The 72089-nt window shown below is 39.9% G+C and overlaps 1 protein-coding gene across 2 annotated transcripts; it reads left to right on the forward strand.

Moving 5' to 3' along the window:
• Positions 1-9635: 9635 nt before the first annotated feature.
• LOC124711969 (ATP-dependent RNA helicase DDX55) lies at positions 9636-45783 on the forward strand. 2 transcript variants are annotated; one of them, XM_047242252.1, is made up of 11 exons: positions 9636-9856; positions 13498-13605; positions 20350-20622; positions 25046-25245; positions 25561-25728; positions 31815-31906; positions 32017-32222; positions 42589-42757; positions 42836-42962; positions 45288-45582; positions 45666-45783. In XM_047242252.1, exons 1-11 carry the CDS (start codon positions 9761-9763, stop codon positions 45714-45716), a joined length of 1785 nt encoding a protein of 594 aa, XP_047098208.1. In that variant the 5' UTR covers positions 9636-9760; the 3' UTR covers positions 45717-45783. The 2 variants fall into 2 exon arrangements, with proteins under 2 accessions (XP_047098208.1, XP_047098207.1); XM_047242251.1 differs by having other exon boundaries at positions 9639-9856; positions 20347-20622.
• Positions 45784-72089: the final 26306 nt, after the last annotated feature.

A 72089-nucleotide genomic window follows, 5' to 3' on the forward strand; every position in this document is an offset into this window, starting at 1 on the left:
GCAATGGGAATTACTGCGTTAAGGACATATATTTCAATTCTCATGTTTTCCAGTTTTACCACGGTCCATGTTTCACCACCAGACAATTCTGTGCTCCAGATGTACATTCTCAGAAATTTATTGCTCAAATTAAGGCATATGTTTGATACTAATAAGACTTCTCTTGGCTGGGAATACCCTTTTCTGCCTGTGCTAGTCTGCTTTTAATGTCCTCTTGGCCCTCCACCATGAATTATTTCGCTACCTACGTGGCAGAATTCCTTAACTTCATCTGCTTCATGGTCACCAATCCTAATGTTAAAATTCTTGTTGTTCACATATCTGCTAATTCTCATTCCTTTCATCTCTTTTTCGATTTGCTCTCAATCCACAGACTACTTATTAAACCATTCATCCATTCAGTAGATCCTGTAATTCATCTTCACTCTCACTGAGGATAGCAGTGTCATCAGCAAACTTTAACGCTGATATCTTCTCTCCTTAAATTTTAATTCCACTCTTGAACCTTCCTTTTATTTCTGTCATTGCTTCTCCGATGTATAGATTGAATAGTATGGGCAAAAGACTACATTTCTGTCTTGCTTGTTATAGGAGCACTTTGTTCTTGGTCTTCCACTCTTTTTGTTCCATCTTGTCTCTTCCACATATTGTATGTTATCCATTTTCCCTATAGCATAGTCCTATTTTTTTCTCAGGATTTCGAACACCTTTCACAATTTGATACTGTCGAACGCTTTTTCCAGGTCGATCAGTCCTATGAACGTGTCTAGATTTTTCTTTAGTCTTGTTTCCGTTATCATCCAAAACCTCAGAATTACCCTTCTGTTGCCTTCATCTTTCCTGGAGTGAAACTGGTGGTCATCTAACACATCCTGAATTTTCTTTTCCACTTTTCTGTATATTATTCTTGCAGGTAGCGTGGATGCATGAGATGTGGTGCAATTGAAGAATGTTGAAAAATAGGTCGACTGATAAGGTAAGGATTGAGTAGGTTCATGGGAGAATCAGCAAGGAAAGACATATATGGAAAACACTGACAAGAAGAAGGGACAGGATGACAGGGCATCTGTTGAGATATCATGGAATGATTTCAGTGTTATTAGAAATAGCTGTAGAGGGTAAAAACTCTAGAGGGAGAAAGAGATTGGAATAAATCCAGCAAATAATTGACAAAGTAGGTCATAAGTGCTACTCTGAGATGAAAAGGTTAGCACAAGGGAGGAATTTGTGGAAGGTCACAACAAACCAGTCAAAAGACTGATGACTCAGAAAAAAATGCGAAAACATTGTAAGAAAGAAGGAGTTCTAGCATTTGAACAAGCTTAACGCTTTTGTTACACTAATTACTCCTTATATCTTTTCAAATTAATTATTTTTTGTGACACATTTAAACAAAGCAGACAAATACTCTGAGATGCATGTCTGCAGTAAAAGAAAGACAGAATGGTGCTCTGGACAAAGAACTAAACTAAATGCAAAAGACCATAGACCACACATTGCTGACTATGGTATAACAAACTGCCAAGCTTTGTTAGGTGTTACAAAGAAAACTCACTCAAAGTGAAACTGAAATCATTCTTTATTGATGTGCTTATAATGTTTGAATGAATATTAATTTCAAATTAAATTAGATTTAAATCTTTCTGATTTTGTTCTGAAATATTTGAATATATGTAATAATAATTGTGATGTAACATGCACTTTTGCTGCCTTATTGAGTATATTACACTGATAACTATATCAGGTGTAAGTATAAGCAATCACTTACACATATATAAAATGTAGCTACTCTCTGTTGGAAAAAAATTATAAAAAATTGCTATGACATTTGTAAAAGCAGTTAGCTGGTGGCTCTATGCAAAAAACATAATAAATACAAAAGTGAACAAAAATTAAATGTCTTAGTATAAAAACTAGTTTTTCACAGTAAATGAAAACAGCCAAACAGTTCCAGAATAAAGATTTATTGAACGCCTTCACCACAGTTTCGATATATCTAAATATACTTTCATCAGAAGCAAAATTACACCTGAACAAGGAGACTTCTTCATTATCAAAAACCTTACCAACATAACTGAGATAAAAGAAAAATCAAACACTTGAAGTTTTAAGTACCATAAAAATTACCAAACTATAACAAGCACAACTTTTAGTCACTTACTAAAATCACATCCTATAGTGGAGGTGCATAAAACAATCGTGCCAAAGGCATCGTCAGTAGTTAAAATCAAAATATCACCTCCATCGGTACAGCATATTTATGAAGAGATGGTCGATGTGAACATGGCATACTATCAAAAATGGTTCAAATGGCTCTGAGCACTATGGGACTTAACATCTGAGGTCATCAGTCCCCTAGAAGTTAGAACTACTTAAACCTAACTAACCTAAGGACTTCACGCACATCCATGCCCGAGGCAGTGTAACATCCAAGTGATAAATTTTTTGCTACAGTGCGATGAGAGGAAATTATGCCTCTAATAGTTATAAACATTATCTATCCGACATATGAAAAAACAGTGAAAACGATGATAAATATTAATTATTTATGTAATATTTTATGATCTAATTGGACATATCGATGTGTATCATACAAAGACAATGATAATTGTAAATTCCTTTTATGTTCTGCGATTGTCTCCCTTTGTTTTTACCTTTTGTTGGTTGGCTTTTGGAAGTTGCGGATGCATATCAAACTGAGGTCTGTGAAGAAATTGTAATTATTTGTTCATTATTACTTGAAAATAGAGTTCATTATTATTATAAATATGAGTGAATAGTTATTTGTAACTTCAATTCCTCTCTCAGTAAGCATTATCTGTGTTAATTATTTATTTCCGCTGCAAGGAGCGCAGCCATTGATGATAGCGATTTGTATCGCGTTTTTGTCTGTGTTTTCCTTAGAAAAAAACCAAATGTTTGCTTGATGAAGTCTAAATAGTACACAATACAAAAGTAAAGTTTAATAATCATTTCAAATACTTATCTTATTTGCTGTGACAATAGAAAGTCTCTATCAATTGTCTGCCGCCATCTTAACAATTATCTCAGTGGCAAATTCAAATTATGCAACTCTGCAGACATAAATGCTGAACGTAATATAAATGTGTAAAAATAAATGTGCACCGGTGGTTCCGATCTCATTTTAATGAGAATAATTCGAATCAGATTGGTTCTTTAAAAATAGTGCTCATAGCACAATCGTTATAGCAAACTTTTCTAGCTGGTGTATGGAGCCGAAATTAATTATGCACGAGTTGCGAAGAATGTTGTTTCAGGTAACATATGTCAGTGTTGTGTGCGGCTGATATTTGGTGGTTTCAATAATAATTTTGCTGAAGATAACTGTTTCCATCATAATCCATAGCTGTATAGAATCTGTTGTATGAACTGTGATTTAGTAGCACTTACACAACTTACAGACAACACTTTAATACAACGTTAACTTGGAGTTCTTTAGCAACTTGATCAAATCTTTAGAAGGGAGAAAAATTATTTAGTAACTACTCAGTGTAATAAAATAAGATTATCATTTCCATTTACAAACTAGTTAAATACCAAACCACTGAATAACCCAGCAAACGCCACAACAGAATTCGAACCTGCGACCGTAGCGGTCGCGTGGTTCCCGACTGAAACACCTAGAACCGCTTGGCCACTCCGGCCGGCGGCATACTATCGGTACTTATCCTGTGAATTAGTGTGAAAAGGGTGTGGAAGCACTAGGGCAGACAGATTCACTGGTAGAGGGCACTTGTAGTATGTACAAGACACTTGTGCACATTAAAACCCAGGATACATACTCATGCGCGTCAAAATTGTAAAGGTTATGCTGCTTCATATTCTGTGTCTTAAAAAATAAAACATATCTGAACCATTTAAAACACCTGCATACAATAGAAATCTGAATACCCATTTGCCTCTGTCCTAGTGTCAAGCAGGTGAAGCTTACGCTAAAGAACATATCCAATGAGAGAGGGCACCAGTGTTATGCGCGAGAATCTCGCGCAAAATAAAGGCTAGGATACATACCAGCGAATACAAACAAAATGTTGTAGTAAATCGAAACCATCTGTCGTCATGAATAAAAAACATAACAGAATCATTTAAACCACAAACACACATCAAAAACTGTGAACAACAACCATCAAAAATACGTAACATCCCAACAAGCCAGGAAAGGAGCATTCCACCAGCGTCAACAGACAAGAAAACTAGCTTCTAGTCAGCCACACTATGTTATGTCAGAGAAAGAAGGGGTTTGAAACTATCCATAAAATTTTTGTTTCTAAGCTGCACCTGTTCATTAAGAATAAACCCATTTTTTGAGATAGGTGTTTGAAAATTTGTAATTCCTCAAACAGGTCCAGTTTGTAACCTTCACTCACTTCGTGTAGTAATTCTACATCATACAGTTTACGTGGCGTATGTTGTAAGAGCAATAGATGTTCAGCAAACGTGGAACTGCACACGTTTTCCCCATTTTTACCTAGCGTGTGTTCTTTATATCTTACTTTAATGAGTCTACCTGTCTGTCCAACATAATAGTTGGGGCAGTCATTACAAGTAGTTCTGTAAACTCCAGATTTAGTGCCATGTTCTGCCACTAATAGACATTATAGTTTTCCCTGTCTTGTGTGATAAAATTCTGCCAGTAATAAATTCAGGTAGAAAGACTGACTTGACATGTAACAGGACACCACAGTTGAAAAACGGATGAGCAAGTATGACTGATCTGCATGTCTGTCTGGTAAATTGCATTGATTGTGGACACAACTTTTAAAGCTGACTGTACATGTTTAGTGTGATTGCAACAGAAATAGTGTTAAATTTTTCCATTTAATCTGCTGCTGCTTGTGCAGATTTGTATTGCAGTAAACATTATGTACTTTGACCTGCAATAAGTAACACAGAAAAGTCAGATCGTTTCAGCAGTACAACATTGTAACTACACTGTTCGTCCATGAAAATAAAAAAATATAGTGCTATTTTTCAAAAATAAAATAAGTAATTGTGTAATAACTGTTATAAAAATATGCAAAATGATGTTTTACCTGTCTGCATCAAAATAGCCTAAATACATAACTATAAAATAGGTGAGCAAATAGATAAGCATAAAACATACAGAACACAGAATACTTCAATTATATCAATAACAAAATTCCATTTCTCATTCATGGCTCACTGGAACACACACCATTTATTCAACTATATGTGAACGAAAATAGTTATTGAATGTTTTGTGTATGAAAATGTTAGCATAGACAAGAAAAATTTACATACACAGTACATAGCTAACTCTGCCACTGGATCTGGCATTACCTACACCTGTTTTAATGTGAAAGTAATTCTTAGTGTAACATTAACTTAAAAATATGATTGTAACTTACTTTATAAATCGTATATGAATGAGAAGCATGAGCCGCAATTCTGCATAGAGCTGAGCATCACAGCTCATCATGGCCAAACGTCAACATACAGGGTGCAGAAGATAGATGCACTTGGCGACATGCAATTCCTCATACAAAATCAAGACAAAAGTGTATCTAGCAAAACTTAGTACCACCAGTGGGTTTAAAAACGAGGCCCTGGTAATACTGTAACTGTATTCTGCATGGTCAAGAACAGACAGCATTAGCTCTGTGCTGTGCTTGAGCTGTCCCATTAGCCCAATGAGAAGAAGCAAAGCTGTGAGGAAAGAATATGCAGACTTGCCAGTGTTCAAGCTGAATTCGCTCAACATGTTTTTTTTTTTCCTTCGTCTTCTTCTTTTCAGTTAAACATCAAATTGTATCCAATTCGCACCTCCACAATGCGGTATCTTGTGTATTTCTTTCTGTTATTGCTACCTTTATTTAAAGATTAAGACATAACATGAACTTCTTACAGACGTAATAACCACTTTGTTTCGTCTGTGACATAAATAAAACTAACAGAAAATAATGGCGGATACAGTAACGTAGCCTGTATCCAATGAGATACAAAAAACACAAATGATACCCTTCACTGGACTGCACTTCATGCTATGCACTAAAATTCCATTGTGTATGTTTATCATAGCAGCTTATCTTCACAGAGCCAGTATGTATACCTACAAATAATTTACACTTTAGAGAAGACGCTGAAAAGGATCACCTTGCATTTGCAAATCTTCGCCACTCACTGGCTCATGCTTTGCTGAACTCTATGCAACACAACCTCATCCACAACCGCTGAAGTGGCATGCCCACAAGCTATTAGGTTGTATATAATCATGGATGGAGTACAATGAACTTATTCCTGTAAGTGTCACCAAAAATACAAATCTAGTGGATTAAGGTCCAGGGAACGTGGAGATCATAACATTAGATCTCCACAACCAAATCATTTCAATGGAAACGCTTCATTTAAATAGTTATCCACATTCATTCCAAAATGTGGTGGTGCACTATCATGCTGAAACCGTAGCTGTAACTGAACACCAAGTAGTATGTTTTCTAATGCGTCAGGCAAAGTATTGCAAAGAAATGTGCGATATAGGGGTACATTCAACTTGTCTGGCAGCAGGTAAGGGTCCAAGAGCACATCTTCCACGATTGTAGCCCACAGGTTTATGACAAAGCATGACTGAAAGCCATATTCATGGAGGACATAGGTGTTCTGATCAATAATGGAAGTTGTGGAATGTGAAAATACCTTCATGAGGAATGACGATTTGTCAATACATGTCACATTATTTATAAAATGTTCATTATCTTCTACTTGGTGCAAAAGCCATTCCCAAAACTTTACTCACTGAACGCAGTCTTCTGGCCGCAGGTGTTGAGTTAGTTTGTAATAACATGGATGCCGTTCTTTATCGTGTAACACATCAACAACCAGTCTTTCAGATATCTGGAACTGCCTTATAATGTCATGGTTAATTTACCGGAGTGACTGGTGGACAGTTTCCATAATCGCGTCCTCTGTTTGTGGAGCACATCTAGTGCTTGGACGACATCTGCCCATTACTTGTGAATGAAGACTACTATAGTCCGATCCAGAAACGATGGCGGTTCGTGCAGGTCGACACAAGGACGCAGACTGCATTTTGCCGCTCCCAAGAGGCACTTATGGTATGCACGTACACATGCTTCGCCCTTAATGAAAGTGCTTATACTGCAAATAATGTCTCTCGCTTGCTTGTGTAGAATTTGTCGTTCACTGCCGCCATCAGCCATGACAACTTGCAACAAATGAAATAAAAATTCACTAAATAACTCGCTACAGTAGCATAAAATGCTCACATTGCATACAAAATTCACAGCAGGACGCCCAGGATACTACTGAACACTGCTTGGCTATCATAGAAAGTGTGACGTCAGTGCACAAAACAAGCCTAAAATCGACTGCCATCGTTCGACTCCAACTATAGTTATAATCAGGATGGCCCCTTTGAGGGGACCACAAAGCATACACACGAGTAGCAGCAGCAGATTGGACACGAGCAGCAGCAGCAGATTGGTTACCGGGTGCACCCAACACTAAAAGCATATTGATGTATTCAAAATTTTATACTCCACCGAGGAGCTGCCCTACAGGAACGTGATAGGACCAGTTATGGTTGTGCACTGCATGGTTACTAAACACATGAATCCAGTTAATGGATCCCACTATCATGTCATGGGCTATGTCTTGTAGCAAAATTTTCTTCGTTATAAACGACAAGAACTAGGACAGGGACATCTAAAAAATAAAAAGGAACCTGATAAGGCTTCGAAATGGTTTTGATACGCCAGCAGTCTACTCACTGACCTACCTTAGCTGGTATGGTAGTGCTGCTATACAGTCCAGTGTGTTGCATGATATGACAGATTTGTTTTCAAGCACGTATTTTCAAATGCAGCCAATCTATTTTGTTAGATAAGCTTTTCTGTTGAATCTGGATGAGGTATTGCATGCCGACCTCCAAGTGCAGCGTTTTTACTTCACCTGTATATCACTTATTTACTTAGGAGTAAAAGAGGTATCTTTCTCCTTTCCATGATCAAAAACAATTTCCATATGTTAACTATATTTCGTACATGGCAACCTATCTCCTAAAACTCACCAAATGTAAACTAGTCAGCGACTACATTCTTCATTGAAAACTTTTTGAAACTTGACCAGTGTCTTACATATTTTTGAAGTATCACTATGCTAGTCAACCACAATACGATTGCACCTCAGAGTGAAGGTGCTTTGGTCATATTATCATTAGTCAGCATGTAATCAGGTTGAAAATATGTGTACAGCTGACATGGAAGCATTGACACTGTAACGCGTTTTCCTTAATTTCCTGTAATGTCACATATGTTTCCAATAACAGCCAATAATCTCGTAGCTGATTTATAACTATGGGCAATAACGAAAACGAAATCAGTCCACTATCAAGCTGTGATATCAGCCAAATAGTTACCTTCACAATCGAATGAGAAAGCCTGCATAGTGCAGAATGTGCACGAATCCCAAAACAATGGTTTTTAATTTACACGAAGAGTAAGATTTACCTACAAATTATCTATAGAAACAGATATAGCTTTTCTTTATCTACATAAAACAACTCTTTTATTGAACATCAGATGACATCAAATTAATGAAAACAGCAGCATGCACCTGAGCATCTTGCCACACGTCACTTCGGCGCACCAATTGTGACGACAATCGGACGTGGTGCGGAGCCTGAAGCGATGCCACCCCATCTGTATGTGAATTGCTCTATTTGTTAACATGAAGGCGATGGAAAACAGCGCCAAGTCCCCGCCGGACGTTCGCGCCACGCCACTACTGCATGAACTGTATCTTTATGGGCATAATGTGTCAAGCAAATCATAGGCCAGGTTCACACACGCAGCTAATGTGAAGCCACAGCTTGTGGCTTTCTGTAGTGACTCCATGATCTAGTGTTCAAGGAAGGACGCTACAAATTCTACATAGTAGCACAGTTTTCAGTATGGCGTCAATTGAAATCATTTGGGTGGGTATGAATGTTATAGAGCAGGTTATGGCATTAGAGCTGTAGCAAGAGTCAAATGCAAGGAAACCGAAACCGGTATGTTTCATCCGAAAATAAATTTCGTGAAAGAACAAATATTTTGGTTATATATATATATTAAGTTTATTTATTTTTTCATCCAAAAATCTTATAAGATTATGAGATTGTGGATTACGTCATTTGTTTGCAAATATACCCCCCCCCCCTCCCCACACACACACACAATCGCACATACTGCTGCAGAAAAGCAAACATAGGCTGCAGTCCTTGTTGTAGTTCCACAAGTTGCCGAAGTGTGCCTGCCGACCACTGTTTTCGCTTTTTTCAGTGAAGTGAAACCACACTGAAATCGAATGGAATAGAGCAGCAATTGCTCCACGATAACTGCGACACAAAGATCGTGTTTCGAAATATTACCACCAGGAAGCAGTGGTGGAAGAAAAGTGGCGCAACAAAGTATAACCAAGTTGAACTTTATGTGGCACAACAAAAGTTGCGCCTCTTAAGTTGCGCCACTAAAAACTGGGAGTTCACATATACAACTACATTGTAAGTGCACTGTTCCACTAGCTTTGGTGACGCTTATGTTGGGTGTATTAACCGACTGTAGTTGATCGTGCCATGTTAAAGGTTGGCAGTATTGAAACTGTAACATCTTTGGACCAAAAAGCACGTGTGTGAACTGTGATGTAAACATAAACATGTGTAGCAAAGTCCACCAATCGTCAAGTTATTGAATTGAGTGAGACTTAAACAAAATTACGGACAATGGAAACAGCATGGGAAAAGTTAGAAGTCAGACTTTCAGCTCCTGTTCTGAAAGCAATCAAGGATCTTGGGTTTAAATACATGACACCAGTGCAGGTACAAATTATAAAGTGAATCATAAATGTTTTGCGAACCTTTTTTTTATTAATGTGGTGTAATGTGTTTGAAATTAGCCGTGTAAATTACGTATTTATTTAAGACGGAATTCGATTTTTTTGTTATTTTCATTTTCTAGCGCGTAAGTTAAACGCTATTCTCTTGCTAGTAGCAAAGCTTTTACAATGTAAAGTAATTAAGCTTCAATGCGATAATTAATTTTGTGGCCCACAACTATCTAATCACACCGCGTGATATAGCGTATCCTGACGAATTGGGGAAAATAATCTCTCTCGACGCTCATTGAAATCCAAATGAAGATGTCAACAAGGGAACAGCGAAGTTCTTTAAAGAGTATACCATTTGGAAAATATGTGTAGATATGTCGCACGTCTGTTTACCTTACCTCCACTATGTACAGAATATTTTAGAAGATTTATTGCACTGTTTTTGCTGAGAAAAGAGGGGAACAGATGAGTATGTGTTTATCTTTAAAGTTTTGTAATACCGGTTTCCTAACAGGCGTATGAGCCAAGTATATCAGGATTATTTGATGACACAAATGAATTTTCATTGTGCCATGTATTACATGTTCTTATTATTCCACTTATGTAAGAAGTGAGAGCATGAAGAGGAATACTTACATTTTCCTGCGTTCCTGAAATTATTATTATTATTATTTGTGAGTTTGCTATTCAGGTTATTCTGTCTTTGTGAGAATCTCTGTGCACATAGCAAATTTGGAGCAATCACTAGTACAAACTTTGTTTGCTGAATGTACTCCATATTCCCACTTCTGCCAATGACCTTAACTGGCAAATGACGTCTTGGTAACCTATCTTTTTTTTCTACCAATATTTCTGTTTCTTTTTAATGCATTGTGTTTTTACCAATTCACGTAATTGAGTGATGTAAGGATCCCAATAATGACTTATTAAATCTGTTTTCTTTGGATACTAGTAGGAGGATGCTTGTGTGTATACGGGACAATAAATCACTATAGATAATGAATGACAATTTATCATTTATGAGGATTGTCACAGAGACACTTTGGGCCGCCTCCCTGTCTTTCACTTCTGTATCTAGTTGCATAGTATCACACGGGACTCTGCTTCCCTAGGCAATCTGAGCATATGCTCTGTCTCTAATGACCTCATCATCGATAGAATATTAAACCCTTATCACCTTTACTGCCCCCCTCCCATTGAAGAATTGCCTAAGAACTGGATGTTGCATGGGGTGGTCCTTAACTACAAGTAGTTTTCCAAGAGATAAAGTTTTTAGGTTCCGTAGTCCTATTCCAGTCAACAAAAAACAGACTGTAAAAAACTTCTGCTGAGATTGGACAACTAGTAGGTGATCTCAAAGTGCCTTGAAGTTAAATATTGTTTATCAATGGTTAATTCCATAAAACCTAATATACTTCTCCCCATTTCCACCCTTTTTTTTATATTCTAAGCGAGAACTTTGGTGACACATCCAAACCATACTAGCATTCAAAACAAAATGTTCCAAACGATCCCGAAAATCATGACAAACTTAAGAAAACCCAAGTTTTCCTTAATGAGGAACACAATTTGCACAAAATAAACTTGTTTCTGTAAACAATGTCTACAGAATCAAAACTCGATATGAGTGAAAAACCTTTGAACCTTAATTTTTTTTAAACATTATTTAGTATTTTAGTCATTTTTTGAATGGGTTTCGAGGATGTTAGTGCTGATAGAAAATCTGTAAATGAAGAGAAATAACTCTGGTGCGTGCTGTACTGCAGTTGATGTTTTTTTTTCACCTTTGTTTACTTGCAGTATTGCTTGTTCTATATTTGAGTTAACTACTGTTGCATCATCATCAATTAAGAATAGAGTCAATGATTCAAAAATTAAATTCCAGAAATGGTTGCAAATTTTTGTTGCAACCCGCCTTGATGATATCTGAGTTAATGCTCTGGTAATTTAACACATGAGTAAGGAAATCATAAAGTGCTTTGATTGCTCCTGGTAAAAGAAACGGTGGATTACAGAAGTGTCTGATTCCACCCGTCATTGAACCGTGACGTCACCAGTATGGCGGAAACGACAATTCTCAACGTCTCCAATATGGCGCGTATGACGTCATTACATAAACACGACAACAAACACGAAAATACATATAAACCCAACAAACACATCTCCCTCAAAAAAACAGCGCGGGAAATTGGGGTTTTTTGGGTGGGAACAAACTAAATATAATAACATACAGACACACACACACACACACACACACACACACACACACCACGATCCCAAACCATACAAAACGACGACATAAAAACACCACAAAATTCCCAAATTCCGCTACACTTGCAATATCGACAGGAATCGGTCACTTCCCTTCACCTACATAGCCCAACGGCAATTGTCGATACTACAAAATAAAAAACAACTACTCCAAAAATTATAATCACACTGCAACTATCGATACAACAAAACCAACAACTGAAAAAAAAAATTTGGAATTGGACACTTCCCTTGACCTATATAGGTCAACAGCAGCTCAGGATACCAAAACACAAATAGCTACGACACATTGGAATCGGACACATCCCTTGACCTATGTAGGTCAACAGCAGCTCATGACACCAAAACACACAAATTTAATTGGTCACTTCCCATGACCTATATATTTAAAATACATCTGACGATACCCAAAAAAATTCAAATCGAGTACTTCCCCTAAGATGCATAAATCAACCACAAGTACCGATACCAAAACATCTACCACCAACACATGCAGCAAATACCAAATACCACCGACCCAACAACACATAAAAAACCCACCGAACATTATAACACATGAACAATAAACCCACAAAAAAGTTCCAGCATTACACACTAGGTCAGCCATCCCAGTGACACACACACACACACACACACACACACACACACAAACCAAAACAAACCCCCAACTCACATATTCTGCTTGCATACGCCGCATTTCACTATCTCTGCCACAAGCCCAAAAAGTTGCAGAAACTTAACCCTCATTTCTATTCTTCTATAACAGTCACGACCAATAAATGCACACTTCAAGCACCAACACCCAAATACACCACATAACATGCGGACCACACACACACCACCAGAGGACACCATCAACCACAGCACACTCATAAACTAAACTCCACACTGTCATGACGTCACACACCACAATACCCTTACGTCAGGGGTCAAAGCCGACGGGTGGGAATCAGAGGCCTCCGTTGACCCCAGAACCAGACTCATTTGTGCATTCAGGCAAGAAGAAAAGAAGAGCATTTATTCTTTTTAGACAGGTTTTATGATGTAATGCTTTTGGCATTCGCTTCGAATGATATGTAAGACCTGGTACACAAAATATCCTGCCATTTGGATTGCCACATTGTTAACTCCACAAAACAGCTCACTGTGTTTTTGCATGAAAAGATGGTGTTCAAGAACAGTAGAGCCATCATTGGTCATTTCATTGCTACCTGTTATGTGATTCTTCTTGTCAAGTTCCTTTCTAGTTTGTATAAATCTTTTGAAGGCAGCCAATGGTAAAAGTTATGGCTCTGAATATTAGTAAGCCTCAGTTTGTTATCGAATATTATGTTTGCTACTGTCATGTACTTTTTTTTGTAGGCTGCCTGCATTCCATTACTGTTGAAAAATAAGGATGTCGCAGCTGAAGCAGTCACTGGAAGTGGTAAAACATTGGCATTCCTAGTTCCCCTTTTGGAAATGCTTCAGGTATGTTAAAATTTGCTCTACACTTGACTCCTCAGTTGTGAGCAGTGAGTAGTTTTATTTATCATCAATACTTCAAGATATTTCAGCAAGTATCTTTTCAGTTATGTTAATTGAATTACATTAGACAAGAATTTCACTCCGTGTGATTTAAGGAATCGCATTATGACCTCTAAACTGTAATGAGGACTCACATCTAGGAGGAGTGGAGCTCAAGTCCACATCAGGTTATCTTGATTTCAATCAACCGAAGTCTGTGGTGCCACCTACAGATCGCATTTGCAGAGGGCATGTTGGCGTATGTGGTGACACACTGTAGTGTGGTTGTTTCTTTCTGAATTGTTTATGAGTGCTCTTAATGATTCATTGGATTTTCTTGAGTGCTGTTTCTGAAAATAATGTTGAAAGAATTTGTTGCGGTTTGTTAGTGAGTTATTTTGATATTGGCAGTTATGGGCAATACCTTTGTTTTCAGGTTTGAAATTATTAGAGTGGTGTGTTGTTTATGATTGGAAATTTAATTTTATGGTTTGGTTTTCTATCTTTCTATCTATCTATCTATGTGATTACTCTGCTATTCACCCTGATTTCTCTTATTTTATCATGATGATCATTTCTCTCTAAGTAGGTGGGTGCCAACAGAACAGATGACAGCATGATCTGCAAACAGTCTAATATGGCTACTCAGATTGTCTCCTATGCCGTTAATATAGCCAGGAGCAATAGAGGGCCTATAACACTTCCTTGGGGAACACCGGATATGACTTCTGTTTTACTCGATGACTTTCCATCTATTAGTACGAATTGTGACCTTTCTGACAGGAAATCACGAATCCAGTCACACAACTGAGGCGATACTCCGTAGGCACGCAGTTTGGTTAGAAAACGCTTGGAAGGAACAGTGTTGAAAGCCTTCTGGAAATCTATAAATATGGAATCAATTTGACATCCCGTGTCGAAAGCATTTATTACTTCATGAGTAAAAAGAGCTAGTTGTGTTTTACAAGAACGACATTTTCTGAAACCATGCTGACTATGTGTCAATAAAACACTTTCTTCGAGGTACTTCATAATGTTTAGATACAGTATATGTTCCAAAACCCTACTGCAAATCGACGTTAGTGATATAGGCCTGTAATTCAGCGGATTACTCCTACTTCCCTTTGTGGGTATTGGTGTGACTTGAGCAATTTTCCAGTCTTTAGGTACGGAACGTTCTGTGAGAGAGTGGTTGTATAAAATTGCTAAATATGGAGCTATTTTATCAGCATACTCTAAGAGGAGCCTGACTGGTATACAATCTGGACCGGAGGCCTTGCCTTTATTAAGATTTTGTTAGTCATAGAGAAGACAACACAGTTCATGAGTAGATTGCTGTGTGTCTCAACAGGGGACGACATGTTGACCACGACTGAATTCGTACAGTTATTCAGTTTAACCGTCGAGGATGTGAAGTGTTATGTACATGGGGAGGATATGAGATGAACCAAAGTTGCTGAATCATGCTTCAGGGACCAATATTATCCTTAGGGGTTCATGGTTTGAGAAGTCCAGGCTGGCCATTCTAGAGATAGTGTTGGTACATAGACTTCGTTTTAGTGATGTAGGTAAGCTGAAGTTTGTTTATGTGTGTGGCTTTGTGGTATACTGCATTTTGAAGCTATGTGTGGGTTTGTGGCATCATAGACTTCATTTGAGCTGGGTTAACAGAAGCGTCCGATTCCACTTGTCTGCTTTGACCTGTGTCGAAATGGTGTTGCGACACGTGATGTCACTATGACGCAGAGTTTTTAAGTTGGTTATGTTAGTAGATGTCATGTCATTGTAGTTAGTGGTGCCCTCTGGTGGTATTGGATTCATTTGAGTTTTTGTTGTCATGGCGCTAATGCGGTTCTGAGTGTAGGTAGTGAGGTAACGTGGGTTGTGGAAGTTTCTTCAGTGAATTATTAAAGTATTTTTTAGGTCTGATCAATTTGGTGTTTGTTGTGCAGAAAGAAGTCTAATTTTTTTGTTACTTATTTGTTAGGTATGGATATGATGGTGAAGTAACCCGCCAGGTTAGCCGAAAGCACTAATGCGCTGCTTCCTGGACTCATGTAGGTGTGCCTATCTTGAATCAAATCCGCCTGACGGATCGACGACGAGGGCCAGTGTGCTGACCAGCCTGGATGTGGTTTTTAGGCGGTTTCCTATACCCTACTAGGTGAATACTGGGTTGGTCCCCACGGCCCGCCTCAGTTACACAACTCGCAGACATTTGAAACGCGTTCCCACTGTTTCATGATTTCTACTAGACACAGACAGCTGGGGTATACTGATTCTGTCACGGGGGTATGAGGTGGCGGCAGGAAGGGCATGTGGCCACTCCTTCGCACTAATCATGCCAAATCCGATTGAAACAATGCCGACCCTGCGCAGATTGTGAGACAAAGGCTCAAGCGATAGGTTAGGATATGCTGGTCAAGTCCACTAGTGTATCATTACGTTCTGAGATAGGTGGTGATATGATATCTGGCATACAGTTTCTGCAGATGTTCAGTCTGATTTCTGAATATGTTAGATGTCATGTTTGTGGTAACAACATGAGGTTGGTAAAGAGTTCAGGCAGCTTGGGCCAGGGACATGTATATGTGGCATTGCTTGTCTCTGTAGTAATTGTGATGTTTTGTGTGTTTAATTGATGTAGTGAATATGGGTATTTGGGTTTTTGAGTTGTTGAGGTTTTGGTTCCACTTTTCAGAATTGTAGGTGTCGGTTCTTTGGTATCGATAGCTGTGGTTGAGCTGTAAAGATAAAGAGAAATGTCCAATTCCACTTTTTGGGGTTGTAGATTTGCATTTGAACTATATAGGTCAAGGGAAATGTCCACTCCCCCTTTTCTGGGTTGTAGGTGTTGGTTTTTTTTGTATTGGTGGCTGTGGTTGAGCTACATAGGTCAAGGGAAATGTCCAATTCATTTTGTTTTGTTGGTGTAGTGGAATGCTGTAATTTAAATTTTTTTGTATATTGTTTGTTTTGGAATGGTGCAGTGTTTTTTATTGCTGTATATTTAGCTTGTCCCTGTCGTAATCCCCCAATTGTCCGCGGTTGTCGTGTTAGTTTCATTTTATTTTTAGAGTGAGACAATATTGTGTCAGTTGTATTTTTGTTCGTGTTCGTTAGCCTGTGTATATAGTGACATCATTGCCATTTGTATGTGCTGAAAGTAGCCATTTCCGCCATATTGACATCACGGGTCAAAGCAGATGCATGGAATCAGACACTTCTGTAATGGCGTTCAAGTAAAATTTCTGATAATTCTTTTAATGTGGTTTTATTGTTCACTGACAATTTTTTTTTTTTTTTTGCTTGATTTTTACATTTCTACTTGTTTTGGTATGTTGTCAATATTAGGATTGTTGTATTTATTTTTTTTCTCCAACCTAAAAAAGACCCAAATTTCTGTAGTTGACCCATTAAAATCATGATATTTGTGCAATTAAATATATTCTGTGTTATTTGAGTCTGTTCATATGTGTTGTAATGAATGATATCATAGTCAGTATATTGTGTAAGCTTGAAAAATGGGTGGCCATTGCCTTTGTGAAGTTGGGGTCAAGCCAACGGGTGGTGCCACAATCTCCTGTTCTGTCGCAGATTTATGTTTGGCAAGATTTCCCTGGTGAATGATTTTAGTCATTTTTGTGATCACTTATCTCAAGATACATCATTCAGCATTCATATAACGTTTGAAAGTAGGAAACATAACAATTTTCCATAGTAAAAATTTATGAAAATTGACTTTTAGTCTTCTTTCGATAATTTTCCATTATGGTGCCAAAATGACCACTGAATAACACTGTATTATTTTGATCCATTGACTAACTTTATGTAAGATAAATGCTCAAATTTTTCATCAAATCGGTTGCCCAAGTTTTGCTTAAAAATGCTTATTTCTTATCTCTCCTTGTTCAAGTTTCCCTGTTTCTTCACAAACTAATCTCTCATTGCTACTCTGATTGAGCCTGCAATCGTAATCTGTGTGTGTGTGTGTGTGTGTGTGTGTGTGTGTGTGTGTGCGTGTGTGTGTGTGTGTTCATTAACATGATAATTGCCCCCTTTGAAGGAATTAATTGATTCCTTTCTACACATTCTCTAATGCTGATATTTTTTTCAAGTACTGTTATTGTACCAGATGAATTCCCATTCATTTGTCATCCGTATCCTAAGCCCCTAATGTTTTAGTAAGAAATTTACTTTTTTGAGCTTGCATTTGCAGAACCAATAATCATTCCAAGTATCTCTAATTTGCCTGCTGATAGTGTCACCCAGTAGGTACTGGAGATGCAAGTCAGCCGAAGCATTCCGTACTTCTACTAGCACTCACAGTGATGTACGATGGGAAAGAAAGAGAGTGTGTTAGCTGCTGGTTCTATGCAGACAATACGAAAGCAAGAGGTGAAGGAAAATAGTGACAGTCTCTAGTCAGTATACCACAACCTACAAAATTATTACACATTCAGCAGAAACTGGCAAACATTTGGACAACTAGGATTATTAATTTAATTCAGGTTGAGCTATTAGGTCTCAACCGGAACACAATCTCACGATTCTTGACATATTCAGAAAATACAGTCAAATATTTGTGGCAACAGTGAGGAAGAGAATAGTTTCAGTCTCAGCACTAGAAGTGCATTGCCTCGTTTCTCACCTCCCATTGATCACATGGAAGTAGAATCCCATTGGCTCTGCAAAACTGTCGCATTACCAGCCTATGAACAGTAGAGAACGACCGCTGTGGTTGCCACTGTCTCTGATATAGACTTTTGCCAAATTTTTGGTGCTATTGTAGTTCATTTGTGCATCAGTTTGAAGGATTTCTCACAGACCTTAGAAATATTAGTGTTTTACACCCTTTCCCTCTTCAGTGTACATCCCCAAAGCTGCCAGTTTCCCTCTTTCTTACTAATTGGAAATAGAAAGATTTGTAAATAGAAACAGAAAGATTTGTAGTTCTTGACAACTTACCTTTCAGTAAAATATAAACACTTTTGTTTGCAGCAGTCCTCAGCTTGTTGCGTTCATACAATTATTGAGTCACAGAAAGAGCTCTAGAATTCCTGTTAACTGCTTTAAGAATATTGTCTGCATGTGGAGAGTTGCCTGTGACCGCAGCATGCCCTTTCGATACCAATAATAATTCAAACAAACTTCAGATGACTCTGAAAGTCATCCCAGAAGATGCCACATAAAGACCTCAGAGGGCATCCAACATTAGATGTAGACACATTTGGCATGGCTGGCAGGGGCAGATATTCATGCAGTATTGGGTTAAATGCCTATCAGAGAGCAAGCCGTGAAGGACAACAGGAAGAAATGCAGATAGGAAATTAAATTTCAGGACTGAGAAATAAAAACTTTTAAGATTTGCTGATGGCACTGTAATTCTTTCAGAGCTGGCAGAGGACTTGGAAGAGTAGCTGAATGCAGTGGGTATTTCTTGAATAAATATTAAGAGATGTACATCAAAAAAAGTAATAAAAGGGTAATCAAATGTAAATGAATTAGCTGAGTTGATGCCAAGAAACTAGATTAGAAAATGAGACACTAAATATAGTATACAAGTTTTACTACTTGGGTAGCAAAATAACTAATGATGTCCCTCATCGTGCCAAGAAATGAGGACATCCTACCAGTGATCCTTTCTACCCCTCGTAATATGGTATTCTACCACCCACCCAACCTTCAGAACACCCTGCTCCATCCCAGTGTCAATCCCATCCCCAACCCCTTGCCACAGGGGTCATATCCCTGTGAAAGACCCAGGTGTAAGATCCACTCGATTCACCCATGCAGCACATTCTATTCTGGTGCTGTCACAGGCTTATCCTATCCCACTAGAGACTGGGCTGCTTGTGAAAGCAATCATGCCTCATACCACATTTGTGCACAGCATGTTGTGTGGACATGACTACCAACCAGGCGTTCACCAGAATGAACGGTCTCTGCCAAACTGTTTCCTCTTGACCATCTACAGACAGAACACGATGCTGAGCACAACATGCTTGAGTTCCATGGCTACTTCATAACCCATGCCATCTGGACCCTCTCCTCTGTCACCAGCTATTCTGCTCTATGCATGTCGGAGTAATCCTTGCAGCACAGCCTTTACTCCCACAATTCTCCTGACTTCAGGCACCGTTAGCTTAATGTACCCACATCCTGTATCCAATAATCTCCCCTTTACCTGTCCTGTCACCCCCTTCCTCTCCACACCTCGACATTACGATGCTGGTACACTGCATGAACTCACCAGCTGTATGCCCATGTGTAACATTTCTAGCCCATTCACCAGCCACCTCACCCTCTTGCATTCCTACCCCAGGCAATTGCAGCCTTTCTCCAAGCTGTCAGCTACTCCTCTTCAACCTCTCCTCTCACTCCCCACCTCTTTCTTCCCCTGATCACCCAGTCCCACACAATTCTTCAACCTAGTCCACATGCCGAACTGCAATCCCAGTACTGTTAAGTGTAACTGCACAGGTGTATGTAAGTGTATGTACTTTAGCTCATTATCAGAAAGCTAACAGTTTTCGTTTTCTTTTATATGCCTTTCGATGACTCAACAGTTCTCAAGTTCTTTTTATTTGTGAAATATTACTTATAACAACAAAAGTACTCCACACATCTGTCTTTACCTTTTTCTTTCTTTTGTTTTATGCTTGCAACACGAAACAGTCTCTTCCAGTGATTTCTTTGTTGCAGAAGCGTCCAGATAAACTGAAACGGCATGAAGTTGGTGCAATAGTAATTTCTCCAACACGCGAATTAGCCACACAAACTAATGAAGTCCTCTCACATTTTCTGAAGTATGTCAGTAACCTTACACAGATTCTTGTTGTTGGTGGCACCACCATTGTGTCAGATGTGGAGAAATTTCGTAGTAATGGTGCCAATATCATCATTGCTACTCCTGGTCGCCTGGAGGATCTCCTTACTAGACAACAGGACATTAACCTTCCAGCTGCTGTGAAATCTTTGGTAAGTTTGCAATCAGATGTAATGCTTTGAAGAGTGGTGTAGTACTAATACACCCAAATTTGATCAAATCAGTGTCATTTCTTTTTTGCTGTTGTGCATGAAACAACTGTTTTAACACAGTTCACATCTTTTATGCATCTTCACTGAACCTAATACCAGTTCATAGATTTCATGTTACATGTAACCTTCGAATCATGGTAAGTACTGTGACACACACAAAGGATAGTAAGTACTTACCAACTAACTAATGAAATGGTGAATTCATGGCTAGCAGCAAAAACTTGTCAGGCCTGAGCTTTCAAAACAGCAAATTATTCAGATTCCGTTGAATAACTTGCAGCTGAAAGAAATGAAAGGTAAAGATCTAGTATCCTGGCCTGACACGTTTGGAGACCCATTAGAAGATATGCTTTCGATGACAGCTACTAGACAGTCCTGCTACATCAGCAGATGCTGATGTCACCGCTACCACGGGGATGCACTTGCCTTGTCAGCCTATCAGCATCTGTGACCATGCTTTGAAGCCAGCACCACAGCAGCTCGGTAGTCAGTCCTGATTCACTGTGCCCATTACATGACATTTTTGGTTCAGAATTCACATCATCTGATATTTTCAATCAAGGTTTACCCGCTGGACTTGTTATTCCGCCATGCTCTCTCCATTGTCTATCCGTCTCTTATCGTGCCATCCTGTTTACTCTCTGCTGCTCACTGTTGATGCCTCAGCCAGTTGGCCAGTTTCTGCTGCTTCTTAACTTGTTTCCTGTCTTCTCAGATCACCGGTCACTGTAAAAGGAAACTGGAAAATGGAGAGAAAAGATTGTAATGGATGGAAATAGGCACAAAATAACAAAATTAGAAAATGAAAAGTGATGTGAATAGAAAGAGGAGAATTAAAATACATAAATTTAGGGGAACAGGTGCTGAAGAAGAGGACTAAATAGGAGAGCAGTATCACTTAGAGGTTGTGGTTGTATTCTTCACTTCCCTTGTAACTAAGCAAACCCATGGCCAATACGCAGGGTGATTATAATTAAAGTTAAACTTTAAGAAACACTGTAGAAATACGGTAACACCACTGGTCAGAATGGCATCAAATTGCAATGGAATATTATCGGAGAAGGGTGAAAACGAATGACAGAAGAAAAAAATTAGTGTAAAAATTGATCAATAGATGGTGCTGTATGTGTCAGAATATGTAAATGAAAACACCTGCCATGCACACGACATATTCAATTTGGTATAAACACTCCAGGTACATGGCTTTCCCTCCTTTCGCATCTGTGACGTTCGCCGTGACTGTCTCAAAGCAGGATTGCGCTCTGCTTGTAAAGCTGTATTACAAGAATGATGACTGTGCCCTTGTCACTCTGCAGAAGTTCCACACGGAAGGGTGTGAAGAAAGGAGGCATTGGGCCAATGAGTGCCGTAGGTCTGGAGAAAATGCTTCAGAAATTCTGGAATACGGGTTCTTTTGGTGTGCAACCTGGTACAAGGAGGAAACGAATTGATTTGACATCAGTGTAAGCAGTGGCTACAGCAATGCTGTAGGAGACAAGTGGTGGTGAGCAAACGTGTTGTGCACGGAGAATTGACCGAACAGTGGACATACGCGTGAGCACGGTGAGTAAAATCCTATGAAACATCCTTCTTTGCTATCCATTTAAAATTACCCATGTGCACGAGTTGCTTCCTGTTAACCTGTGAACAAGAAAGACCTTTGCCTTGGAATTTCTTGTTTGCATGGAAGTGGACAATGATTGGCTGGGGAAGATTTTGTGGACACACGAAGCCCACTTCCATCTGGCAGGATATGTCAATACACAGAATTGTCAAATCTGGGCAACGGAATCCACATGCAACTCAACCAGTACCACTTCATCCTGAGAAGGTTTCTGTGGTGCGGGTTTACGGCATCATTTATAATAGCGCCACATTTTTTCGAAGAGACATGTGCTTCTGGTCCTGTTACCTGCACTGTCACTGGTAAGCACTATGAGTGTCTTTCGTGCAACCATGTCATTCCAGCTCTCCAAAGCGTGGATGTGCCTTTGAGATCATTTTTATGCAAGATGGTGCACCTCCGCACATTGCAAATCCAGTTAACCAGCTGTTGAAGTGCCATTTTGCAAATGCTAGAATTATCAGCCACCATTTTCCTACAGCTTGGCCATCCCAATCACCTACCTTAATACATGTGACTTCTGCTGTGGGGCTATCTGAAAGATCTTGTGTCAGTGTTCCGATTGCAAACTTAGCTGCATTGAAGGCACGCATTGCGCAGCGCATTTTGATTGTGACTCCAGAAACACTTCGATCAGTTGTGGGACATGATGTTTCTCAATTTCAACCTGGAGAAAACAGTGGACAGCATATTGAACATGTTTTGCGCCAGTCACATGGAAATTAATAATCCAATTTGATTTTGATTGATGCTTTTTATGCAGTTTTTGGCCGCAGGGCAACTAAAAGCCGATGTGATTGATGCTTTTTATGTGGTTTTTGGCCTCAGGACAATGGGAAACTGATGTTATTGATACTTTTTATGCAGTTTTTGGCCTCAGGACAATTAAAACCCGATCTTTCCCATCCAATGGATATGACCTTGCCATGGTGAATGGACTTCGTTACTAACAGCATCACACCTGCGCACCCATGCACACTGAGTAGCACAGTTTGTTAATGTCAAATGTACACCTTGGGCATTGTGTGATTCATTTGTATTCAACCACTATTAAATTGTTGCTTACAGTGCCATCTTTTGTTACATTTTGTAACTATTTATTTTTCTTCTGCCGTATGTTTTCGCCATTCTCAGTTAATATCCATAGCTATTTGATGTCATTCTGACCATTGGTGTTATTTCTACAGTGGTTTGAAAGTTTAATTATAATCACCCTGTATTTGTGATCCCAAAACTAATGATCATTTGCAACCTACTTCACTATAGGCATTCACAGTATATAGAATGTTAAAGAGATGTCAAGTGGAAGTCGTGTGCTGCTATTGTGATGGTTATTTTGTTTAGGGAAACCATAGAAAAGATAAATTTAGATTTGAACTGCTACTCTGCCAAATGTGAGTCCATTGTCTTAACCACTGTGTCACCTCTCTGTCCAGACAGGCTGACATGGAAAACTTGGTTGTTAGTATGGAAAAGATCTGAAAATGTGAGAACTTAGCAGTGACATAAATTAGTAGGCAGATCAGGGGTGAGTGGAGATGAGTATGGCAAAAAGTGAGGGAAATTAAGAGTGAGACAAATGTACAGACAGAGAAAAATATAATTGAAATGAAAACGAGAGCAACAGTCCAAATAGCATTGAGCCAGAAAACCACAGAAATACAGAGGATTTGCAGAAATATAGTCCATATTACTTAATGTTCTTTTGTCAGCACCCCTGCTCTAGGTTTTTCAACATCCTCATCAGATCCTGTGCTCCATCTGAATCCTTTCCTTTTCATTATTGTTAAGACCCCAGTGACTACCACTAATGTAAGACTGGTCCTGTGCATCCTACCACTACCTGCACCTGTCCTGTTACAATTTTACATGAAGAGGAGAGCCACCTGCAAAATAAGTCGCATCGTATACAAACTAATGTGCATTCTCCAGCCTTTTATTGTGGCATGACAAGCACCAAATTATGAAAAGTGTGAATGGACACAAGCAGAGAATATGTATGGCAACAGATAGTACTGTGTTGTAGACCTTGCTCTTTGCTGCAGTAGTTAATATATTGGTGCCTCTCTTCCCACACAAGGTATCTGGATTTACATTCTGATACCAGTTCTCCAGAAATTTGCAGGTAGGAACTTTGTCCACAGCGTGTGCCTGGTTGTCATCACCAACATGTCTTCAGTTTACAACCAGTTTTCTCCTAATCTTCTTGTATCATTCCTTTCTTTGTCTTTCTGTTTCTTGTAATTTATGATTTTCCCCCTCTGTACCATTTTTCCAGCATTTAGTGTTCCATAATTTTTGGCCCGTTTATTGCATACTTCCACTCGTCTCTGACTTCTGATTTTTCAATTGTTTTACTTTTTGCCAGATGCCAACAGTGCAGTTTCATCTCTCATCCATCCATGTTTATGCCTGATTTTTCCTGATTTGTTAGCTTCCTCCTCCAACCCTTTCCACTCTTCAGCCAGGAGCTGTACCTCATCCTGAAAACTATGAATTTTATGTCTTTCAGCCTTTGTCCGAGTGATCCCATTCGGTGAGTAGATTTCTTTTACCCATATTGTAAATAACTGAAATATATGTCATAATTAGATAGAGTTTCAGAGTAAACTGCAGTGTATGGGCTGATATTTCTGCTCTCAGCACTGAAAATTGCTTAAAGCTCATCTCAAAGTTACTTGTGACCTACATTTTCTATGTATTGTTTGTCTATTAATTCTTTGCATTGTTTATGCACAGGAGTTACTAGTTTTGGATGAAGCTGACAGGCTGTTAGACATGGGCTTTGAGAAGACTATATCTGTAATACTGCAGTACTTACCACGGCAGCGACGTACTGCATTGTTCTCTGCCACTCAAACTCGTGAACTAGAGCAGTTAGTACGTGCTGGAATGAGAAACCCAGTACTTGTCTCTGTCAAAGAGAAGGGGAAACAAAGGTTAGTGGCTCCTTTAAAATCTTCTTAATAACTTAAATATCCTTAAGAAGCATAGCTCTTCAGTCAAATATCTCTTTAATGAATTAGGACATATTTATGCAACTTTTGAATCCTTAAGTTTCAAGCAATAATTAAATGTAAGAAGAGTGTTGTGGTCCTTGTTCTGATGTAGAATGTGTGCTACATTTACAAATAGTTATGTTATTTATACTTTTGTTTTATTGTCATGTTTTCACATTGTGTACAATTGATGATACTCTACAAATTTTATTGGAAACTTACTTCTCATAACCCTTATTTCTTTTATGCATATAGTGATGTTTCTACACCAGCTTCCCTCAAGAATCATTACATGATATGTGAACCAGAAAATAAAATGGCTTCACTTCTTGGATTTTTCAAGGAAAAAGGAAGTGACAAGAAATACATGTTATTCTTGTCCACATGTGCCTGTGTCCAGTACTTTACTGTGGTCCTCAATGAGTAAGTATGGACTTTTTAATGGAAATTTAATATTAAAATTCTCTCTCTTTGATTCTACAAGTATGAAGATAAACAATAACACACTTAAAATATGGATCTGAGCAATGAGCTCATTTCGGTGAATAGATTCAGTGAGTGCTATATTGTAAATAATAACTTGTTTCTTCTATTAAAAAAAGTAACAGTGACACTGGTGCATGTAATCCTGCAGCTGTATGGGGTTTTAATATTTACATGTTCTGTTCTTAAGGACAACCATTCAGACATTCTCTTCAGATCTGCTCTAGCTATGATACTACATTATTATCTTCTTCGTAGAAATGAACAAAATTTACTTTTACTCCTCCGAGGAAACTTAAAAACCTACACAGTTCATTATTCAGGGGAAAATTGATAGATTTATAGACAATGATAGCAATGCATCACTGATGCTCATTGCTTGTTAGCTCTGATGTAAAGAAGGCTTAACTGAGAATGCAGTTCACAGTGTAATGTGTACAGTGGCACATAGTTGGCTGTCAGTCTGCAAATTGTCGACATCACATTGAATTGACTCTCCTTCTCTCTGTGCAGAATGCACTTCTCCCACCGATCTTCATTACTGCCCCAGACTTGAACTATGGATGACGCTTATGTTTTTATGGAAAGCTGCTCACATCAAGGGTGAGATAGTGCTTGAGCTCTAGCCACTCTTCCACACTCTGCTGAACAAGTCTTTGTTGGAGTGACTCTTTGGTCACCAAAATCAAGAGGTTAATATTAGTTGAGATTAAACCCAAGCCTTTAAATTAGTAATTACAGATGTCACCTTATCGTTATAAGGTCCTGCTTTCTCCATATCACCAAATGGTTCAAAAAGTATTAACTGATATTGTGAATAAGTATTATGTCAAAAAAAGTGCTATACAGTGCCTTTAAGTATTCAAAATAATCCTATGGTTTGATCTTCAAGTGTTGACATTGCCCAATCTGTAGGTGGTGCCACTTTCCCCTCCTCTACAGTTGCCAGTTGGTTGCAGAGTCTTCTCATGAGACTCATAATGGCTGACACCTCAGCAGAGCATTTTCTGCATTCATAAACACATGGAAACCAGGGCATTTTTCAAAGCACATTCAACAGAGATTTGTAATTATAAAGTACTATGTGTGTCAAAACTATCCAGTTTTGTGTTCCTAATCATTATGGGGGAAGAATGTGAGAGGTGTTACGTGGAGTCCACAGAAGTCCATATCTCTCATGTGGTCAATGAGTTCTTTGCTTGTCTGTCCAATGTCCTCTCGAAAACAGTCCTGAAGGCACCTGCCCATAATATAATCATGAAGTGGGTGCAATTTTGTGAAGCATTGCCAAGAACAATGGAATTGAGATGAAACATGTAATTTTTAATGCTGAAACAACCTTTCTCCCTATTAGCCATGTCGACCATCATACCACTAACAAATAAATGTATTTTATCTTTGTATAACAACATGGTTTATGGTACTTTATCTTCATTGTCCATTAAGATCAACTGCTTAAGCTGGGATAGCTAAGTGCCTTCTTGAATGGGCTGTTAAAATTATAGTTGCTCTCCAGCGTGTCCAATTACTCCACTACCTTCCTGTGGTTTAACACAGGCCCCATTGCTTGATTTTTTGCCCTCTCACAATCTGCCTCCTTTTAATGATTTTACATTCCTCTCTCTTTTCCCCTTTCGTCATATTTATTAACTGCACTGTTCTTTCCATTTTTCACTTATCTTCCTCTTTTGGTCCATCTGTACTTCTCATTTTGTATGTTTTATGTACTCTTTACATTGCCTTCTTCTTTGTCTTTGCTTGCTCCTTCCAACTTTCACCAAACAGGCTTCCTTCCCAGAAGAAGGAGCATATCAGTTACAAAAGCTAGGATTAGTATTCTGCCTTAAATGTTTCTATTTGCAGTACTAGAAATTTTGTCTTACATCTATCCTCATTCGGGTTTTCTGTCTGATAAAATTAGTAATTGATTGGTGAAATGGGGATTAAAAACTTTCCTCTGCATGAGTGACTTGAAATGAATTAATCCTGGACCTTACTCCTAGTTACTTGAAATTATGAAAATATATAAAAGATAACGCTACTGTTCCGTCTCTACATACAAATTTGCAAGACTTTGAATACAAGTGATCAACACAAAAGATTGTAATGTGCTGCAGTGCAGTTACGAGGATACTCACCTTGATGTGATTTGCGGTTGGTCCAATGACCATTGTGAAAGTTTCTGAGACAAAAAGTAAATTGTGTGTATCTCTCTCTCTCTCTCTCTCTCTCTCTCTCTCTCCAATGCTGTGCAGGCTTTTCACTTCATTTTGACCAAAAGAGCAGTGTTTTACATGTGTCAAGCTTTTCAGTATAACTTTTTTCTCCACAATGCCTTGCCAGTTGTATTTAACGATTGAGAGGCTGGGCTGTTGGTCACTTAAACAAAATTGTACTATTTTTTGTTGAAAAACTGTATGTGTGTGTCCATTTGAACTTTTTACATAAAAAATTCTCAGTTTACTTGCTGTGTCAGATTTGGATAAAATCCCTTTTGATGAGTGTGTCATTTCAACTTTTTATTCAAGGACTCCATCACATTAGGCATTTCAACTGTTTGTTTAGTTGCTTTCTTTAATTTTTTCTGGTTTTATGTGGGCTAAAGAAGAGGGAAACAATTTTTTAAAATTCATTGATGTTGTTTGGAGCTCAAATTTACCAAAACACATTTGACAAATTTATATCTCTGAAAAAACCATATTTAAAAATTTGTTCTTCACTGGGTTTAGAAAGCAAGCAGCGCACCTTGGTTTCATATCACTAGTATAATAATTATAACTCCTTCCACTCCCCCCCACCCCCCTCCCCTCCTCTCACAGTTGTGGATGTCTATCTTACAGGAATTGTTAAATTACTGCTGTCAAAACTGCCAGTCCACTTCATTTTTAAATTAAATTATCAACTCATGGTAAATGACAAAATAAACATATAGGGATATACTTAGAAGGTTCTGAGAGTATTTTAGTGATTATGGCTACATATTGTTACTCTCTTTTGTTACCCTGTTTCTTTGAATCCATCTTTGTGGTGTGTGTGTGTGTGTGTGTGTGTGTGTGTGTGTGGTGTGTGTGTGTGTGTGTGTGTGTGTGTGTGTGTGTGTGTGTGTTTGTGGTTGTTTTGCATACATGTGTACGTGCTTGAGAAAGACAATGTGTTTTCAAGATAAATGGAAGCAGTAAATTTACTTAATCTCCATTTTTGGTCAGCTGTAACCTCCTTCATACTCCACAAGCCAAATAACAGTGTGTGACGGAGGATACTTCTGATACCACTAACTGATCTCCTTTTTTCTGTTCCACTGGTGAATGCCATGTGGGAAGAATGACTGTTGGTAAGCCTGTGTATTAGCTCTAATTTCTTGAATTTTTTCATTGTAGTCATTTCATGAAAGATACGTGGGAAGAAGTAATATGTTGTCCGACCCTTCCCAGAAAGTACTCTCGAAATTTCAATAGCAAAGCTCTCCGTAATCCACAACACCACTTTTTTAGTGTCTTCCACTGGGGTTTGTTTGGCATCTCTGTAACACTCTCTTGCCAACTAAACAGTCCCATGATGAATTGTGCCACTCTTCATTGGATCTTCTTTATCTCTTCTATGAGTCCTACCTGTTAAAGGTCCCAGATTGATAAACAATACTTAATAGTTCCAGAATGAGATTTTCACTGAGTGTGCCCTGATATGAAACTTCCTGGCAGATTAAAACTGTGTACCGGACCGAGACTCGAACTCGGGACCTTCACCTTGCGCGGAAAGTGCTCTGCCAACTGAGCTACCCAAGCACAACTCATGACCCGTCTTCACAGCTTCGTTTCTGCCAGTACTCAATAGTTGGTCAAACAAACTCTGTGTAAGCCCCTAGTTTTGTGGCTGTGGTACATCTCCTTTAGATTCTTCCTATGAGTCTGTCTGGCGTCGTCTTTTCCAACTATTTGTCTAATGTGGTCATTCCACTTAAGGTCACTCTTGATAGTTGAACAGATCCTACGAGGTCATTTATATACATTGTAAGCAGTAACAGTCTTGGGATACTCTGAAAATTATCTTTACATCTGTCAATTTTGTTACATTATGAGTGGCACATTGAGTTCTATCTGCAAGGAAGTCCAGTATCCAGTTACATATCTGCTCTGATTCTCAGTAAACTTGTACTTTTTTCACTAGATGGCAGTGCGGAACGATGTCAGGTGCCTTTTTGAAGTCAAGGAAAGCAGTATCAGCCTGAGCTCTCTTGTTTACTTACAGTGGACCTCATGGAGGAACAGAGTGAGCTGAGTTTCTCAGTATGCAGTATTGAGACGTGCAGAGGACAAGTAGTTCAAGCTTACCGTAACTGTTATCATGATGATTAATAACAGCGGAGGGGGGGAAGATGTTAAGAAGACTTACGGAGTGATCTCAGTGCAGTATGTTTCACACAATGCAAATACAGCAGTAGTCTTCGCAAAATGGTATACGTAGTGTCCAAGTATTGCACTAGAAACAAACAAAAGTTTATGTACTACATCCTTATAATGGTGGTCTGAGATGTTCACAGCCTGATAGTGAAAATGACTATTTATGCTTTCAAAGAAGTTTTTTTCCAGCATAATCTCCTCTAATATTAATACATTTATCCAGTGGTTTTCCAGTGCCATTATAGTCACTCTGTAGTTCTCTGAAAGTGCTGCAAAGTAGCCATCTACAGCGACAATGGCTTCTTGATTGGATGAAAAGTGCTGACCAGCAAGGAATTTCTTCAGTTTTGAAAATAGATGGAAGTCTGAGGGACTCAAATCCAAGGAATAGTGTGGATGCTAGTCCGTCAGTTTCCCTGTTGCCAAGATACTTCTGCAGGTAGGTGCATTGTCCTGGTGGAAGGTGATTTTTATTCGTCTTTAAGCTGGGTCTGTTTTCACAGATACTTGAATCCAGTTTTGTTAGAAATTGAGGGTAGTATTCTCCAGTTATGGTTTTACCTTTCTCGAGATAGTCATTCAATACAGTTCCTTTCACATCCCAAAATGTGTATGCCATGATATTCCCCACCGATTGCACTTTCCTAGGCATTTTCTGAACTGAAGAACCAGCTTCTATCCACTGTATAGACTGCTGTTTGGGTTATGATGTGTAGTGATGAATCCATGTTTCATCCACTGCCATATATTGATGCAAAAAGTCACTTCTGTTTTTCTTAAAATGCACCAAGTATTTTTCGGAAAGTGTCTTGTGAATACGTTTTGTGATCCACAGTGAGCACACACAGCACACATCTTGCGTAAAGCTTTCTCATGTTTAATACCTGGTGCATAATGTGACCAACACATTCCTTTGATATTCCTAGCATGTAGCAGTTTTACACACCTTTGTACACTGATCTTCCTAAATCATATGATGCACTTTCTTGATGATTTTTAGTGTGCTTACACTTTTTGGACGTCCTTCATGTGGATCATCTTGGATGCTTTCATGGCCACATTTAAACCACCCATTTCTTTAAGTGGAAATTGAAAGTGAAGAGCCACCATGCACATGTACAAACTGCAAATGACTTTTGGTCAGTGTTCAACCTGGAATGACTTGCAATTTTATGCAACATTCACTAACACCTGTACCGACATAAGGAGGAAAAATCACACGAGTAGTGTTGTGATCTCTGGGTGAGACCGAGGACTTTTCAGTCAACCTTCTCATTGTCAACAGAAAGAGCAGTGAGAGTACAAATAACATCTGAAGATTGTTGCTAAGCACAGTGGTAGGTCAGACAGTCTATATGACACTAATATGGAATGGCAGCTTATACTCAAGCCATCAGCTGCATCCTTGCATTTGGTCAGTGTGGCTTTAACCTGAGCATTAAATGGGTGTCCATTGCAAATGATGTACTGCAGAATTTTGATTGTTGTTAATCAAATAACATCAAATACATGTATAAATGCTGGTTTTGGCATATGATAGTTCAGTTGTCTTTTAACATTATTGTCCTGTTTGCTGAACACCGATGACAACTAATAAATTTCATGAATTCCTTTGTGACATGATTTCAGGTTACTAAAAGATTTCAAAGTGTTCAGTATACATGGGAAAATGAAGCACGCAAGAGGCAAAGTGTTTACCAATTTTCGGAACTCTGACTCAGGTGAGCCAAGATTTTACTTCATCTTTGCTTCTCATTTGTTTTACATTTAATGTATTTTCAGATACAAGTAATCAAGATTAATTATGGCAATTTGTTCTCTCATACTGAAGGAATTTTAGCGTGCACAGATGTAATGGCCAGAGGTGTTGACATACCAGATGTCCACTGGGTGATTCAGTATGACCCACCATCTTCTGCTGCAGCTTTTGTTCATCGTTGTGGAAGAACTGCAAGAATTGGAAATGAGGGCTCTGCGATAGTGATGCTGATGCCTACAGAAGATGCCTATGTGGATTTTATATTAAGAAACCAGAAGGTATTTTTAAATTTTCCTCAGATTTTACATCAGTTCACTAACTACAGTGCTGGCATTCAGTTGAGTTCATTCCCTGTAGAGACTAATCTACTGTTTCTCATAAGAAAAATTTGATATTTATGTAATAATAATAAAGAACTGACAATTTTGCATTTTTGAAGTAGTTCAGTGTATCCTTATATCTAGTATACACTCATTTGATATTAACTCTTTTATACTGATAAGCTTAAAAATGTATTGTTGGTCTTGTATGTATTGCTTGTTTTGCAATTTTATTCTGTCTGTTTAACCAGGCCACATGAGGCTTGGAGACAGTACATCAGAACTCTTCCTTCTCATTAACATATCGTGAATTAGCGAGGCTTGCTAATGAACTCTGTTTAAACATTTGAGATGCTAACAAGAGTATGCTTACACCCAAAAAAATTGGTGCCATAGGAAGGAAATTAATTACTCAGTTCTTGTTCATAATTTGTGCAGAATAATTGAAAATCATATAATGAGTAGAGTCATCCATAAAAGTGAACACACATGGAATACACACTATAATTTTATGCAAGGGGATACACAGAAACAAAGGTATTATTTTTTAAAAGCTATACATTTTCAAATTGTTTACAAAATAACCTTATCCCCTTCAAAATATTCTCCATTACAACTAATACATTTGCACCACCAGTGCTTCCACTGTTCGAAACATTTTTTGCAGTCATTTTTGGGAATGGCTGACAGCTCCTCCCTCATTTTTTTCTTGACCTCTTTAGTGTTGTCAAATCGGTGTCCTTTCATGCCCCTTTTCATGTGTGAAAATAAGAAAAAGTTACATGGAGCCAAGTTAGGCAGTTAAGGTGTGTGTTGCCATGAAACTATGCCATTTTTAGCCAAAAACTATGTAACAGAGATAGCTGTGTGTGCAGGTGTGTTATGGTGGAAGAGCCAGTCTCCTGTCTTTGATGAACACTATTGTGCAATCTTCTTAAAACTTTCAAATAATTGTCAATGGTCTTTGAGCACATGCTCTCAATTTTTTTCAGTTCGGGCAGTTGATGGACATCCAGAACAAGGTTGTCATTAACCAACAAATCACCATTTTCAAATTCAGCAAACCACTCATACATTTTTGTGAATGCCATTAAAAGACATTATAATCTTGTCTGTTTAAATTCCATCCCAATCTCCCTGGAAATGTACCCAACAACAAAGCATCATAATGTGTGAGTGCTACCCCATGGGAACTGAGGACAATGTATTGCTTGGATGAACCAGAACCTCAAATGCTGACTCATTTGTATATGTCTTGATGGACCATTAAGTTTCAATTTCTCTGTTCCCACTTGAGACAGCAGTAATTTCCAGCTTTGTTTTCTTTGGCACTGAGTGTGCATATCGTTTTGCCTTGTCAAGAAACATCTCTTGAGTCAGGTGGCACAGTGCTTAGCACATTGGCCTCCCATTTGGGAGGACAACAGTTGAAATTCCCATTCAGGCATCCTGATTAAGGTTTTCTGTCATTTCCCCAAATCTGTTAATGCAAATGCCAGGATGGTTCTTTCAACAGGGCATAAATGAAGGCAGTAAATACTTATTATGGTTACATCATCAGTATTGGTAGCATTGAGAAATGGCCAAATGTACTGACAGCACAAACAAAGTTCACAGTCTGCACAGTGGCTGATAAAAACAGCTGTACATAACAAATGCCTTTGCTCTTGCTCCCATCTGCAGTTGCACCAAGTGTCACGTTATGAGTAGTTTGTGCAGACTCACATCGACATGTATTTACAGCTTATGAACAGAGCTGGAACTATTGAAATGTATAACCGTACTTACTACGCTTACCAACTTCTACAAGTTTCTTAAAAACATCCATTTTGATGGTATGTATGTAGAGAGATTTATTTTTGCTATGAATATTTGGAAAACTGTTAAATTTGAAGATGAACAATATTAAATTTGAATTTTCCTCATGATAAACATGTTTAACATTCAGCACTCGGAACACTAACACAACAGAATCTGTGACGAAATAACTGCTATGGTGGCTTCTAGCAGCACTTTTTGGAACTCCCTTAGGCCTTGCCCCTGAGTACAAGCTGCAGGTGCATTTCTGGACCACAAAAATCAGAAAAAGGTTAGTCATGTTTGGATAAAAACTGTATATGCATTGAGTCCCATAATGCTTCTGGCTGTTTTTGTTATTTAGTATGGTCTTAGTCCTTCTCATATGGTCATATCTGATTTTATGCTTAACTGGTTGTCACTCTTTTGGAACATGAAAGCATGGTCCCTAAAGATAGTGGATACTGTAAAAAGCATTTTGTAGTTCATGGAGAGCCAGTAGATCCTTCATGCTATAATTTTAGAGTGTCTTCATGTGATTCTAGCTTGCTTTGTGGGTGCATGGTGTTTGGATCTGTAAGACTGACCTATTCAGAAATGTTGAACGTGGTGCCCCATGAGGGGATTAGGTGGGCTACAGGGGCATTAAGGACCAGTCCTATCCAGGCCTCTGTGCTAATTTCACTGAGCTGCCACTTAACATCAGGCAGTGACTCATCATGGTGCAACAAACCTATAAGACAATATCTGTGCTACAAACATCTGTACTCCATACTGTTGCTCATTCCTCAATTTGATTAAGTCGCTGCAAGTAGTTAAGTGACTGAAAGTAGTGAAGCCTTTTAGTATCCATGCATACATCAGTCTTTTAGAGAACTGCAGAGTTTCATGCCAGAGTTTGAGTAGATCTCCACCATGGCTTCTACTGAACTGTTTTAAACTTGATGAGTTTTAGAAGACATGTTCTCCAGATTTATCTCCAAATAATCACCTTGCTCTTACACTTATGGGTGTTATATTACATCACTGCTATTCCAGAAACACTTGATGTCATTGGCATAAATATGTTGACTTATTCCATTTCGTATTCCATTGCAACATTATGCCTAGATATTTAAACGAAGTGACTGTGTCACCTACATCTACATATATGCTCCGCTAGTCACCAAGCAGTGTGTGGTGGAGGGCACAATTTGCAATTTGCACCAAAGTCATATCCCCCCCCCCGTCCCCTCTGTTCCACTCGGGGATCGCGCAAGGGAAAAATGACTGTCTGAATGCCTCAGTACGAGCTCTAATTTCCCTTATCTTTAAATGGTGATCATTGCGTGATTTGAAAGTTGGTGGTAATAATATATGCTCTACATCCTCGGTGAAGATCGGATTTCAGAATTTAGTGAGCAGTCCCTTCTGTTTAGCGCTTTGTCTATCTGCAAGTGTGTCCCACTTCAAACTCTCTATGAGATTTGTAATGGCGAAATGTACCACTCATGAATCTTGCTGCTCTTCTTTGGACCTTCTCAATCTCTAGAAGCAGACCCAACTAGTAAGGGTCCCATATAGTCGAACAGTACTCTAAGACTGGACGAACTAACATGTTGTAAGCCATTTCCTTTGTTGAAGGACTGCATCGCTTCAGGATTCTGCCAATAAACCGCAATCTAGAGTTTGCCTTGCCTGTCACTTGCGTAATCTGATCATTCCATTTCAGATCATTTCAAACAGTCACACCCAGATACTTGACAGATGTTACCACTTCCAAGACTGGGCATTTATTTTGTACTCATACATTAATGGGGATTTTCGCCTTGTTATATGCAGAAGGTTGCACTTATTAAAATTGAGAGATAGCCGCCAGTCATTACACCAAGCATTTATTTTCTGCAAATCCTCATTGATTTGTTCACAACTTTTGTGTGATACTACTTTCCTGTAGACTGCAACATCATCGGCAAACAGTCTGATACAGCTGTCAATACCATCAACCAGATTGTTTATTTAAATTGTAAAAAGCAGCAGTCCTATTACGCTTCCCTGTGGCACACCTGAAGTTACGCTTGTTTCTGTTGAAGTCACCCCATTCAGGATGACATACTTCTCTCTGTCTATTAGGAAACTTTCTATCCAATCGCATATGTCATCGGATAGACCGTAAGTGCACACTTTTTGGAGCAACTGACAGTGCAGAACTGAGTCGAACGCCTTTCAGAAGTCGAGAAATATGGCATCAACCTGGGAGCCGGTATCTAGAGCCCGTTGTCTGTCATGCACAAAAAGGGCAGCTGTGTCTCACATGACTGCTGTTTCCTAAAACCATACTGGTTTCTGCATATGAGCTTCTTAGAGTCTAGAAAGGTCATTATGTCTGAACACAAAATATGTTCCATGACTATACAACAAGTCGATTTCAGTGAAATTGGCCAGTAATTATGTGCATCTAGTCAACATATAATCTTACAGGGATACTGTCTGGGCTAGATGCCTTCCTGTCATCTGGGGATCTTTAGTGTTTTACAATCCCAGATACACTAAACACTATGTCAGCCATCCTTGCGTTTGTTTGATAATTGAAAGGGAGAATGGTGCTGCAGTCTTCTACTGTAAATGAGTTTTTGAAAGCTAGGTTTAGAATTTCAGCCTTCTGTTTATCATTATCCATTACATTACCCTTACTGTCAGCAAGAGAAGGTATTGAATTATTTGTAGCTTTCATAGATTTTACGAACGATCAAAATTTTTTGGAGCTATTTTTAGAATCTGCAGATAAAATATTGCTTCCAAATTCGTTAAAAGAATCTCTCATTGATCTTTTGACAGCTACTTTCATTTCGCATAATTTCTGTTTGTCAGCAGGGCAGTGACTACATTTAAAATGACTGTGCAAAATTCTCTGCTTTCTCAGCAACTTCCTAATATATTTTTTGCACCATGGTGGCTCCTTTCCCTCCCCCATATTTCTGCTAGGCACATACTTCTATAGCACATGGTGGACAATACCTTTAAATTCTGACCAAAGATGCTCAATATCTTTGTGTCTCCCAGTGAATGCTCGGAGCTGGCTATGAAGATATTCATTAATGACACTTTTATTTGCTTTCCCAAACAAGAAAACACTTTTTTTTCTTTTTTTTCTTTTTTTTTCTGCTTCCACTGACATAGAAGCCACAATGATGTTATGGATGCTAGTACCTTCTGCTAGATTAAGTTCCTCAAAAAGATCAGGTCGATTTGTAACTAAGATATCTAATATGTTCCCTTCTCGAGTTGGTTTTCTAACCAATTGCTCAAGGTGCTAATGCTGTATCCGAATGTTACAGGACTGTTCTCCTTATTCACCAGCATGAACTTACAGTTTCCTACACTTAGTAAGCTGACATTCATCACACCAACTAGAAATTTTGCCCATGTCATTTTGTGTATTCCTACAGTCACTCAATAATAACACCATCCCATACACCACAGCATCATAAGCAGGCAGGGGTAAATTGCTGTTCACACTGTCCATTAGGTCAGTTATGTATATAGAGAATAAAAGCAGCCCTATCCACTTCCTTGGGGCACTCCCAGCAACACCCCTGTCTCTGATGAATAGTCGCCATCGAGTACCACGTATTGAGTTCTATTATTTAAAAAGTCTTTGAGCCACTCTTATATCTGGGAATCTAAACTGTGTGCTCAGATATTTGTCAGCAGTCTGAAGTAGGACATCATCTCGAATGCTTACAGGGAATCGAGGAATATTGTATTTGCCTGTTGCCCCCCACCACCACCACCACCACCACCACCACCACCACCGAAAGTTTGTAGGATATCATGTCAGAAAAAGGCAAGCTGAGTTTCACGTGAGCAGTGGTTTCTAAATGCATTCTGATTTGTTACAGAAGGAATTTTTGTATTCAAACTCAGAATGTGTTCAAGGAATCTGCAGCAAACTGATGTTAAGGATATTGGTGTGTAATTATACGGGTCAGCTCTTTTACCTTTCTTATAAACAGGAGTCGCCAACATTTTTTCCAATTTCTCAGAACTTTTTGCTCGGCAAGAGATTCGTGATAAATGCAGGCTAATTAAGGGTCTGATACTGCAGATTGTTTCAATTTATTTGGGGGAGGGGACCAAACTGCGAGGTCATCGGTCCCAGATACTGCAGAGTACTGTCTGTAAAACCAAATTAGGATTCCATCAGGACCTAGCATCTTTTTTGTTTTCAACTCTTTCTTTCGGTTGCTTCTGTATGGCATGGCTGCCAGTTTCTGTGTACTCATTGTGGAAGTCTGTATGACAGTCAAACGATGGTATGTTTGTATGACCCACCTGCTTGAACGATTTCTTAAACATGAAATTTAAAGCTTCAGCTTTCCTTTTGCTTTCTTCTATTGTAACCCAGACTAGTCAACAAGTGACTGGTTGGAAGCCTTCGACCCGCTTAGGATTTTGCATGTGACCAAGTTTTCTCAGGTTCTCAGCAAGATCTTTCACTAAGGTGTGATGGTGGAAGTTGTATGCTTCCCACATTGATCTTATGGACACATGCGTTTCTACTAACTTTTGCCTGTCAACATTTTCGGGCTTTTTTTTTTACCAAGAATGGAACAATCTGTTTCCTCAGCATTTTCCGAATTTGGTTATTAAACCACGGAGGGTCTTTCCAGTCTTAATCTTTGCACGTCTCCAGGGCGTGATTTATAATCTGTTTAAATTGCCCATAATTCCTCAGTGTCCATCATACTGGAGCTAAATAATGCTCATTCATTGTCCAAGTGGGATGTTAATAACTGCTTATCTGATTTTTCTAGCATAAACACTCTCCTGGCCTTCTTGTTGAATTTATTAATTTTAGTAAACATCATCACTGTAATGACATCATGATCACTAATCATTTTCTCTGCTGACACTGTTAATAAGGTCAGTCCTTTTTGTAGGCACAAGGTGTGAAACATTACCATTTTGTTTGGATTGTTTAACTAGTTGTTCAAGGCAGTTTTTAGAGAATGTGTTCAAAGTGCTACAGAAGATTGTCTGCCTGTGCCACCTGCAGTGAATCTATAGATTTGGTAAGGTGAAGTCACCTCCAACTAATGTTGCATGATATGGATACTTCTGTGGCACTGACCATCGGCTTTCCTTGAATGACTCTAAAACTGTCACAGTGGAAATTGGTGGCTGATAAAAACATTCACCAATTAACTTGATTTCACCTAGACCTGTTGTACGCATACAGGTAACTTCACTGTCACACTCAAAGTTGATCTCAATAGAGACAATAATTCTGTCAACTACAATGAACACTCTCACTCGTATGGCGCCTAATCTGTCTTTCCAATATACGTTCCATGAATCACTAAATATCTCGGAGCTTCCTACTTTGCGTATCTGGCAACAAGTACAATATGTTTTTCTCAAAGGGAACTTTAGACAATTGAAAGAGTTTCTTTTAAAGCCAATTATCATGCCAAATCCTGGACATGGCTGCAGACATAAGAGAAACAGCTCACGAAGAAATGAAGAGGTTTGTAGTCTTTTCATTCCTGCTGGGCAAAAGTACAGATGCACCTTACTGTGCAAAGCTTTTCGTAGTTGTGTGTGGTATACATGCGTTTAACTTACTTTGCACCCAGAGAACTCTATATTTTTCAAGCTGTTTGTGAATAAGTGGGAAATATGAGTGTGTCATGGAACACTCTTCATTCTCAACTACAGACATAGCACCAGAAAAGATCAGGTGTCAGCAGGAATTTTTCTCTCATTTAAAAAGTTCAAAAGTGAAGTCTCATTGAATGTTTTGAGTATGTATTGTTTCAAAAATCAAGAAGCATTGTGTGCTGAAAACAGTATAACTTGCAGTATCACTGTGGAAACCACTGAGAGTTGAAATGAGTCTGGAAGATTTAGAAGTGAAGTATAGGGACATGTTACACAACAGCAGAATGAAAGGGAAAGCACTGCGGGGTTTGTAACGGTTATAAGACTTGGATTCTTATCAGATATAAATATACCTCTGAATTTCTACACATACCTCTACCTACATACATTCATACATACATGCTCCACAAGCCACTTATAGGGAATGGCAGAGGATACTGTATACCATACTCTCTCCTTTTCCACTTGCAAATGGAGCTAGAGAAAAATTATTTCCTGTACACTGATGAGCCAAAATTATATGATCACACGCTTAGTAGCTTCTTTGTCCATCTTTGGAACTAAATACATCACAGATTCTGCATATCAGGTATCTGACAGTTTGTGGGTAGGTTTGTGAAGATATGTGGCATTAGATTTCTATGTAAAGATTATGTAATTTGCATAAATAATGGGCCACTGAGTTGCGTATGTGGTGATGGCGCCTGATGGCAATCCAGACAGGTTCCATAGTACTTACATCAGGTAAATTTGGTCACCAAGACATCTACGTGAGTTCACTATAATGCTCCTCAAACCACTGTAGCATGGTTATGGCTCTGAGACATGGACAGCTATACTGCTGAAAGATATCGCTGTCGGGGAAGACATCAAGCATGAAGGGATGCTTGTGATTCACAGCTGTCAGCATGTCTTTGATTACTATCACAGATCCCAAGAATGTGCAGTAGAATGTCTCCTGTAGTATAATACTGCTCTGTCTAGCCTGTGTCCATGGTGAGCTGCATGTTTCGACAGCAAAAAGTTCACATCAATGACGGCATTTGTGGAGATGACCATCAAACTAGTGTAGCAAAAATGTGATTCATCTGAAGAGCTGATACATCTCCATTGATCAACGTTTGAATCCTGATGGCCCTGTGCCCACGCAATCTTAAATGACAATGCCATAGGGATGGCCTGCTGTGGAGCTCCATGTCCAACAATGTACAATGAACGGTGTACTCTGAAACACTTGTACGTACATTAGTATTGTGCCCTTTCAACAGAGATGCCACAGGTCAACATCTATCTTACTTTACAGAGCAGATAAACCTCCAACCCCACGTTCTGCGAAGAGTCATGGACATCCAACCATTTAGTGCTTTCTGGTAGTTTCACTGTCCATTTACCTTTTTCCATAGATGCTCATGTCAGTATCATGTGAATATTCGACCAGATTCACTATTTTTGAGATACTAGCTCACAGGCTCTGTGTAATAATAATCTTCCCTTTCTCAAAGCACTTATCTCAATGGGTTTTCCCATTCACAGCCCATGTCTTCACTAGGGCGATCCCCCACCTTGGGTCTGTTCCACTTACATACTTTTGCTACCACATCACGAGCCCACAATGCCACCAGGTGTAATTCAACATCGTAGTGGGCAGTGGCCATAATGTTTTGACTCATCAGTGTATGAACCTGAAGCTCCCTTATTTTGCCCCTACAGACCTAATAATAGGAGATGAATGTTAGATGCTGTGATCTGTCTAAATGTTCATTCTCTAAACTTTCTCAATAATACAACAAAATTATGTTTTTCCCTCCAAGGATTCTCGTCTAAGATCACAGAGTATTTCCTGATCACACTCACACTGACTAAACTGATTGGCAACAAATCTGTTAGCATACCTTCGAATTGTTGTGATGTCTTCCTGTAATCCCATCTGGTGAGGATCCCAAACACTTGAACATTACTCAAGAATATGTCACACAAGTGTGCTGTTTGTGGACTCTTTTTATAGATGCATTATGCTTTCCCAGAATGATCCCTATAAACTATAGTCAGCCATTTGCCTTCTCTGCAGCTACATTGCTTACTCATTTCATGTCATTTTGCAATGTATGCCTACATATTTAACTGACATAAATTAGTTAAGCTGCATACCATACATAGTATATTTGAACTTTTTAAGATTATGTCTCCTACCTATCCATTTTAAAATATGTATATCCACATTGAACACAATTTGCCATTTGTCACACTAAATAGAAATTTCTCTACAAGCCATTCAGAATTCATCAGCAATCACTCAGTAAGTATACTTTCCTTTACACAACAGGCCCACCCAGCCAATAGATTGTTTATCCACATAAAGAAGAATATTTTTCCTGTTGTAAACTTTGTCTGTGACAAGCAGTTATTATGCAGGTCAACAGATTGGGTGCTGTTACCCAGAATGTCACTGCTGAACAAAGAACCACTAATAGTTCATATGTGATACAAAATCAGAGTATTCACAGAAAATCTGTAATTGCTTGAGAGGCAAACAAGCAATGAAAAGCTAATATTCTTTCATTGTTTGACATGTTAAAACTTGTTTGAAGGTAGCAAGCTAATCTAAAGTAGCTTAATGTCATTCACATTGTAAGCCCATAAGCGATGGCAAAGGACTTGGAAGATTAGTCGATTTGAAAGGCTAACATCATGAAAAGAGATTATAATATGAACATCAACAAAAGTGAAACTAGGATAATGTAATGTGATTTAATTAAATCAGCTGATGCTGAGGTAATTGTGATAGAAAACAAGACATTTTTGTATGGAACAAAAAAACTGAAATTATTGTAGAAACTGCTAGAAAATGTTCTGAATGCTTATGCAATTGTGTCCTCTGTATTAGGTTGTTCTGGAAGATATAGAACCATCGCCCATTCTGCCTGACACTTTGAGCAAAGTGAGGAAACTGCAGAAACTGGACCGTGACATTCTTGACAAAGCTCTTAGGGCATTTGTATCATACATTCAAGCATATGCCAAACATGAGTGCAATGTTATCCTAAGGCTTCAAGGTATGTAGTAAGGCAATGACTACTTTTTTAAAAAAAAATTGTTATTAACAATTAAAACATAAATGTCTTTTGTTGTAGATCTGGATTTCGGCTTGGTAGCAATGGGATTTTGTCTTCTTAAAATGCCAAAGATGCCTGAACTTAAAAACAGAAATATTTCAGGCTTTGAAGAAGAGAAAATAGACTTCAATTCAATTCCATACAGGTAAATTATAAACTTTTGGCCTCTAAGAAACTCATAACATGTGATTCATTGTGGCAATGTGTACCTATTTCCAAACAGTAAATGGAAATTCCTGATTAAGGAGAGAGAATATGGATCTTGTGCTGTAAATATCGGGAGAAGTACATGACATAAATAACTCCTTGCCATGATATTTCAGTACAGGGTCTGTATCCTCCTTCAGATGGATGTTTATTGTATTCAGAGTTCTGTAGGTTGGCCTGCTTTTGAATGTATCTTCCATGCTGTGGCTACATAGTTAGGTTGTTAAACGTCTAAGTAAATTATACGGTTACATAGGGGCATTGGAACAGTAATGTTTGAACCAATAAATAGATAACAGTGTTTATCTAATGAGGTAGTGGAACAACTAATTTTCTTTAAAATGACCTGTTGTTTTATGGGCATTTAATAACCGTTTAAAATATTTTTATAGTGTTACAACTTTTAATGCTTGTGTCCCATTTTCAAAAATAGATAAAGTTTTATAAGTGCATTATGTGCCAGGTTTGCCACACCATGCATTTACATCCTCATTTTGTGATATGTTATGTAGACAGCAGAGGTAAAATTGTGTTCTCCTTGCAGTGTTGGCCTTGTTTAACTGATTTCTTAGCTGTTACTTGAAAGCTTAGCTTCTAATATTTGCAAGTGATATATCAATATATAGGGTGATTATAATTAAAATTAAAACTTTCAAAACACTGTAGAAATAACACCTCTCTATCTGTGATTTCTGGTTGTGGGGCTACCTGAAGGACAGAGTTTACCAGGGGGACATTCACACATGTGCTGATCTGAAGCACAGCATATCAAGAGAGGTAGCCATCCTACTTACAGACATGCTTCGTTCTGCCATGCAGAATGCAATCCTGCACTTTCAGACCCTTCCGAACACTGAGGGGCGCCATATTGAGCCCCTTTGTGGCAGTAATGGTACCGGTATGTAATGGTAAGATGTACCGTAGCAGCATATTAAAAGTGTTTCAGTTAAATTGATTCTGCATTATTTCTCTTTCCCTTGTCTTGACATTAATGCTACCAAGTTTGGTCCTCATACAGTAATTACTTTCCATGTCATAATGCGTTAAATAGGGAAAGTTTAATTATAACCATCTGGTATACAGCAAAACATCCTTTTAAGTGCTTCAGATTTGATGTTTCTTCTGCGTGTGTGTGAATTTTGAACAATTCCAACAGATGGCAGAGCCAAAGTGAACCATTAAAATAAGAGTCTTCACAAGACCCTCATTACAAGCAATGTACTGTACTTAAATTCTTGGTTGTGGGGAAAGAAATCTTGGTGAACATCCATAAACGTCTTTGTATTTTGTATGAGAATGATATAGTTAATAAGAGTAAGTTGGGTGATGGTTAGCTCATGCTCCACATGTCAGTGGCGGCCTCAACCAACCTCCTGATCTGGAAAGTCAGGTTGTACTCGGCAGCATGCCATATATCCAACTACTAAACATCATGATGGTACAATGAAAAAAAATCTCATTACCCCAGGCCCCAGTCAATAGACTGGGATCATTGTGAGCATTGATTTCCGGGGACTCAGGGAGATTCTCAAACTCCCTTCTCAAACTCCCTCAAGACCAAACTCAAACACTACATCAGCACACTCAACGTGAACACACTGATGAAGACAGGAAAGATGAAACAACTCACAGACACTCTCGAAAAATTTCAAATCAAAATATGTGCATTGCAAGAAACACAATTCACAGACAAAGGCCATTTCAACATGGTGAACTTCAGAATATACAAAGGAAAACCATTGAGACAACTGAAAAATCTATGGCTTTTTGGCACAAGATTTGCAGTACACAGGTCCATCACAGACAGCACAATCGACTTTTCGTCACCAAATGAAAGTATTTCAAAGTATTTGAGTTCATTTCCTGGTACTGCCAGGATTTTTGTCTGGTGGGAGGAACGGAATAGTGTGTGCTCAGTCTTGTGAAACCATTTTAGAAGCTACCTGAATGCGGAGTAGTGGCTTCAAATCTGAAAAGCTGACAGTTGCAAGCAGTCATGTGCTGATTCCTTGCTGCCCCCCATACTACGTACAAATGACTTCATGTGACAGAGGATGACTTGGTGGACAGTCAGCTTTGCATGTTCCACAGATATACTTTTAGAATTAGCATGTCTAATGTTTCGAATATACTATAAGTGTTTTTAGATTTGTTTGAGGTAACAGCATATCGCCCGCAGTCAACGATAATTTGATGGGACAATTTTGACAAGAAAACTGATGTAACTTTCATTTTATGATTTATCTTTCATTCTATATTTCAGAGATCCAGTGAGAGAGGAAGCTCGCCAGAAAAAGTTGGAACAGTACAAAGAAACTGGTGTCTGGCCAGGGTCAAAGAACTTTAAAAGGAAACAGAAGCAAACTGAAGCCTGGTCACTCACTAAACAGCTAAAGGCTGAAAGAAAGGAGAAAAGGAGTAAGCGAGCTGAAAAACGAAAGCTGAAACAACAAGAAGGTAAAGTTAAAACAAAAAAGAAAAGAAAAACTTTAAGTTCGGAGGAGATGGAGGAACTTGCCAGAGATGTGGCTCTTCTTAAAAAGCTTCGGAAAAAGAAGGTAAGTGTGCAGTGAATTATGCCTACATATTTACAATTTAAGGTAACTGTAACATATGATATTGATTCTTTGTTTTCCTGCAGATAACAGAGGAAGAATTTGAAGAGGAATTCATGAATGATGACTGTGAGTGATTAAATCTTAAGGAAGACAGTGTAAATATGTATTTATTGTACATACTTTTAATAAAGATGTATTTTACATTGGCATTTTCACTCCATCCTGAGATTCTGCTCTGTCTCTATTGATTTGCTGTCAACAGGACCTGAAGTGGTAATATATGTTGTCTTTTTATATTTATCTGTTCCTGAATTCTTTCCCCAGTTTATTTCTTCTTTCCCTTTCTTATTCAGTTGTTCTTTATTGTGTCATCTATGCTTCTACTTTGAGTATTCTTTTTTGACTTGACAGCTGCCATCTCTTACACTTCAGAAGACATAAATGCTCAGATTGTGTGTGTTGCTAACCTTTTATAAGTGATTTCTCTTTTGTCCCTTGACCCAGTGGCCTGTATATCTTCCTTGATTAATCCCTGATTTTTGTCATTTCTTCCAACCTTTGTCAGATGACCAAATTCCTATCTCCAGAAGTTTTTGTACTTCTTTATGCGGCCATATTCGCTACCAGTTGGTAAGTACAACTTATTTTATCTTCATTTCTAGACAAGTTCTATTACATATACTGATATTACTGAAATACTCAATACACTGTTTCTCATATTCGAGCATAATTGGTTCAAGTGCACTTTGGAAATCATTATTTTATTCATTGTGTTTATAGAAACTTCATATTCAGCAGCATAAAATATTGCTGTACTGCATTTTCTGTGTGCTCTAAAGACTATGTCACTGTAGCTGGTGGTAATTTGAACACCCAACAAATTAATATATCAACAGAAGGGAAACAACAAATCAATTAAGAGTGTGTGTGTGTGTGTGTGTGTGTGTGTGTGTGTAGACATAACTGTTTGGTTTACCACATGTTTGTGATTAATTACTTCATATTATTTTGTTATTCGCTGCCATCACCACTTAGGTTCAGGGGGTGTTTATTTCAAATTCCGGAGAGTGTAATCTTGCACTAGTGTTATTGTGAGACTTTGCTGTGACATGAGCCAACATTTAATGTTGGATATTTATAGAATAATATAATTTACATGGTTCTCCAGTCTTAGGGATAACCAGCCATACAGAAAAGAAACTGACTAATATTTTGTGAAAGACAAAAAACCATGGGAAAATATGGTTTTTGCACCTTGTTGGAATAAAATTGCTTTGTTTGAACATCACAGTTTTTATATAGATAGAAATGTGTGATTTCCATTTCTTTCTTACTGCTGCTCCTGGCATCAGCTATAAAATTTGTCAGCAGATTTCCAGAGCTCAGGTGTTATTTGTAGCATGCTGTGATGTGATGAAATTCACCAGCAAAAGGAATATTTGTAAATTGGCAGCTATAAGAAAGGACAGAAGAATAGAATATGTGTCAAGACATCAGGGAAAATTTCCTATACGCTATAGTAAACTGTAGAGGGGTAAAAATGAGAGGAACTCAGAGAGTAGGATGTATATTATGTGTAATTGATGCTGTTGGGTGTAGATGCTTTTCTGAAACAAAGGTATAGATACACAAGCAAAATGTGTGCTGATTCGCATTACACCAGTCAGAAGATTGATGGCAAATGAGTTGGGACAGATGTCAACTGTTTGAAGTTTTTTGGCGTGACATTCTTGGGTAATATGCTTCTTTGTTTTCGTGACACATCAGGTGCGGCTGTATACCCAAGGTTGACATCCTCCCGTCATCGTCAGGAGTTAATTGTTCTACTAGTAGGCTGCGTGGTGACATGGAATGGTTGTGGAATTTCTGTATGCTACCAAATATTACGCCAGTGTCTGTGATGGAAGTACGTTAGTATCGAAGCTGATTCCATTAGATATCAGAAATGCAGTTTATTTCATTATAGACCTTCAGCATCAAATATCAGTTTCCATACACAGCTGAGGGTAATAGCTGCTGCCCTGATTAAAGTTGTTACATATTCTGATCTAAGCAGCTTCTTTATTGACAGTATCACAGTAGTTAGATGCAGAAGGCAAGATTTTCATATCATCAAGCATAATCATATGTTCCAAACAATGGAAAGTCCAGGCTGGAACATCAACAATAATGGAACGGATAGATTGCTACTCACCATAAAGATGACACATAGAGTTGCAGATAGGCACAATGAAAATACTGTTACACATTAAGCTTTCAACCAAAGCCTTCATCAGAAAGAAAAAAAACACACACACGTGCAGACTAACAAGCACATACATGACTTCTGTCTCTGGCTGCTCATGTGTTTGTTTGCAGTAGCAGATTTTTCACAATTACAATATTTAATGTTGCATCGGTGCTCTTTCCAGTGTTCTGACATTGTACAAATAGATTGATTGACATAATTGCTACCACTTTCACAAGAACATTCCAGGCACACTATAGACCGTATTTTACTGACCACATAAGCTTTTTAATTTTCAGGGATGGCAGGAAAATGAATTGAATCATTATCCGCCCAGGATCTGTCTATTTCATTTGACACAGCTCTGAAGAAATTATGGGGTGCTACAGACTGATTATGTTGTGATGACTGAGAATCTCATCTCCTTGTCTCCATTTTTTTTTTTAGAAATAACTGTTCTTATTGAACACCTTTATCAGATAGGTATCTGATCTCTGAATCTTGGTGGTTCTATTTAGACACAGTTTTAACTCTGTATATCAGCATATCTAAATCTGCTTTCTTTTGGTCGGTCACACAGCATGAATTGGCTTGCAGTCAACAAAGGGGCATTTTTAGGATTTCCTTTCATATTAAAGCTTATCATATACACTCCTGGAAATGGAAAAAAGAACACATTGACACCGGTGTGTCAGACCCACCATACTTGCTCCGGACACTGCGAGAGGGCTGTACAAGCAATGATCACACGCACGGCACAGCGGACACACCAGGAACCGCGGTGTTGGCCGTCGAATGGCGCTAGCTGCGCAGCATTTGTGCACCGCCGCCGTCAGTGTCAACCAGTTTGCCGTGGCATACGGAGCTCCATCGCAGTCTTTAACACTGGTAGCATGCCGCGACAGCGTGGACGTGAACCGTATGTGCAGTTGACGGACTTTGAGCGAGGGCGTATAGTGGGCATGCGGGAGGCCGGGTAGACGTATCGCCGAATTGCTCAACACGTGGGGCGTGAGGTCTCCACAGTACATCGATGTTGTCGCCAGTGGTCGGCGGAAGGTGCACGTGCCCGTCGACCTGGGACCGGACCGCAGCGACGCACGGATGCACGCCAAGACCGTAGGATCCTACGCAGTGCCGTAGGGGACCGCACCGCCACTTCCCAGCAAATTACGGACACTGTTGCTCCTGGGGTATCGGCGAGGACCATTCGCAACCGTCTCCATGAAGCTGGGCTACGGTCCCGCACACCGTTAGGCCGTCTTCCGCTCACGCCCCAACATCGTGCAGCCCGCCTCCAGTGGTGTCGCGACAGGCGTGAATGGAGGGACGAATGGAGACGTGTCGTCTTCAGCGATGAGAGTCGCTTCTGCCTTGGTGCCAATGGTGGTCGTATGCGTGTTTGGCGCCGTGCAGGTGAGCGCCACAATCAGGACTGCATACGACCGAGGCACACAGGGCCAACACCCGGCATCATGGTGTGGGGAGCGATCTCCTACACTGGCCGTACACCACTGGTGATCATCGAGGGGACACTGAATAGTGCACGGTACATCCAAACCGTCATTGAACCCATCGTTCTACCATTCCTAGACCGGCAAGGGAACTTGCTGTTCCAACAGGACAATGCACGTCCGCATGTATCCCGTGCCACCCAACATGCTCTAGAAGGTGTAAGTCAACTACCCTGGCCAGCAAGATCTCCGGATCTGTCCCCCATTGAGCATGTTTGGGACTGGATGAAGCGTCGTCTCACGCGGTCTGCACGTCCAGCACGAACGCTGGTCCAACTGAGGCGCCAGGTGGAAATGGCATGGCAAGCCGTTCCACAGGACTACATCCAGCATCTCTACGATTGTCTCCATGGGAGAATAGCAGCCTGCATTGCTGCGAAAGGTGGATATACACTGTACTAGTGCCGACATTGTGCATGCTCTGTTGCCTGTGTCTATGTGCCTGTGGTTCTGTCAGTGTGATCATGTGATGTATCTGACCCCAGGAATGTGTCAATAAAGTTTCCCCTTCCTGGGACAATGAATTCACGGTGTTCTGATTTCAATTTCCAGGAGTGTAGAAAATGTGTGTGCATTCCAGAAGTGAAGAACTATACTTTCAGTGCAGCAGTGAAATCTCTTTTGACTTCATCATCAATAAGACATTAAAATGTAGCTACTAAAAAATTTTGCAATAGGAGAGACCACTTTTATTGTAACTGTGTCCAAGAGTGTACTCAGAATCTGAGCTTTGATGGGGAGTTGAGGATGGGGCTGACAGACACCTCATAATATCAGTTTTGTGGAAGAAGGGAGAGGTGTAGGACTTGAAAAACAATGTCTTATAAAACTTCTGAAACATGTTAATGCTATCACTTTATAATAACTACTGACAATGTTCTTAACTAAAAGAATATTTCATGTGAGGTTTGTACTTATAATTTTGCTGTCAGTTACAGGGCTGTTTTAAGGCCCAAGCGATACAAATGGCCATTTGGGATAGCAAGCTGAGAGGGGTACCAGAAGTCTCCAAGTGCTGATATTGTATTCAGAGTGAAAAATAATTAGTAGCAAAAACTGACAGTTGAAAGTATATGATAATACTCGTAGGAACATAAATGTTCCAGTGAACATGAGTCCACAAATGAGCTGTGCATGAGACGACTGTGAATGTGTGATTGTGAGATGCTGCTGCCTTCAGTACTAAAAATTGTTCTAGTTAGTACAAATTTATCTAAAATGAAAATTTCTGATTAAATCCCCATCTAATCGGGCTAAAATTTCACCCAAGACCTACGTCGGCAACAAATAAAATACTGTTTCAGCATGTTGTGTGTTACAAATTACTGTTAACTCTTACCTGTACACTGGACTCGCATTCGGAAGGAATATGGTTCAATCCCACGGCCGGCCGTCCTGATTTGGGTTTTTCGTGATTTCCCTAAATCGCTCCAGGCAAATGCCGGGATGGTTCCTTTGAAAGGGCACGGCTGAGTTCCTTCCCTCACCCGATGAGACCGATGACCTCGCTGTTTGGTCTCTTCCCCCAAAACAACCCCAACTCTTATCTGTTAAAGGAAATTTTCCACATGCCATTGCCACATTTGGAAGAAATACTGCTCTCGTCTGTGCAATAAATTACACATTTTTTCAAACACCTGTGCCCAAATCAGAAAGATCCAAAGCATTGAGCTCAAGTTACCTTGAAAGCCAAGATCCATGCTGTGTTTGATCTGTCCACCTTGGACTATACTGTTGCATTAGATGTCATCTTATATTAGCAGAAAAATGTGCCTTTCTCCCATTGTGTGTGTACCACATTCATCAACATTGCACAAGGTAATGTAGGCTGTACATGAAATTTGACTTAATAGGAAAGTTTTCATTTCAGCTAAATTTGTACTAACTATGAGAATATTTCATGTTGAAGTCATTAGCCACCCATAATCTCAAATTTGTAACTTGTAGATGATGTGTTTGCAGATCGGTGTGTACTGCAGCATTCTGTTTCCATTATCACGTATTTTCATGATGATAGTTTTTGACGATAAATAGTTTGGACAAGAAGAGAATAGAAGCTTTCGAAATGTGGTGCTACAGAAGAATGCTGAAGATTAGATGGGTAGATCACATAACTAATGAGGAAGTATTGAATAGGATTGGGGAGAAGAGAAGTTTGTGGCACAACTTGACCAGAAGAAGGGATCGGTTGGTAGGACATGTTCTGAGGCATCAAGGGATCACCAATTTAGTATTGGAGGGCAACGTGGAGGGTAAAAATCGTAGAGGGAGACCAAGAGATGAATACACTAAGCAGATTCAGAAGGATGTAGGTTGCAGTAGGTACTGGGAGATGAAAAAGCTTGCACAGGATAGAGTAGCATGAAGAGCTGCATCAAACCAGTCTCAGGACTGAAGACCACAACAACAACAACAGTTTTTGTTGTTATTTGTGATCAACCCTGCATATAAAATTACAGTCCGCAGCTCATGGTCGTGCAGTAGCATTCTCGCTTCCCGTGCCCGGGTTTGATTCCCGGCGGGGTCAGGGATTTTGTCTGCCTCATGATGACTGGGTGTTGTGTGATGTCCTTAGGTTAGTTAGGTTTAAGTAGTTCTAAGTTCAAGGGGACTGATGACCATAGATGTTAAGTCCCATAGTGCCCAGAGCCACTTTATAAAATTACAGTTTTTCTCACTAACACCTTTCAATGATCCCAGGAATTTCCTTAAAGAGATATGAATTTGTTCTTCTATTAATATTTAGCACTGGAATAAGATTTAAAAATGTATTTGTTTGGGAGAGAAATGTTTGTGTATTGCTTATTTTAAGTAGATTTATTTATAAAATTCTTGTCAAGACCACAAGGAAAGGTGATTATGTAAAGTCCGAGGGAGGAAGTAAACCATATGTCAGTTGGGGGAGGAGGGCTGTTGTCGAACCAGCCTTGATCAGACAGGTATCTTTCAAATAGGACCTACATATTTTCATATTTCTATTACATTTTGATATTGGTTAATGAGAAAGAGAAAACACTGTTAATCGAAGATACAATGCTCCTTGCTCCTGGAACCTTTAAGAATCAAGACCCCCCTCGCATTTTCAGTTGCAGAAAGAATAGTAGTGAATGGTGAACTAGTTTTTTGACATTTCATGACAAATGGTTTTGGGGTACATACTCTCAGCTATTATCCATGTACTTGTTGTCTTCGTTCTGACAATAAATTAGTACGTCTGTGTGGTAGAGCACAGTGTGAATTTGGTTCGCTATGATAATTTTTGCAACGGCGAGGGTAAGGGGGGGAGGGGGGGCAGAAGATATCTCCCATGCCTTTTACTCAGTACTCCCATCCTTAGTTCACAACCTCTGGTAAATGAAGCCTTTTTGGGAAATTTGCAGTGTGCCTTCAGTATTCAGTGATATAAACGAGTGACTCTTCACCTGAAACAGCCATACTATTGTAAGTTAGTTTTTTAAAACTGTCTCGTGGAATCTACAGCATTCATAGCGGCTGTATAACAGACAGTGAATGTTTTGAAATATTTTTAAATGGCTTGGCTATTATGTGATTGCAGTGAAGTGTTTCCCCATTCAATCTCGATTGTATTAAATGTAAGGGCGTTTATTAACAGTAATTTTGATGTTGGGAAGACGTTGGAATAGAGCTTTCGTTGTACGGTGATGCTCTCTCGAGTAAACGACTTTCGTTTATCTTATCGTAACGATGTACATATTCGTAAATGATGGTCTTGGCTTACGGCAAATAGCGTCACCCAAGGAAGGCTACGAGATACATGTTCACGAGCTATACAAGAGATTACAGCGAGTCTTAACAGTTAAAGCCACGTGGCCCAACGGACCAATCACAGCAGGCCGCGTAAACTAATTCCGCTGTCGGCAAGAAGAGCGTTTGGAATAGATAAGCCATACTGCCTTCCTTTTCTACTCAACTTTGGGTCACGGTGTATGTGCGGTCGTGTTTGTTGCCGATGTAGTTCGAGTAACAGACAAAGAAAACGTCCATATGTTTCTTATAATAGTATAGTATAGTTTTTTATAATAGTATCGCTATTTCATGGGAAGAGTCGCTGGTTTTTATCGCTGAATACTGAAAGCGCGCTACAGACTTGTTCGTAGCGTCATATGCTTCAAAAAGATTCGCACATTTTCATAGTGATTGACTAAGCGGTAGAGGAGCTGCGCTGTTACTATTCGAGACTGCACATTTACGCCAAACAGTGCTGTACTATACATAGGTATTGTACAAGGAACACCGTCGGAAGACTCGCGATTATTGCGAAAGACTTTCTTTTATGGCAGGCATTAAACTGCACACCGGCAACAGGAACAACATCGTCACTGCTTTCCTTTCTTTCAAATGCGACGAAAATGCTTCACTGCCATTAGTCTTGATCTCGAGATTTACAATTTGTGGAAACAACAAATTATTAAACATTTCTCCATTATAAATATTAAAAATGGCGATGGCAAAGTTACCTCAGGAATGAGGCAACTATGTTAACAGGTTAAAATAAAAAATTCAAGAGAGAAATTACGTTATAAAAATTTTTATTTAAAAGATGCGTACATACAAACATGCAAAACATTAAAATAGGCTACTTTAAATTCACGCACTTCAAACTTAAAAGAAAATCCTATTTCACAGTAAGGAGGATCAATTATACATATAACGTCTGGCACGTTGAGCAAATCTTCACCAGATATGCTGGAGAAATAAAACTTATGTCAGTTGTTCACTATATGAAATCTCGAAGTCTCCGCTTCCACAGACACGACAAGGACTTGTTTTGAGGCTCTCTTCTTCATTAGTCAGAGGGGTTATTTGGCCGCCTAGTGTCTTTTTAATGGAGGCAAAATGCTTTATTTTCAACGATTCTAAGCGGAATAATATGCCTTTCAGTTTCTTTTACACTGACCACTGCAGAGAAAAGAAGTTTCAAGCTAGCATTGTCTTAAGTTTGATGCTTGCGGCCTGCTAGCTTGACCGTAATTTGTCTTGGCACTTTAACAATAACCATGGAAAACGAAACGAATCACGCACAATCTGGAAACAAGTTCTGAAGACTTGAAAAGATTTACGAACTTCTAGGTTGAGGAAGTTGTCTCGTTCCTGGTGCAAACCGAACGAGGCGGTGCAGTGTTTAGCACAATGGATTCGCATTCGAGAGGACGACTATTCAAACTCGCTTCCGACCCTCCTGATTTAGGTTTTGTGTGAGCTGCCTATATTGCTCCAGGCAGATGCCGGGACGGTTCCTTTGAAAGAACACGGTCGATTTCCTTCCCCATCCTAGAAGGAATCCGAACTTGTGCATCTTCTCTAATGACTTCGATGTCGGCAGTACGCTGAACCCTAGTCTTCCTTCTTTTCTTCTTCGTGGTGCAATTGCCAGTTAATTTTATTAAACGTAAATGCTGTATAATACTTACACTACAAATTAATTCTGAAAGACAGTTGTATGGTCTGTAAAACAAAACCGGTAGTTTTTATTCAAATGTAAATGATTAAGGCGACGGGTTTTCGTAGCCAACCAGAAAATCGTCTCCAACACAAAAGCAAAAAGACCTGTAAACACTTGACAAAGCAGAAAACGCATCCTCTTTATTTCATTATTAGAAATTGTGCAATGCCTTTATATTGGCCCCATTGAAGTCTAACTTTGTGTTCGGAAAAGTAACAATTGCACTTATATATTTTGTTATCCATCGTTAAGAAAAACCCGGGCTTTTCGTGTATTTCTCCGAAATCCGAATCGCGTTGTTAGCAATATTCACCGAATTAATGACTCTCACTTTCTTTTTACAATTTCTGAATCAACAGGTATCGAAGAAACCACATTCCTTATTCACACCGTTTAGGCTTTGTAATACGGTTCTTTCGGTTGTTACCATCCTCAATTGTCATCCATCCTTGTACATGGAACATTGGTTGACAGGAAGGAAGTATACTGTAACGTCGTGGAATGTCTTGTGAAGTCCTCGGTGGCCGTCCTGGGTAGTGCAGCTACAGTATCGCCTAAAATGTGGTGCTTTAGAATCTAGCTCTCCCCCAATGCCCGCATACCACGATCCGCTGTATCTCTGTATAGCGCACAAGCCCTCTAAACGTGTGTTCAGCAGTGCCCCAAAGCCACAACTATGTTCTGCTTTTTTGTGCAAACGCGTTAGACATTGGCCATGACCAGCCAGTTAGTAGAGTGAAGGAATTTCACCCTTACTTGTTGTTGATATTTGGGAGAATTTCGTGCGTTCTTCTGCCTCTGCTGGAAGTCCCATTCATTTTGCCATGATTTTAAAATGCGATGCTGTCTTTCTGTTGCGTATTTACTTCAGTTCTAAGTATCCTACGTACTCGTAATAGCAAATTTTGTGCATTCATTTAACCGGATTACTGCTACTGTCTCTGCTAACGACATCTGAATACCCAGGATTGATTTTTCTTTTTGGCTCTCCTCGACCGGACCCTGCTTTCACTGTTTCTTCAACTTTACATTTCCCTGTGTGATGTTTCAAACTGTTAAGGCTGGAAGTGTGAGCCTAACTGTTGATTTTGTAGGCAAGCACGGTTTGTAATCGTAAAGTATTTGTTCGCCCGATCTGGATACAAATTCAACGTAATCACTTACATGTGGCCACGGGTTTTCATCAGTTGCAGAGTTAAAATCTAATTCCATGATTTTGTTTCCACAGGTAATGCACTAACAAAAAGTAGTACTAAACGGGAACTCAATAAACAACAATTTACAGCGAACATCCAGTTATTCTTGCTCGCACGCTGGCGGCGTGGCGTATTTTTAGTGATAAATACCAGGAACCTAATTAACGATTAACGGATTAAAAGGAGGTTAACGGAAGTTAGAGAGAAACCTTTAAAGTTTTTTAAATTAATTGTTAATCCGTTACAAGAGACTTCGTTAACTAACGGATTAACGGTCTCGTGGCTAGCTATGTTTATCTGCCTCCTTTCTATACAGGGTGTTACAAAAAGGTACGGCCAAACTTTCAGGAAACATTCCTCACACACAAAGAAAGAAAATATGTTATGTGGACATGCGTCCGGAAACGTTTACTTCCCATGTTAGAGCTCATTTGATTACTTCTCTTCAAATCACATTAATCACGGAGCGGAAACACACAGCAACAGAATGTACCAGCGTGACTTCAACACTTTGTTGCAGGAAATGTTCAAAATGTCCTCCGGTAGCGAGGATACATGCATCCACCCTCCGTCGCATGGAATCCCTGATGCGCTGATGCAGCCCTGTAGAATGGCGTGTTGTATTACAGCCGTCCACAATATGAGCATGAAGAGTCTCTACGTTTGGTACCGGGGTTGCGTAGACAAGAACTTTCAAATGCCCCCATAAATGAAAGTCAAGAGGGTTGAGGTTAGGAGAGCGTGGAGGCCATGGAACTGGTCCGCCTCTACCAATCCATCGGTCACCGAATCTGTTGAGAAGCGTACGAACACTTCGACTGAAATGCTCAGGAGCTCCATCGTGCATGAACCACATATTGTGTCGTACTTGTAAAGGCACGTGTTCTAGCAGCACAGGTAGAGTATCCCGTATGAAATCATGATAATGTGCTCCACTGAGCGTAGGTGGAAGAACATGGGTCCCAATCAAGACATCACCAACAATGCCTGCCCAAAGGTTCACAGAAAATCTGTGTTGCTCACGTGAGTGCACAATTGCGTGCGGATTCTGATCAGCCCACACATGTTGATTGTGAAAATTTACAATTTGATCACGTTGGAATGAAGCTTCATCCGTAAAGAGAACATTTGCACTGAAATGAGGATTGACACATTGTTGGATGAACCATTCGCAGAAGTGTACCAGTGGAGGCCAATCAGCTGCTGATAGTGCCTGCACACGCTGTACATGGTACGGAAGCAACTGGTTCTCCCGTAGCACTCTCCATACAGTGACGTGGTCAACGTTACCTTGTACAGCAGCAACTTCTCTGACGCTGACATTAGGGTTATCGTCAACTGCACGAAGAATTGCCTCGTCCATTGCAGGTGTCCTCGTCGTTCTAGGTCTTCCTCAGTCGCGAGTCATAGGCTGGAATGTTTCGTGCTCCCTAAAACACCTATCAATTGCTTCGAACGTCTTCCTGTCGGGACACCTTCGTTCTGGAAATCTGTCTCGATACAAACGTACCGCGCCACGGCTATTACCCCGTGCTAATCCATACATCAAATGGGCATCTGCCAACTCCGCATTTGTAAATATTGCAACGACTGCAAAACCACGTTCGTGATGAACACTAACCTGTTGATGCTACGGACTGATGTGCTTGATGCTAGTACTGTAGAGCAATGAGTCGCATGTCAGCACAAGCACCGAAGTCAACATTACCTTCCTTTAATTGGGCCAACTGGCGGTGAATCGAGGAAGTACAGTACATACTGACGAAACTAAAATGAGCTCTAACATGGAAATTAAGCGTTTCCGGACACATGTCCACATAACATCTTTTCTTTATTTGTGTAACACCCTGTATACAGTGTGTTAAGCTACTGCGGGCGCTAAAGACTACACCGTTGAGCGCCCATAACACCATATCCATCCTTAAGCTACCGAACAGCTGATGATGCCAGAAGCAAAGAGGATATAAAATGTCGACGGTCAAGACGAAGAAAACCTTCTCCGATAAAGATAAATACATTAAACTGTATTTAAATTTGAGTGTTAGGATGTCTTTTCTGAAAGCATTTGTTTGGTGTGCAGCCTCGTATGGAAGAGAAACGTGGGCGATAACAGTAGGCCTACAGCGAAGAAGAGAACAGAAGCTTTTGACATATGGCCCTAAAGAAGAGAACAGAAATTAGGCAGATATATAGAGTGGCTAATGAAGACTGAAAAAAACTGTAAAGAAAGGAACCTTATGGCCCAATTACGTTAAAAAAAAAAGATTGGCCAAGTGCGAGTAGGACCCGCTCGCTGAGGGTCTCGTGCAAATTTAACCACGTGTACAAACAGTTCATCCATTCCAGGAATCGTGGATTTTCATAGTTTTCGCCTTTTGTTGTCACGGACACCGGGAAGACGTACGTTCCAGGGATTCCAATATTTTCGAGAATGTTTTAATTTCAAGGTAGAAGTCTGGCTACAAATGATAAAAGAAATGTTTTTCCTTGCATTATAATTACAATGTAACAATTTTCTGATTTTTTTCCCTTTCTACTTATATTGTGAAACCTTTCTTGCTGCCAAATTACATGTTTCTACGTCAAGGGCAGTACCCTATAGGTTTTAATGAGAGAGTTTGCGAGTGTCAAAATACGTGACATAAATCGATTTGGAAGTTTAACATTTATACATCACCAAAGGGCTATAGACCTCATTATGTGATACAAATTTCCATTCCTGAGGAAAATGCAGCTTAACAGACGGACGGACAGACAATCTGATAACAAATAAAAAAAATTTTGTGTAATATGCTTTCAATCCTTCCCCCATGAACCATGGACCTTGCCGTTGGTGGGGAGGCTTGCGTGCCTCAGCGACACAGATGGCCGTACCGTAGGTGCAACCACAACGGAGGGGTATCTGTTGAGAGGCCAGACAAACATGTGGTTCCTGAAGAGGGGCAGCAGCCTTTTCAGTAGTTGCAGGGGCAACAGTCTGGATGATTGACTGATCTGGCCTTGTAACATTAACCAAAACGGCCTTGCTGTGCTGGTACTGCGAACGGCTGAAAGCAAGGGGAAACTACAGCCGTAATTTTTCCCGAGGGCATGCAGCTTTACTGTATGGTTAAATGATGATGGCGTCCTCTTGGGTAAAATATTCCGGAGGTAAAATAGTCCCCCATTCGGATCTCTGGGCGGGGACTACACAAAAGGACGTCGTTATCAGGAGAAAGAAAACTGGCGTTCTACGGATCGGAGCGTGGAATGTCAGATCCCTTAATCGGGCAGGTAGGTTAGAAAATTTAAAAAGGGAAATGGATAGGTTAAAGTTAGATATAGTGGGAATTAGTGAAGTTCGGTGGCAGGAGGAACAAGACTTTTGGTCAGGTGATTACAGGGTTATAAATACAAAATCAAATAGGGGTAATGCAGGAGTAGGTTTAATAATGAATAAAAAAATAGGAGTGCGGGTTAGCTACTACAAACAGCATAGTGAACGCATTATTGTGGCCAAGATGGACACAAAGCCCATGCCTACTACAGTAGTACTAGTTTATATGCCAACTAGCTCTGCAGATGATGAAGAAATTGATGAAATGTATGACGAGATAAAAGAAATTATCCAGGTAGTGAAGGGAGACGAAAATTTAATAGTCATGGGTGACTGGAATTCGAGAGTAGGAAAAGGGAGAGAAGGAAACATAGTAGGTGAATATGGATTGGGGGGAAGAAATGAAAGAGGAAGCCGCCTTGTAGAATTTTGCACAGAGCATAGATTAATCATAGCTAACACTTGGTTCAAGAATCATAAAAGAAGGTTGTATACCTGGAAGAATCCTGGAGATACTAAAAGGTATCAGATAGATTATATAATGGTAAGACAGAGATTTAGGAACCAGGCTTTAAATTGTAAGACGTTTCCAGGGGCAGATGTGGATTCTGACCACAATCTATTGGTTATGAACTGCAGATTGAAACTGAAGAAACTGCAAAAAGGTGGGAATTTAAGGAAATTGGACCTGGATAAACTGACGAAACCAGAGGTTGTACAGAATTTCAGGGAAAGCATAAGGGAACAATTGACAGGAATGGGGGAAAGAAATACAGTTGAAGAAGAATGGGTAGCTCTGAGGGATGAAGTAGTGAAGGCAGCAGAGGATCAAGTAGGTAAAAAGACGAGGGCTAATAGAAATCCTTGGGTAACAGAAGAAATATTGAATTTAATTGATGAAAGGAGAAAATATAAAAATGCAGTAAATGAAGCAGGCAAAAGGGAATACAAACGTCTCAAAAATGAGATCGACAGGAAGTGCAAAATGGCTAAGCAGGGATGGCTAGAGGACAAATGTAAGGATGTAGAGGCTTGTCTCACTACGAGTAAGATAGATACTGCCTACAGGAAAATTAAAGAGACCTTTGGAGAAAAGAGAACCACTTGTATGAATATCAAGAGCTCAGATGGCAACCCAGTTCTAAGCAAAGAAGGGAAGGCAGAAAGGTGGAAGGAGTATATAGAGGGTCTATACAAGGGCGATGTACTTGAGGACAATATTATGGAAATGGAAGAGGATGTAGATGAAGATGAAATGGGAGATATGATACTGCGTGAAGAGTTTAACAGAGCACTGAAAGACCTGAGTCGAAACAAGGCCCCAGGAGTAGACAACATTCCATTAGAACTACTGATGGCCTTCGGAGAGCCAGTCATGACGAAACTCTACCATCTGGTGAGCAAGATGTATGAGACAGGCGAAATACCCTCAGACTTCAAGAAGAATATAATAATTCCAATCCCAAATAAAGCATGTGTTGACAGATGTGAAAATTACCGAACTATCAGTTTAATAAGTCACAGCTGCAAAATACTAACACGAACTCTTTACAGACGAATGGAAAAACTGGTAGAAGCGGACCTCGGGGAAGATCAGTTTGGATTCCGTAGAAATGTTGGAACACGTGAGGCAATACTGACCTTACGACTTATCTTAGAAGAAAGATTAAGAAAAGGCAAACCTACGTTTCTAGCATTTGTAGATTCAGAGAAAGCTTTTGACAACGTTAACTGGAATACTCTCTTTCAAATTCTGAAGATGGCAGGGGTAAAATACAAGGAGCGAAAGGCTATTTACAATTTGTACATCAACCAGATGGCAGTTATAAGAGTCGAGGGGCATGAAAGGGAAGCAGTGGTTGGGAAAGGAGCGAGACAGGGTTGTAGCCTCTCCCCCATGTTATTCAATCTGTATATTGAGCAAGCAGTAAAGGAAACAAAAGAAAAATTCGGAGTAGGTATTAAAATTCATGGAGAAGAAGTAAAAACTTTGAGGTTCGCCGATGACATTGTAATTCTGTCAGAGAGAGCAAAGGACTTGAAAGAGCAGTTGAACGGAATGGACAGTGTCTTGAAAGGAGGATATAAGATGAACATCAACAAAAGCAAAACGAGGATAATGGAATGTAGTCAAATTAAATCGGGTGATGCTGAGGGGATTAGATTAGGAAATGAGACACTTAAAGTAGTAAAGGAGTTTTGCTATTTAGGGAGTAAAATAACTGATGATGGTCGAAGTAGAGAGGATATAAAATGTAGACTGGCAATGGCAAGGAAAGCGTTTCTGAAGAAGAGAAATTTGTTAACATCCAGTATTGATTTAAGTGTCAGGAAGTCATTTCTGAAAGTATTTGTATGGAGTGTAGCCATGTATGGAAGTGAAACATGGACGATAAATAGTTTGGACAAGAAGAGAATAGAAGCTTTCGAAATGTGGTGCTACAGAAGAATGCTGAAGATAGGGTGGGTAGATCACGTAACTAATGAGGAGGTATTGAATAGGATTGGGGAGAAGAGAAGTTTGTGTCACAACTTGACTAGAAGAAGGGATCGGTTGGTAGGACATGTTTTGAGGCATCAAGGGATCACAGCTTTAGCATTGGAGGGCAGCGTGGAGGGTAAAAATCGTAGAGGGAGACCAAGAGATGAATACACTAAGCAGATTCAGAAGGATGTAGGTTGCAGTAGGTACTGGGAGATGAAGAAGCTTGCACAGGATAGAGTAGCATGGAGAGCTGCATCAAACCAGTCTCAGGACTGAAGACCACAACAACAACAACAACATGCTTTCAATTAACAATTTTCGGTTTTTTTTCCTTTACTTGTAGTGCGAAACCTTGCTTCTTGACAAATTTCATGAGTGTAGGTCAATGCGAAGTACCCTATGGGTTCTAATGAGTGAGTCTGCGGGTACAAAATATGTGACATAAATGTCCATATCTTTAGGTTGCATAGAGTTACATGTATTACATCACCAATTGACTATAGATATTAGCACGATATAAATTTAGACTTGATGCGATTACCCATTCGTGAGAAAAAGAGTGACAATAAGTGGTCCTAGAAGGATTCCGCTTTTACCGATTGAAGAACGAAACCCTTAAAAATGGATATGATGATGTGACTCATCCTGAGCCATCGAGAAATAGTTCATATGGTAGCGGAGAGAAGTGTAGGGGATAAAAATTGCAGATGGAGACCAAGCCATGAATAAAAAAGCAGGTGCAAGTGGATTTGTGAAAAGTTTTAAAGATTTGTGAATTGTCCGACATTTTTCCCAAGATTTTAGGGAGATGGTTTTAATATGTTAACAGCGTGACTGGCTCACCCATATTTTTTGTAAGTGATCAACCAGTGCCGGCCGCTGTGGCCGAGCGGTTCTAGGCGCTTCAGTCTGGAACCGCGCGACTGCTACGGTCGCAGCTTCGAATCCTGCCTTGGGTATGGATGTGTGTGATGTCCTTAGGTTAGTTAGTAGTTCTAAGTTCTAGGAGACTGATGACCTCAGATGTTAAGCCCCATAGTGCTCAGAGCCATTTTGAACCATTTTGTTGATCAACCAGTGACATTTCTCTGTGCCTTTCTTTTAGCTCCTTTGTATTTTTACTTCATGTATAGCTACTTTTAGTTTTTCTCCGTTAGTTTAGCGCATGTGAGGTAGAGTGATTGTGTGGTCAGTTTGAGGGCATTCGTGTGCAACAATTTTTTAGATTTTATTCACTTTCGCTTGTTGTGATGAGCGTAAGGGCGCTAATAACCTCGCCGTTGATCGTCCATATGCTACACACACACACACACACACACACACACACACACACACACACCTCTCTACAATCCCACGTGACTAGCGCTCGAGAGAACAGACACACCGTGCGGAGTCACGGGTAGTACAGCCACGTAACATACTTTGAGCCGGTAACTGAGCTTATTTGCAGCGGTAAAGATATCCACGCAGACAGATGCGACGACTTCTGCAGCACGGACTGTTAATCACTGCGACAATTATTGCATCTACCCTTGACGAGAGAGAAGCACGCCGACAATGGTATTCCCGACATCATTGGACACACGATTTGTATCATGAAGAACATATATGTGCTATTGTTGCTGTCAGTAGTGGCAGCCCTGCGTACCAGTTTTCGCGCTCTGCGTACTCCCGAAATCACCTCCAATACTGATCTTGTATACTTTACACTACACACGCATAATAAGCAAAATTTAGTTAGCAAGCAGTGTATACTCATTTTGGTTGACCGTACTACTTTCCCCCCTAATTCTACATGATGCACGACATTCGCACTTCAGCTTGTCGAGTTTTATTCTAATCTCTTCTGAGATGGCCCTCTTCTCCACCATAATACACCTCTAAGACAGAAAAAAAATGGCGCACCGCGAAGGAATTGTCTGAATGGAACGGAAATCAGTAGATGTGATGTACATGTACAGAAAAACAAATGATTGTAATTTCAGAAAAATTGGATGATTTATTCGAGAGAAAGAGCTTCATAAATTGGGCAAGTCAATAACGCTATGGTCCGCTTCTGAACTTACAAAAACGTTACTCGTCTTGGCGTTGATTGATAGAGTTGTTGGATGTCTTCCTGAGGGATTTTTCGTTGCGACGGAATCGTCTCACGAAATTACAATCAGCAACTTTCTCCTCCGAATGCGAAAATATTTTTCTGACACCGACCTACATCGGGAGAAACGATAACCACGATAAAATAATAAGGAAATTAGAGCTCGTACGGAAAGATACAGGTGTTCGTTCTTTCCGCGCGCTGTACGAGATTTTAATAATAGAGAATTGTGAAAGTGGTTCGATGAACCCTCTGCCGGGCACTTAAATGTGATTTGCATATTGTCCATGTAGATGTACATGTACTTCACAATTACCGATTTTCATCCCATTTGGTTAATTACATCGTGATTCACCGCGGTTTTCTTTTCTTTTCTTTTTTCTTTTTTTTTCACACAATCCAGGTCTCAGCATTTAGTGTAACGCCTCGCTGCTAGGTATTCTTTTATTGCCGTTGACTGGTGTTGTGAGGTATGGTCTCTTAAGATACGACCATTATTTACCCTGTTTCTGGCGTTTCGGTTATTCTTGACCTAGTTTTGCCCTTAGTTCAATTTATATTCATATGCATCTGAACAGACAGAGCTAGTACTAGACAAAATGACAATGCAGTTTTTTCTTAGCTTTGTTCTTAAGACTTACCGACCTCCGCAGTCGAGGTCGCTGTCTTTCGACATGAGGGTCGACATGAGGGTAACCGGCTCGAATCTTGGCGGTGATACAAAATTTCATCAAACGAATTTCACCGGAACGGAGAAAAGAGCTCGCGATGCATGGTTCCCGATCTCCAGATTCTACGCCAAACTGCTGGGGTGAATTCCAAACCTCTCCGCGTTGACTCAGTAATTGAGAGCATGTGGCTTTTGTTGTGATTCGTCCGTCAGATGGATGGTGATGATGAAGTTTTGTTTGTGGGGCGCTCAACTGCGTGGTCATCAGCGCCCATACAAAGTCCCAATTTTTATACATTCCAAGTTTTACAGAGTCCAATCTAGCAACTATCACGAATGATGAGGATGATGAAATAATGAAGAGGACAAGACAAACATCCAGTCCCCGGGCAGAGAAAATCCCCAACCCGACCGGGAATCGAACCCGGGACCCTGTGATGTAGAGGCAACGCTAGCCACTAGACTACGAGCTGCGGACCCGTCAGATGGAGACGTTAAGATTGCAGGGCCCTTATATTTTCTCAAGAGGAGCAGACTGTGTGTCAGCATCGATGTACTCCATCACCCTTTTGCCTCACACAGCCACCAACAACACAGGCAACATATATACTCTGTTCGCACTCACGCACTCATCACGGCCACCTTCGCTGAAACGTTTACACTCAAGACATGGAAACAGCCGAAGTTGCGTCTGCTGGAAAGGGTTACATCAGCGGATGAGCCACGCATGTAATGAAAATACGATTCTATAAAAAAACCACACTGATGTGCTGAACGAATTTGTCTTCACGATCTTTCTCTCATATTAATTTAGAGAAATAAATAATTCGATTAATCTGACGTATTTTAATACCACCTTTGCTCTAAAGATTAAACGAAACAAAAGGAAATGATAAAATCGATACAATAATTTTATTATCGTGAATCCTTTCACGCATTTTTGTCCATATTATGATTAATTTATTTAGCGTGTAGTCAGAGTTCTGGAGGTTCAAGGAGAGTAGCGATGAGTTTCGGTAAGGATAAATGATTTCTGGAACATTGAACCGTCGTAAACAGTCTACAAACCCTGCCGTATAGTGTTGGCTACCCGATTCTGTAACTAAACGTGTGGAAATGTTGCCGCGAATGGCTGCCATCGTTGAGCAACCGTGTGCAGATGGGAAGCATGAAAACCATTTTACTGGCTGGAGAGAGATTGAAGAAATTAAGTGTATTTTTGTTATTCTAAAGTTATTTCCGTATGCCAGTAGTGAAAATGCAGTTTAATGTGATGCAACTAAAAACCGTTGGAATAAAATTTTATTACTGAGTATTAATCCGTTTGACATAAGAGTGAACATAAATAGATTCTTGTAAAGTGCTCCGAATGAAAGATGAAACCATTCCCCTTTTGTCAAAAATGTTCATTGCTGTAAGCAGTACCATAGTAGCGAGCCTAAGCTGCAATGTCACTTCGCAACTAGAACTGTAACTGTCTCGCCACCTGTGCTCTGCACGCACAATTAGTACTGCACTGCACGAAATAGCAGCAGCAGCAGCTGCCGTTAAAAGCACAAACTGCTCGCTGTTTACTGGCGATAAGTTGCTGCCAGGAGGACCTTTATCGTCTCCGCACCGGCCAAAGTGTTCGAGCAGTCACCGGGAGACTAATGTGCCCGCAGGAATGACGACAACAAACAACTGTTCAAGCACCCGTTCCTCAATACTCTGTCGTTGCAGTGTTTCAGGGAGATGGCTAAATGGTTCAAATGGCTCTGAGCACTATGCGACATAACTTCTGAGGTCATCAGTCGCCTAGAACTTAGAACTAATTAAACCTAACCTAAGGACATCACACACATCCATGCCCGAGGCAGGATTCGAACCTGCGACCGTAGCGGTCACGCTGTTCCAGACTGAAGCGCCTTTAACGGTACGGCCACACCGGCCGGCGTTTCAGGGAGAACCATCATTCTACCTGCAGGCTGCAGCAAAAAATTTTAGCACCAGCTTGAGCTACATATTAAAAGTGGTAAGATTTAAGAAGAAGAAAGAGACAGCTTGTCAAGAATTGTAGGCTTTATTCTTTAAGAAGCTCTGGGTTAGTCCGTGAGACGTATGTGCGGATTTCTGAGGTGGATGTCGTAGAGGTTACGACTTCCATTTCTCTTCTCTTTCCCCTCAAAGAACAATTCACCAATAGCTTTTATATTGTCATGCACAGGTGTGCAAAACTTCAGGACGAAAATAACTTTTCGCATGATGTCTCACTATCAAGTAGCACATTAAAAGTTGGACCGTAGATAGAAGGAAATACTGCAGTATTGTACAGAAGATAACTGAAAGAAATACGCAATGAGACGAACAGAGGTGACACTTTTATTCAAAGACAATAATGACATTGAAGTCACCGAGATTCATTATGGTCTTTGGACAATACAAACGTTGGGACGTAGTTCTTATGTGTGTGAAACCTTATGGGACATAACTGCTAAGGTCATCAGTCCCTAAGCTTACACACTATTTAACCTAAATTATCCAAAGGACAAACACACACACCCATGCCCGAGGGAGGACTCGAACCTCCGCCGGGACCAGCCGTACAGTCCGTGACTGCAGCGCCTGAGACCGCTCGGCTAATCCCGCGCGGCCGTAGTTCTTAAAAGAGGTACGTTCACCACAGGGGGTAATGTACACTCTGCAACGTGCTCCCATGCAGGCCACAGGATTTAAGTTGGCGAAGCGGGAAAGCCAATCAATTCGCACATGTGTGTTCACAATCGTAGTGCTAAGTGAAATACTGGCAACGGTGACTGCACACTCCGATTTTTGTACCACGTAAAGTATGACCTTGTCAAAGCTGTGAGGGTTAGTTGTCATTGATGTCCTCACATGTACCTCTCAAATTTTTGGACGAAGAGTTTACAAATAACGTAAATCTCCGAATTTCAATGTCTTCGACGTTATGCTACAGTGACGCACTAATTACTGATGTGAACCTATCATTATTGTTACATTAAAAATTTAAGTAGTAAAATCCTAGCCATCTACGACATCTTTAAATTGGAGAGTGTGTATTACATTTGGGAACACCACGATCAACGCCTGGAATGAGATGTGATCATGTGACTCACGTTGTAGCTGCTTTGGTTGTGAAATAGAAAGTGCGAATTTGAGTTCCACAGGCAGCTCAAAATTTTCAGGGATTCCCGTAAAAGGTTTTCTTGTGAATACTCTACGACTGTTAGCGTTTTAAATCGATTTAATTTGAACCCAATGTTGTTTATTATGACCTTTGGTCCGGTGACTGATTTGATGTAACTGTCCTCACTAGCCTATCCTATGCAAGGCTCTTCATCTTTGCATAAGTACTGCAACCTACACCCATTTGAATCTGCTTACTGCATTCAAACGTTAGTCTAGCTTTACAATTTTCACCCCTAGTACTTCCTCCATTAGCAAATTACAATTGCTTGATACCTCGGAAGGTGCCTTGTCTACAGATCCCTTCTTTTAGTTAAGTTGTGCCATAAATTTCTTTTTTGCGCGTTTCATTTCAATATCTCGTCGTTACCTACTCGATCTACCCTTCTAGTCTTCAGCATTCTTCTGTAGCTCCACCTTCCATAAGCTTCTATTCTTGTCGTCTGAACTGTTTCTCATCCACGTTTCACCTCCGTGAATATCTTTAGAAAATACGTTCTAATCTTTAAAATTATGTTCCATATTAACAAATTTCTCTTTTTCAAAAACGCTTATCTCGTTGTTGCCGGTCATCGTTGTTCACTAAAGTGACAAAAATTATGGGATAGCGATATGTAAATTTACAGATGATGGTAGTACCGCATACAAAAGATACAGGGTGACACAGAAAAACCAGAACATTACCACAATCCAATGAAACTAGAAGTGATGAAGGAAAGAAATGGCATTCATAGTAATTGAAACCTTACAACTTCGCCATTTACGATACATTGATGGCATTTATCATTTTTTTTAATTACTTCTTTCAGATGGCGTCCTCCTGTACGAATACATTCGTGAAATCTGCTGTTGAGATTCCTCATTGACAGCTACAAACATCTCAGCTGGGATACTGTGAACTGCATTCCGAATTCTCTGTTTTAACTCATCCAGGGTTCTTGGTTGTGTAGACTTTGCTCTTGTGGTAGCCCCACAAGAAAAAAATCACAAACGGAATCATAATAGTAACCCGTAATCGTTGTCCTTCAATTGTTGCACCATCTGTAGTTTGTACGGATGAAATTTTAAATCAAGTTAATTCTGCGAACACTCTCCCAGGACATTTCCAACCACTGCTGCTTGTTTACGAATTGAACGCCGTGTGCTCCGTAAGACAGACTCGTGTACATCATCATTGTTCGCTGGAGAACGCACACTTCTTGGTTGTCCTGTTGGTTTCTTCTTGAGGGCAGATCCAGTCTCTTCAAAGTTGTTAATCCAACATTTTATCGCGTGTTTCGACGGAACGGCATCATGACGTCCTAAATTATAAAAACGTGGCAATCTCCTCTTCGCCGCTATCAAACTATCACTGTTTTTATAAAACATTTTTATGGCTAACGCACGCTGTTGTCCTTTCCAGTGATCCGTGATATTGAAATGGCGGACTGTTTACTCGCTAACTGTCACGAACCTGCAGTGCTGCCAGCTGCCCATGGCTGCCACCACTCATTTCAAACATTCCCGTTATTCTGTGTCACCCTGTGTAAAAGGACAGTGCATTGGCGGAGCCTTCATTTGTACTCAGCTGATTCGTGTGAAAAATGTTCCATGTGATTATGGCCACACAATGGGAATCAGCGGACTTTGAACACGGGGTGGTAGTTGTAGCTAGATGCATGGAACATCCCATTTTGGAAATCGTTATGGAAGTCGATATTCCGAGATCCACTGCGTCAAGAATGTGGCGAGAATGCCACATTTCAGGCACTACCTCTCACCGCCAGTTAACGACCGACAGCAGCAGCGTTGGCGTAGAGTTGTTGGTGCTAAAAGACAAGCAATACTGCATGAAATAACCGCAGAAACCAATGTGCGTCGTACGACGAACGTATCCGTTAGGGCAGTGTGGTGAAATTCCGCGTTAATGGGCAATAAAAACAGACCACCGACTCGAGTGCCTTTGCTAACAACACGACATCGCCTGCTGCGCCTCTCTTGGGCTCGTAACGATATCAGTTGGATCCCAGGCGACTGAAAAACCGTGGCTTGGTCAGATGAGTTCCTATTTCAGTTGGTAAGAGCTGATGGTAGAGTTCGAGTATGGCACAAACACCAGGAATTCATGGATCCAAGTTGCCAACAAGGCACTGTGCAAGTTAGTTCAAAATGGCTCTGAGCACTATGGGACTTAACATCTATGGTCATCAGTCCCCTAGAACTTAGAACTACTTAAACCTAACTAACCTAAGGACATCACATCATCAGTCCCCTAGAACTTAGAACTACTTAAACCTAACTAACCTAAGGACATCACACAACACCCAGCCATCACGAGGCAGAGAAAATCCCTGACCCCGCCGGGAATCGAACCCGGGAACCCGGGCGTGGGAAGCGAGAACGCTACCGCACGACCTGTGCAAGTTGGTGGTGACCCCAAAATCGTATGGGCTGTGTTTACAAAGAATGGTGCAACTGAACCGATCATTGACTGGAAATGACTATGTTCGGTTACTTGGAGTCCATTTGCAGCCATTCATGGACTTCATCTTCCCAAACAACGGCGCAATTTTTATGGATGACAATGCGCCATGCCATCAAACGACTGTTGTTCGCGATTGGTTTGAAGAACATTATGAACAACTAGAGCGAATAATACGGTCTCTCACATCGCCCGACGTGAATCCCATCGAACATTTATGGGACATAATCGAGAGGTTCAAAAAAATGGTTCAAATGGCTCTGAGCACTATGGGACTTAACATCTTAGGTCATCAGTCCCCAGAACTTAGAACTAGTTAAACCTAACTAACCTAAGGACATCACACACATCCATACCCGAGGCACGAATCGAACCTGCGACCGTAGCGGTCGCGCGGTTCCAGACTGAGGCGCCTAGAACCGCACGACCACCGCGGCCGGCTATGGAGAGGTCAGTTTGTGCACAAAATCCTGCAACACTTTCGCAGTTATAGACGTTAAAGGCAGCATGGCTCAGTATTTCTGCAGGGGACCTCCAACGAGTTGTTGAGTCCATACCACGTAGAGTTGCTGCACTACGCCGGGAAAAAGTAGGTCCGACGCGATATTAGGAGGTATCCCATGAGTTTCGTCACCTTGTGTACAGTGTCATCTGCAAATCGCAGAAGTTTTATTTCTTATCTGTAAACTTTAATTCCGTTTACGAATTTATCCTTGTTTCTCTTTACCACTTGCTCATTGTAGAGACCGAAAAACAAATGGGGTAGGAATCCTATCGTGTAATATGTCTCCCATAACACGTGGTCCGCTCCTTTGACTGAGCGGATTGCGGCAAGGAAAGGAGGCCAGGCCCGCTGAGTGATTTTCCTAGCTCCTGTGAGGTGAATATTAGGATTATGCCATTATAGCTCGCTATCGATATATTTCCCTGTCCTTGTCCAATCAAAACCGATGTTCCGTCCCGACAATCCTTGATTTCAAAGACATATATGTATAACGTTGGCCTGCATTTATTCCTTCATTGGTAGGGTGGGAGATGACCAAAAGTCATCGATATCCATTTGATCCAGTTACGGCCACAAAAACTAAGTAATCTTTCATGATAATCTATTCCTTCCGGTCCTAAAGAAAGGAAAAAAAACGCAATCGGTATCACAACCTCACTATTCCGAGTTCCATTTGTTTTTTGTGGGTGATTTCTACTTCCCTTCAGACAGCAACATTGTTTATTTACAAATCCGTTCAAATGCAAGTGCACTTAATCACTGAAGATGATTCGCCGTACACAGCTGTCGTCTGTTTATTGTCTCTCCACAATCCATTAGATAAATTTGTTTCTTGGAGAATGTATGTCAATTTCCGTGCCTCTGTTTACTGAACTGGGTTTGCGTGTGACTGAAGCTATTGCGTCAGCCTACGCTGCATGGTTGATATCGTCAGACGTAGTTAGCGACGGCCAACTGATTTCAATGGACTACAAGGACGAGTAGTTTCGTTGGCAAAGGAGATTCCGCAAATATACACTGATGGGAATGGAAATGCTATACCACGAAGCACCTGTCCGATATTCATCAGATTTTATGGAGATGTTCATTAAAACACATATTGAAATGAGGGTGGGGACATCGCCACTTGATTCATCTCCGATCCCAGAAACTGAGCATTACAGAGCCAACTCAGCTGTTCATTTCATTTTTGGTAAGGACTATGGGACCAAACTGCTGAGGTCATTGGTCCCTAGGCTTACACACTACTTAATCTAACTTAAGCTGAAATACGCTAAGGACAACACACTCACTCATGCCTAAGGGAGGACTCGAACCTCCGACGGGGGCAGCCACGCGAACCGTGACAAGACGCCTTAGGCCGCACGGCTACTCCGCACGGCCAACTG

This window comes from Schistocerca piceifrons, chromosome 8 (assembly GCF_021461385.2).
Source record: "Schistocerca piceifrons isolate TAMUIC-IGC-003096 chromosome 8, iqSchPice1.1, whole genome shotgun sequence".
Taxonomy (NCBI): Eukaryota; Metazoa; Arthropoda; class Insecta; order Orthoptera; family Acrididae; genus Schistocerca; species Schistocerca piceifrons.

What these genes read in the sequence shown, in the direction of transcription:
- LOC124711969 (XM_047242251.1), top strand. Translation starts at nt 9,761, where the DNA reads ATGGAAACAGCATGGGAAAAGTTAGAAGTCAGACTTTCAGCTCCTGTT. An exon ending in AATACATGACACCAGTGCAG is followed by an intron (nt 9,857 to 13,497) that starts GTACAAATTATA and finishes TTTTTTTTGTAG; the next exon opens with GCTGCCTGCATTCCATTACT. An exon ending in TTATATTAAGAAACCAGAAG is followed by an intron (nt 32,223 to 42,588) that starts GTATTTTTAAAT and finishes CCTCTGTATTAG; the next exon opens with GTTGTTCTGGAAGATATAGA.